Raw genomic sequence first — 64,661 nt, forward strand, 5'->3', positions numbered from 1 at the left:
AGACGTCCGCCATTTTAGTTCTTCCGTCTCTATAGAGTCTTATGGGGGAAAGTGATATAATGCCAGTTTTTTCATAAATACGCGATTCCTGTCGCATTTTCGGTAATTATAAATTATAATATATTCAATCTTGATGTACTGGGAACACTTTACTATCAATTTGTAAATTTTAAATCGTGAAAAATAACAAATAATCGCGCTTCAGTCAAGTTTTGATTATTTTCACAGGACGTTTTTCTAGATGTGAAACCCTCATATTTATGTCTGAAACAGGGTAAATTATTTCCAAAACTACTATTACTGCTCCCAGGGCTACTATATAGCGTTTTGTTCTCGTCAAAGGAATAATTTCAGATTTTGAAAAGTCCAATATCAGCTGAGAGAGAATTGTTATCTTCAGATCGGAAGAGATTTCGCATGTAATATCCGAGTAAACTTCCATGAAAACAGCGCAATGGATATTATACGAGGTATTTGAGGACAAGTCTGGTCAATTTTTAGTGCCGACATATCGGAACTATTATCCTACCCCAAAATTAGACAAGAAAAACTACAGAAGTCACAAGCTGTCATGCAGTTTATGTACTTTTCACGAGAGTTGCAGATCATAAAAGATATCATCAAAGGAGGTATATAAAACAAAAAAATCACATTTTTCCAAAGTATATAATGTACACACACCACAAATGTTACATTTTAAGATTTCCAGAATGATTTAACAATTCCATTGGAACTAAGATTATTTACATAACGCAAAATAAAAAATAAATCTTAAGTGCACAAGATGTTACATTTCTATTAAAATGGATTCAAATTAGTAGGAGAGAATGATGAATAGGTGATAACAGCTGCCACACATCTTGCATTCTTCTCAATGTTGCTATGTTCTTTTGCCACCAATGACATTGACTACTCGAATATCTGAACCTGTAATTAAAAAAATAAATAAAATTTCGAGCTTTATTACACCAAAAGCATTTATTCATAAGTAATTTTAATGAACAGCATCTTAGTGATACATCAAATTCTTACAATCAATAGTCCTGATAAAGTTCTATAATGTGTAGATGTTTATTAAAAATGCAATCACTTAAGTTTCTATATCATCTTTCATGGTTTGAGCAATAGGAAATTACTAAACGTGCAATTTCAATTGGCAGACAACTTTCTGGAAATTAATTCTATTACCAAGATGGCAATCTTCCTGTCAGCATACTAAATTATAAAAAGGAATAATATGACATTAACATTCCACAACACTGTTACTCAGTGGCATAACTATGGGGGGAGGAAGGGAAAGATCCCTCCCCAAAGCCTCAGATAAATAAAAAAATTATTTATAATTATTTTATATATTGAACTGCATCGACTAAAAGTTAAATCTTTAGCACCAAAATGATTTCAAATGTATTTCTAGGAATGTTATTCTTCAAATTTTCTTGGACTGATTCGTTGTCTGAGGGGGAGGGGGGGGGGGGTTTGCTACCCCAGGCCATCCTATCCTTCCCAAAGCATATTCCTAGTTACGCCATTGCCATTACTCCTTCACACAAATATTTCAACATTTATCAGATCATCTAAAATTATTATCAAATTGAATACATACAGTCATATTAAACTACTCCATTGCCTAATCTCGACCATCGTATGCTCTCCCCCTTTAAAAAATATTTACATTTCAAAACATTCCAAACAGCGGAATAGGTTGATAGATTTCACATTTAACAGGCAATCATAAACGTATCCCATATTTTAACCCCAGAATACTGTTCAGCAAAGAATTCATGTCAATAGTGAAGGTACCCCCCAATTAATGACCCTCATTATAACGATGAACACCATTTACCTATCTCCATCAACACCACCATGGAATGTGTCATATAGTCTCCTCTAGTATTACATCCATTATAATAACATTCAGACCAGGATTAAGCAGTCAATAGTTATGGAAAAAAATTAACTGTATAAGAGGAATCTCAGAATAGTAGTGAATTAATGCACAGCAAGACCAAACTTGCCTGTCAAAAGAACCACTAGTAATTATGAAGAACAGATTTCAACCCCAGAAAACTGTTCAGTGAAGTGTTCAAGTCAATGCTCATGGTACCATCCAATCAATGAGATGAACAACATTTACATTCTCCATTAACACCGTCATGGAATATATATTCCTTTAAGTAAACATATGATGTAGTAATTTGCCAAGAAGGATTAAGTAATCCACACTTCTGGAAAGAAACTAACTTAAAAAGAGGAATCTCAGAATTGCAGTGCATTTATGCACAAAAAAACTAAACTTACCCATCAAAAGAAGCATTCTCAATTATGGGGATAAATTAAGCTAATAGATGCTACTGGAGCCTATCAAAATTATCGTAGATTCAACTTCTCAATATACCAACTCCAGATATATATCAACTCAAGATAGATAAAAATTAGAATGTATACTATCATAATACAGCAAGTGCTCGTATATGAGGCTGAGTTAAGGACCCTAACAAAGCAGCCTTAGAAGAAGTAAATAACTGTTGGAAATTAAATATTGAGATGGATATATGGTCCATTATTTGACGAAGGGGTTTGGAGAATACTAATAAACATAGAGCAGGAAACTTCATAAAACAAGATATTGTCACTGTGATCAGAAGTAGGAGAATTGCATGGCTTGGTCATGTAAGAAGAAGTGAGGAGTATGGAGAGGTCAACCAGAGGGAAGGCACCCATAAGGAAGACCAAGACTAAGATGCAATGACCCAGTGGTTGAGGACATGGGATGAGTTGGGGAAAAGGTTGACATTATGGAGGACAGAGGAGTCTGAAAAGACAACTTGTTGGTAAGGCCAAATATCAACTTGGATTTGAGTATGGAATCATATTACTTGCAATATTTACCTTGATTAAACATGTTTTATGCTTGAATTCCCCCTCTCTAAGAACGACTGTTGCACTTATTTGTAATTTGATTTCAGCATTAATCTCATGAACATAATAACATTTCATACATACTAATTTCCTCTTCAAAAATAAGGGGGTACTTCGTAACTGGAACTTTAAAACTTGACTGAAGGATTAAAAGCAGTGGCTTCATAGTATGTGGTTTACAATATCATTGATTAAAAAATTCAACCATGTTGCAATGACCTATTGCAAATTTTTTTTAACCATATGCTGAAGTAGAAAACTGAAAGTAAGAATTACAACTCTACAGCATGCTTAAAACACTCTGTTGTACTTAAATCATACATTATAGTATGCCTTTATAATGTGTGCTACTGAAAACCAAATGATTCTTTGGTGTTCTATACAACAAATACATGAACTAAACAAGAAACCCAAAAATTACATTTAAACATGAATTATCTTCTGTATGTTAATCGATGAAGCCATAATATCTTTGGAAAAGAATGATGCCAAGCTTAAAATGATAAAAATTCAGCCAACCAGTGATGTATAATAAAAGAAAAGCTTATACTACAATTAAGTTAAGTTCGAACTCAAATAGAACCAATGCGTCTAATATTTATATGCCACTTTCATTATGAGATTTTTGGCTTTTACTTGAAGAAATAATAAAAAACTCCTAGTTTTCCATAGCCATATTTTTTAAATAACTCGCAATAATTAGGCATGAATAGTACCGTCCTCTTTGATAATCACTGAAGCCATTTCAGAAAAACCTAAATAATTATATATTTCCATATTTTACAATTAGTTACTAAGCCCGAATACGTACCACAAGTAAATATTCGTCCAAAGATGTTGAAACTTCAAGTACACAGGAGCAGACAGCAGCATAAGCACTGGGCCACGACAAAAGTTCGGTGTTAATGTATTTTTCCGTTTTAACCAGCCCTAGGAATGTAATCCTCTTCACTGGACTTAAACTGGAATTAAAAATTCGGAATGAGCCAAGGAAAAGATTAGTCGCAAAAGCGACTCGTCGAGATTTTAATTGCATCCTAAAATTAAGCATTCACACTACTTCGAAATATAATAGTCATTCTTCTCATAAACTACACACAAATAAAGCAATGAAAAGTGGAGTTTCGTTCACTAATATGTATCCAGATGCGCAGATTCTAGTCGAAAACGTAATTTCCTTTATTGATGTAAATGACCGTAAGATTACTTCATACCGGCATTGACAAAAACAAATATTTTTATTGAATACAAAACTAGCAGCACTAATAGTTATTGTTACACTTTCTGGTACGTAGTAAAGAACTACATCAATCATCTCTGCAACCCAGACTAAATATTACATTTTAGTCACAAAATTTCACATATTCCATTGATGAATAGAAAACACAGAAGCACAAAAACACTCGTCAAGAACCTCGCCGGATTATCTAAACCGGAATACGTATTTTTAAAAATTACTACTTATGCACAGTTCAAACCTAATAATTGAAATACGTGGATCAACACTATTAAAAATTTAAGGTAATAGTATTAAAGGAACCATTAAGTGTAGAAAAACTTACCTCACGTAGGCGGGAAGACGTTGTTTGGTGTCACTTGTCCCTTCGGCATATTTGAAGCCATTTCGCTCTTCTCTCAGTATTTTGAGGGAAACTAAAATTTTTAAACACGTTCTTGGTGCTAATGGAGCAATTAGGAGCCGAACTACAACCTATTGTGCCGTATTTTTACTACAAATAACGGAAAATCTTGCCGAGCAACTGCCAGCCACATTCACTGTCTATATGTAAACAACAAGTGCAGAGAACAAAGATGGTAGGATGCGACGACTCAACTTTGTAGTGTATTATCAACAATCCAGAGGACTCTGTACACTACCTGCTAGTCAGTCACCAAAAACATGCGCGTGCGCATTCGCATGGTTTTGAGTCTGCTCCCATCGCCCCTTTGAACAGCACATACCCCCCCGCTTACCTCGTCCCGCCAGAGCTCCCTCAAGCGATCGCACAGACCGAAAATGCGCCCGGGATGATGCACGGGATCGCACACTTGTAGAGCGGTGAATTCGAAAAGGAGATAGCTGTAGCGTTCGGAGGCTCATGTTTCTTGCATATGCAGACAGTACTTTTATCCTTCGCGTTGCAAAGGAATAGTTTTCTTTTATAATTTATTCATCTTTGGGTGTGCACTTGCTAACATGCGTATACGCACGCGCCGCCACTGGCCACAGCTAACCTTGCTACTCTGTAGGAAAGATGAAAAAGATTAGCATGCAAGTGGAACTAGGGGTACAAAGAAAACAGCTGAAGAGTCTAATATGTATGCATAGGCGGATCCAGGGGGGGGCACGGGGGCACGTGCCCCCCCCAGATCCTCAAAAATATGCATGATTTTTAATATGGTGCCATTATCATTGCGTTCGTTTTGTATTACGAGGTATCCTTGTGCCCCACCCAGAACAAAATCCTGGATACGGCCTTGCTTGTGCCCCTCCCAGAAAAAAATCCTGGATCCGCCCCTGTATGTATGACTCAAGAATGAGGAAATCTTAATCTTGAAGAAGGTTCAAAACTGCCTTGAAGCATTGGAGATGTTGATAGTTGATATGACGGAAGATAAAGAAAGAAGTAAGGGCTTGAAGTATTGTGAACTAGGTATCTATGTCTCCGGAAGAAGGTGTGGACTTTCTTTACTCAATCCTTGAGAGTGGGGTCAAAGATTTTGTGCCCATTGTGAAACCTAAGTCAAAAAATTCCCCTCTTGGTTCAAAGCAGATACCATTCGCTCACTTGGAAACAAGAATCGTGCTTGGTATCTTTATAAATCTTTCCCGAACGAGGAAACTCGAACTACATTCACTAACCTTCTTCGCTGTTCCAAAACGCTAATTCGCTGTGATCACAAGGAGTATGTTCAGGGCATGTGTTCATCCATTTCCTCCAACCCAAGAAAATTCTGGTCCTTTGTGAATAGTCGCCGAAAGTCTCCAAGCATCCCCCTTCACGTGACCTATAACAATCTCGAGGCTGTGGGTCCAGATAGACCAAACTTATTCAATCGATTCTTTACTGATTGCTTAGCTCCTTCATCTACTCTCTCTAATAAAATTGATAACATCCCCACGCCAATTCGTGGCCATTGTCTATCTAACGTTATCACAGATCCCAAAGAAGTATTTGAGTATCTCTCCAAAATCCCTCTCCATCGTGCCCCTCGTCCCGATGGTTTGAGCCCCAAACTAATTAGACATTGCGCATCCTCCCTCTCTCTTCCATTGAGCCTCCTACTGAACCGTTGCTTTTCCCTCGGCACCTTCCCCTCCCAATGAAAAATTGCCAACATCATTCCCATACATAAAAATGGCCCTAAAGATGAAGTCTCAAACTACCGCCCAATATTGATACTTCCGATGCTATCTTCAGTTTGTGAAAGGATTATTCTCAACAGGCTCTACTACTTCACTTCTCCTTTTTTATCAAATAATCAGCATGGTTTCCTTCCGGGACGCTCCTGCCTGACCAAATTGGATGCAAGTGGAACTAAAGAAAACAGCTGAAGAGTCTAATATGTATGACTCAAGAATGAGGAAATCTTAATCTTGAAGAAGGTTCAAAACTGCCTTGAAGCATTGGAGATGTTGATAGTTGATATGACGGAAGATGAAGAAAGAAGTAAGGGCTTGAAGTATTGTGAACTAGGTAATTAGCATGATGGACATGAATGAATATTCACTAATTTAAATAAATTAGACCAGGGGCGCAGCTAGGAATTAAGGCTGGGGGGGGTTTAGGTGTAACTAATACTGGAGTGTGTGGGAGTATGGAAAAGGTACCCACAAGGATAAGCGGTATGTGTGAGATTGATAAATTTTGGAATTTCAAGAAAAATGGTTAAAATTGGTGAGTTTTACGGCTCTCTGAGAGATATTTTATTGATCCTTACGCTATTCTATTAGTAATATCAATCCAATTAAGTAAAATGGATTAAACATAAAATTTCTCTGAGCTCTGGAGGGGGTTTTATCCCCCCAAACCCCCCCTCGCTGCGTCACTGAATTAGACAGCACGCTGAGAAATTAGGGTATGCTGAACACTAGAGCTGGGAGTTTCAGTACATTTTTAGGAATTCGTTCACGTGGTTAGATTTTTGACAATGATAAGATTTTTCACATTGTCCATAATGAAAAAAATCATATAAATTCATGATTATTTTGACTGAGCCTAATCCACAAATCCATGATGCACACACAGCAGATCCAAGTGATTTTCAATGTTTTACATAGGGGTCGTTCCATTTCAAATCAACCGGGCCCTGACACCCACCGTCTCCAATTTTCATTAAACTTTCCATGGTCATACATTCTGGTATGATTAGAGATTGTGTACAATTTTAGCCTCCAACTGTTGATTGTTTATGAAATATGAGCAATTGAATTTTGGGTGTGACCCCTACAGTGCCGCAACGTGCACCAAATTGTTATTTTTATTTTTATCCATAACCCCATTCTTTTGTTATGAAAAGTCATGATTTCCTTCTAGAGCTAAGTAGTCCATAATGATCCCAAGATTATCATTGTATATGAACTGCATGAAGTAATTCAGCTGCAAAAAAATAAAGTTTACAAAAAATCTCGCTTGTACCATTTTTCATTGTCAGCATCCACAAGGAAAGGCCATGCAAATACAGACTCATGGTTCAGTTTTAAGTAATCATTAATGTATGAGCAAAGATCCTGAGAAAAAAATCATGAGTCCAGCATTCCTTAAGAAAAAAAATACTTATTCTTTGTCATGGGAAAAAAAGGCATCTTTTCCAAGGCACATAGAAATTACATGATGTAGAGGAGAGATAAGCATTTACTTGTATGATTGAACTATATCGGAGCATGCGTTATCTCACTACAGTGTATGCTATTGGCTAGTAGAGTAGGAAACACACGAGCAATCATGTGAATGCCCCCACGTACTGTTAATTTGGTACTATCAGGACTATTCGAGCTGAGGGAGTTTTATTTAAAAAAAACTAGAGATGGGTCGACTCGCAGATTTCTCGGACTCGAATATTGAATTTGAATATTAAATCATTGCTCGAATATTCGAATACCTTGAATACTAAACGATGAATGCGGGAAAGTTTGACTTGGTTGCCTATGCAGCAGGAAACACAAGATTTTGGCTGGTAATTGTGATTTCCTTTAAAGGATTCAAACAGGATTTTAGCAGATTAATGCAATATTTTAATTTTATGGAAGCAATTGGGCATATAGTTGACTCAACTAACATATCTTTCAAATACTCTAAGGGGACACACCACCTCGCGAAAAAATGATTGCATGACGTCTCGGCATTTACACTGCTACGATGGATTTCTGTCTGATGTATACAAATGCCTTTCTGTCTTATCTACCAAACGCCATTTCAGCGGCACGCCCTCTGATCTGATACTCGGCTTCATCCAACTTCTTATTTTCAACAGGTAGCTTGGTTAACCCCCACTGCTGCCACCAATGACGTGCCTGCGACAGTGGATGGCGCGAAATTCAAAGTATTCGAGGTATTCGAGAGTGTACCTTTAGCATAATTATTCGAGATCTCGAATATCGAATACTTTCCTGTATTCGAGGTATTCGAGTATTCGCGGATACTATTCACACATCTCTAAAAAAAAACCTCCAGGAACCATGGTACACTATTACATTCTACATTCCGTTTAACCTCAGTCCAAAGACCAGGTATGCACATCTCATATCCAGATGTATTGACATCACAGGAATGTATATTATCAAATGTCAAAAGGAACTGTAATTGATCATTTGAATTGAGAAATTTCTCATGTACTTCACACTAATCCTTATTTTCAATGTTTCATTTAGTTATTCTACATCACTGGAAACTTGGTAAAAACAGTACAATTCAAATCACCATCCTTACCAATTGATTTGGAAGTGAACTTCCTCTTAACTGGCTGACCACATTCTAAGATGTCTTAATTTTTTCACCAACTTTAAATATTTTTTTTAATGTTGGCCTCCCTCAAGAAGTACTATGACCTTCCAGAGCTTATGGTTGCAGGAGGATTAAGCATACACAATAAGTGTCCTAGTGACACACAGCAAACATCTCTCTCTGGCTAAGAGAATAAAGGAGAGGGACCTTTAAGTGTCGTGAACTTAACTGAAATATCACCTCCTTCATGGTTGAGAGCTTCCACTAGTCCAAAGTACCACTCCTTACTGTAGATACAAGCTGCGTGTGAACCAACAGCCAAATTATCTGGGAAATCCACTTTTTCAGAGCAAAAATAAAATACAATGCTGTACTCATCATCCAGGCCAGTGAACTTTGCAGCGACTCTTCTATCCAATAAAACTAATATCACACCTGAGGTCATCATTTCATGTAGGAAGCCCATTCATTTTCTATCATCTTTGATACGTGTTCTCCTGGTTAGACAGGCACATGCTTTTATTTTAACAGCTGGGTCTGCAATGTGGCTCTCTGAAACATCCACCCCAGCAACCTTAAGGCAAAGGCACAGACAGGATTAAGGTGGTAAATAGCACAATACGAACAACCTAGAAGACAACACACAGTTGTAAAAACTCAACCCTCGCAGCAAACTAATTGAAAGTTTCAATTCAATCCATCATTTTCCTCGAAAGAATAGAGAACCAGGATTGAAAATGGCAAAGGCCAGGGTAGCTTGCTACTTTTCCACTACCATTTTAAAGGACAGGGTGTTGCCAATGAAATATGAAGCAGTTATAACCTAAATGTCACAAGTAAAGGTACAAGTCACATCACCTTCTAGCTGGAGTGAAAGACAGGTAAATAATGCCAAAATTATAAAATTGCATAGCAATTAAACATATGGATATATCAGCTAGCAAAATCCCAACAGAGATAGCAATCCTACACTTCAATGAATGAGCAAAATCAAATTATCATGGTAACTAATGGGCTCTTGTCATCATACCCATATTTACCAATAGTCCATATTAGGTACCACAAAGTACTACATACCTCCACTTGTACAGGCTGAAAGCCCATCAACTAAAATGCATTATACTAGGATAATTGGGTTTTGACTAAGTTGTATCACCAATAAATTATAGCTCATGGGATGAGAGACAAATCTCAGAACCCAACAACCAAAGCAGGTTATAACTTGCTATCCATTATTTATTTATTTATGTAATGCCAAAAACAGCACTAAGGCATTTACATTGGGTTTATTAACAAAATAAATTATGTAAATATAATTAAAAAGCATGTATAATAATAATCTCATAAATAACAATGACTTTCAACATATACAATACATACAAAAGGTGGGTGTTAAAAAGATAGTCTTTTCAGTTGGTTATTAAAATTGGAGCAGGAGGCAAAGAGGTCAAGAGAAGAAGAAGTATTTGAGATTGAATTGAAAATGGAGGGTAAGGGGTAACAGAGGGAGCTATGAGATATTGCCAGACAGAAATTGGGCTGGTGCAGAGCTTCATTATTGTGGGTTTTGCGAGCTGGAATGCGGAGTGAAAAGCATGTTAGGAGATCAATGTATCTGAAGGACCCATTCACAATGAAGTAAAGAAATTTGATGTCTGATGTCAATCGGTGGAGGGTGGGGTGTAATAATCCAAGCGAATGAAGTATTTTGACACGTGAAGAGAATCTGAGGTGAGGTGTGCGATGGGGAACTATTGCTAAGAAGAAATTGAGCGGACAGCAATAAATACATCGCAGTGGATTTTCCAGGATACACAATTGCCATTTATTGCACCATTTCTCTACCGATTGAAGAGCAGTTTGTAAAACCAGGGAATCAGCCGCGGTGTTAACCCTTTTAAATATTTTACAATCGTCGGCATTGCTGTAGATTCATTGGCTCCGTTAATTTGTTTAACCTGATGGTGGCTAATCTCAACTGACTGACAGTAGGCCGCTACCTTGGCGAGGGTTCTGTCCTCCATTCGCAGCAAAGACTCTTGAACGCCCTTGTCCGGGATGCCTTGAATCACGCGGTAGATCATCATATTTTCTTCCTGAGGGGCTGGACTATCATAACAACAATTCTTTATAAGTCGCCCACAATCTGTCAGAAAGCGGTCAAATGTCTCTCCTTCCTGTTGGAACCGTTGATGAAACACGAACAGTTCGTAAATTGAGTCTTGCTTTGGATTTACAAACTTTTCGTAAGCTTCCTTAACTTTGACGTAAGCTAGCTTATTTACATTAGATAAATCAAAAGTTTCAAATAGAGCTTGCAACCCTGCGATCCCAACATAGTTTTAAGGAGAGCTATTTTCACTTTGTCCGCCGATTCATCTTGTCCCGTGGTGATAAGATAATTTTCAAAATCCCCCACAAATATAAGCCAATCTTTCTAGGCGGAAGGGCTCTCTAAATCGACAATATCGGGCAGTTTAACAAGGGGAATACCTGCCATCTCTGCAGTTTCGGTAGTATCTAAACCACTTGGAGTACTCCACTGTTGGGAATACAATCATGTGTTGATTTCAATCTGGTAAAATGTGTCCATGATATTTCCTGTAGTAATAGAGATGCTTTTGTGTTACATTATAAGGAAAATTTCAGTGGGATAGGCTGTTTACCACAAAAATGTAAACTTGTCATTAGAAGTAATGCAAGCCCTGTTTGTAAACCCCCAAGGAGAGTTCCTAGTTCCATTAAGCCTCAGTTGAAATCAGAGCTGGATAGGCTGGAAAAGAAGGGTATTATAAAAGAGGTAGATACCCTTGATGCCAATTCTTGGGTTAGTAACTTGGTTATTGTCGAAAAACCTTCAGGTAAACTAAGATTGTGTCTGAACCCCACTGAATTAAACTAAGTGATTCTCAGAATTTTCATGAAATTCCCTCAATTGAACAGTTGTCTGAAAAATTAAGTAATAAGCACATATATTCAGTGTTTGATCTAAAAGAAGGGTTTCATCAGCTACGGCTTGACAATGATTCGTCGTTCAAGTGTTGTTTCTCTACCCTATTTGGGTGCTACAAATATTTACGCATGCCATATGGGTTGTCCAATGCCCCAGAGATGTTTCAAAAAGTAACTGAGCAAAATTTTGGAGATATTACAGGTGTAGTTTTGTTTTTTGATGATATTCTATGTACCGGAAGCTCCCAAGCTGAGCATGATGAGTGAGTAAAACAACTGATGGAGAGGGCAAAAGAAGTTGGGGCCAAGTTCAATGGAGACAAACTCCAGTACAAAGTATCTCAGGTGAAGTATGTTGGGCAAATATTTTCTAAAGAAGGTAAGAAACCAGACCCGGATCGTATTCATGCCTTGGTAAACTTGCCCGCACCAGGTGATCGCAAAGAACTACAGAGAGTCTTAGGAATGTTTAATTATGTTCGGACATACATACCAAATACGTCCAACAGTTGAGCTCCTCTCCATGATTTACTTAAAACTGATGTTGCATGGCAATGGCTTCCGAGCCATGAAATGGCATTCACTCGGCTTAAAAATCTAGTATCCAATGCCCCTGTACTGGCTAACTTTGATCCCAGTGCTAAATTAGTTATACAATGTGATGCTTCACTAAGTGGGCTAGGGTGTACGTTGTTTCAGGAAGGTCCTAAAGGTCTTAAACCAGTGCACATAGCCTCAAGATCACTCACCAGCAGTGAGTGCAATTATTCACAAATAGATAAAGAGCCTTTAGCAGTCTATTTTGCAGCTTCCAAATTTCGTTACTATGTTTATGGCAAACCAGTCCTGGTTCAGAGTGATCATAAGCCCCTAATCAATGTTATGACTAAACCAGTGCATCAAATTGGTGCTGTTCGTTTGCAGCGACTAAGGTTGAAATTATTGAAGTATCAGTTAAATGTTACTTATTTATCGGGTAAACTTATGCATTTTGCCGACCATTTGTCACGCTCTTATGTTACAGACCATGTCACTGATGACCCACAAATGCTAGAGGTAGTCCATTCCATTAGCAAGCATCTGCCTATGTCAAAAGAGCGTCTGTCTCAGTTTCAATTGGAAACTAGCAAAGATATGGTCTTGAGTCAAATAAGTCAATTTTGCAAGTCAGCCTGGCCAGTTTATAAAAAGTTATTTGATGAGTGTAAAACGATATTATAAGCTAAAAAATGATCTTTGTTTTGAAGAGGGTTTAATTTTTTAGGGGAAAAAGTAGTAGTTCCAGGTGCTTTGAGATCGTATGTCCTTAAGTTGCTACATGAGGGTCACTGTGGAGAAACTAAAACTAAGGCTAGAGGTAGAGGGTTATTTTATTGGCCAGGCATGTCATCTAGCATTATAGATTACATAAAATCATGTAGAATATGTGAGAAGTTTCGCCCAGCCAATTTTAAGCAACCATTGCAACCCCGATCTTTGGCAAATCTTCCATATGAAAAAGTGGGTGCAGATATATTTGACTATTCTGGTAAATGTTATCTTGTCCTCATAGACAAGTGTTCTAAGTGGGTTGATATTTGCAAACTTAAGTCCAAAACAGCACCAGCTGTCATAGATGCTATGCAGACTGTGTTCAGTACTCATGGGTTTCCTCGACTTCTCCTGGCAGGCAACATGCCATTTGCGTCCTGGGAGTGTAGGCAGTACTATAAAAGTAATGAAATAGAGCTGAGAACAAGTAGTCCTCACTATCCACGCTCTAATGGACTTGCGAAAATATGGGTGAAGCTTAGTAAAATGATTCCAAAAAAGAGTCAGGAAGAAAAATCCGATTTCAGAAACCTTTTGCGTGAATAACGAAACACTCCTCTGCCTGGACTAGACTGGTCCCCATCTCAGTTGCTGGTTAATCGTTTACTACGCACAAAGATGCCGGTTACGTATAACACGCTTAAGCCCAAAGTCATCAGACCACAGGATGTGGTAAAAGCGTTACAATCAAAGCCGAACCAAATGAAATCCAACTGTGATAAAACCTCCAGATGGAAGGAAGTTACTTTTCATATGGGTGAAAAGGTACTCATTAAAACAAGCAAGTGTGACAATTGGGAGCATGGTGTCATTGTAAATAGACATAAAAGTCCTCGTTCGTATTTGGTGAGAAATTCAGTGGGAAATGTAGTGAGGCGTAATATCATACATTTAAAAAAAAGAGTAGTAGCATGTCCCTCATCTTATGCAACATTACTACCAGATGTGAATGCAGCAATCCATAATGCTGTAGAGTCAGAGAATCAAAATGTTGTACTAAGATCTGATATATATCCTGTTCATCCACCTATGTCTACCGCTGGGAGTGGTCATGTGAATCAACCAGGTGTACCCAACCCTATTGTACATCCTGCTGGCCTACCTATAACTACTACAAGGAGTGGCCATATGGTTAAACCTCCAAGGCGTCTTGGTTTGTAAACTTTCAATTTTTATGTTCTTTTTACTCCTAAAAGGGGAGGTGTTGTAGATCTTTAATCTGTGTGAATCTTCAGGGTTGGCCACCATGTAACTTGGTGTGGAAACTTAGAAGGTTGACCTCTAGGTTTAGATATATATCTGTGCATCACTGTGGATTGAAGTTAGTTTTGTATTGCAATAAGTTTTTACACCACAATAAAAAGATTAAAACAGGCATAGAGGAGAACACCACAGCTAGAGGGAAGAATGTCATCAATAATGTCGTCAACGTAGAGAGTAAACAGAAGTGGGATTAATACACTGCCTTGAGGCATGCCAGAAGAAACAGGTAAGTAATGCAACAAAATACCTTCTATTAGAACTCTTTGGCTGCGGGAAGTCAGGAAATTAGAGACTAAACATAAGAGAGTGCCATAAGAGAGTGCCAAACGTGACTGGAGTTTATGGATGAGGAGGGTATGATTAACGGAATCATAAGCTTTAGAAAAGTCAATGTAACAGACATCCAGCTGATACCTTTTTTCAAAGGCAGAAATTATATGGTGGTGCAGTATAGAGAGATTAGTAAGGCAGGTCCTACCAGGAAGAAAGCCAGGCCAATCTATTTCTGAAACCATTATCGCACATACTTTCAGTGCAAGCAGTTAAGTAGTGTAGTAACACACTAGCATGCATGACTATATAGCAACTACCCTCGAGAAGTAAGATAACAAATATTTTTTTATAGGCCACAGAAAAACATCAACTGGTATACCTTCCCTCCTAGCCTCTCATAAATGTATGCATTACTTGATCAAACCTTCCTTTCGCCATAAAACCAAAGTTTTCCACTTTCGTTCATTCACTTCATTATTGCATTGGCTTCTCCAACTAAGACTTCTTTGGGACTTTAAAATACTCTGAAGATGAATTATTGTAATCCTGCACCTTAACATATTACATCATGTGCACACATAAATTGGTATCAATTATCACTTCTCTAGCCATGCTGTATATAATTATAAACACACATGGGCAAATGATGGACACCACTGGTTCACTGGCATAACCATAGGCGGATCCAGGGGGGGGCACGGGGGCACGTGCCCCCCCCAGACCCTTAAAAATATGATAGATTTTTAATACGGTCCCATTATAATTTCGTTCGTTTTGTATAACAAGGTATCCTTGTGCCCCCCCCTGAACAAAATCCTGGATACAGCCTTGCTTGTGCCCCTCCCAGAAAGAAATCCTGGATCCGCCCCTGGGCATAACTACAAGCTTGCACTAAACTGAGCATATTTCACATTAATCGGGAAGGAAAAACTGCCATGTTTATGTGGATGATACAGCATTTCCGTGAATATGAAATTTGTGAATGTGAACTTCTGTGAAGTAATTTCCTTGGCATGAATGCCAAGACCACGATACAGACATAATAAGTCAAGTGATCATTCCATGTTGCATACCACAATCAAGGAAGCATAAGCATACATTACCTTCGGATGAGCCTTATAATGAACACAATTTTGACCAAAAAATCTCATGATGATATCAACCAATTAATTTGTTTTCTATACTTCTTTTGAGAAGTTCATTTCACACATGGATTGAGGTGTGGTCGAACTGATGACTATTCAACGATTTAACTTGGCAGGAGAACAGCCCCAGACTAAATTGGTTCATCTAATTCTATCTTACACTTCTAAAATGAAAAAAGGCTATGGTTCAGTTCATTACCAAAGCAAGACATTACTTTGAACCCAAGGGCATACCCAGGATCATAACTAGCGGGGCAAGCCATGGTCTTGGGAGGGGCAAGCCAAGTTGTGACATTTAGGATGGAAAGGTTGAATTAAACCAACGTTTAAAGAGAATTTAAGAATAAGCTTTATTATTTTATGAGATTATTACTTTGAAAAAATAGTTTTATCTTAGTTACATATCTTATACTAATACGTTTCATTTTTCGTGGGTTTAAAGAAAATTTGTTGAATACTTTCGTTTCAATTCAGTACCTACTGATTTTGCTTACAGACTTTTGCGATTTTTGCTTCTATGGGGCTGTGGCCCCCCCTGCCCCTCGCTGGGTATGCCCATGTTTAAACCTCTAACCCAAATCAATGCTTGCCAGCAAATAGCGGAAAATGACATTTTCATTCAGTAATGCCACTACCTGATAAATGGATGATATAAATAAGTTTCCGGCGATCTGCAAGTTAAGCTGAATAGATGAAGGAATAGAAGGGATAGAACGTACCCATGCACATAAACAAGTAAAAGTAACCATTGTCTTAACTGATTATGCGAGTAGAGTGCATCTCTGAGCATCAAGCATTTGCATTGCTTCGGACTGTAGGTTCTTAATTCATTTTCCAAAACTTGAAACTACACCAGCAATACATATGTATGCAAATAATACCTCAGCAAGCAATTGGTTATTAAATTAATTTACACATGAATATGAGTCATTTTTTTGTTTAATAATTACTTTGACGGCCTGGGTAGCGGCGGGTAAAAGGACAGGCAAACCGAAGGCCATGGGTTCGAGCCCCAAATGGCAAAATCGTCACTAGCAAGAAAAGGTTAACCCCCCATTATATCGGCCCCCCTAGAAATGCATTCCCCTTTCACGGAAGCCTCGCCGAAATAGATTCTTCATTTATGCAACCCTTCCTCCTCTCTCCTGCCCCTCGAAAGATTTCAGCCTGCAGCAAGATTTCCTTTGTCTGGGGACAAGAAAGTCCGTGTTGTTTACATTGGTGCCAGTTGAAATGCCCAATGTAAAGAGCGTAGAATACTGTTTTCGGGGTTTTGGAGAATAAACAATGTAGGTAAAGAACCATTTTATAAGCACTAGCATGAATATATAACACGTCTTGGGTGACGTCCTCCGTGAGAAATGGTTTAGAAGCAAAAGGGTTGCAGAATTTATTGACAGAGTGGTAATAATTACTCAGTAAGAACTCATACATCCATGCTTCCACTTGTTTTTCGTGGAGGAAATGAGGCGATTTTTACGGTGCCTGATTGGAAGGCCTTATTCAGCGGAGAAAAGGGATTAAAACCCCTCCGAAATTTTCATACAATCCTCCCCAAATGAACCTCTCACAATATATACCCATTCTATGGTATACCAACCCCTCTTTCGCTTCTGACCCCACCGTAAAAATATATGTCTACAGCCTCGCATACAGGCACGTAGACATGGGCAGGGGTGGATCCAGGATTTCTTTCTGGGAGGGGCACAAGCAAGGCCGTATCCAGGATTTTGTTCAGGGGGGGGCACAAGGATACCTTGTTATACAAAACGAACGAAATGATAATGGGACCGTATTAAAATCTAGCATATTTTTAAGGGTCTGGGGGGGGCACGTGCCCCCGTGCCCCCCCCCCCCCCTGGATCCGCCTATGGACATGGGGGCTTCAACCTCTCCCGGAATTTGTTGTGAAGACACCTCGCGATGCATCCATTGAGGGGGCCACTAACTTAGCGCAACCTCTTCTTTGACGATTGTCGATAACTATATGTTTCCTCAAATAGTCGACCAAATCACATACAAGAAATAGATCGATAATGCTACCCCAAGAGTTGAACATTTTTGTGAAAAATCAGGCTGATTTCGGGAACTTACTTACAAACTTACAAGTACGGCGCGGTAATAAAAATGAAAAATCGCCTATTTATAACCTCATGGTAACAGCTCTTCACAGAATCGCGGACTACAATTCAGCATTGAAATTCACTCGGGAAGAAAAAATATTGCCCAGGCAGGGTAATAGCATTTTCGTTCGTGTATAAATAAGAAACTAAGAAATTCTTCTACCAGGATCCGCCTTTCGTACTGCGAGCAAACTATCGCGATGTAATATACACCCGCGGGTGTAAAATCAAAATTGATTCTCACTAATCATCGATCATCAATCGAAACCTCATCAAATTCTGCGCCGTCTTTACCAATTTGCTGTTATCCTTATAAACAGTGGCGTGTGTGGCAGGAGAGGGCGATTTGTCCCGAAAGCACAAATTGAAGCTTCACCGCCTGCTGTGGGCAGCACTGTGGGGCCCCAGGGGCGCCAAACTCAAGGGCCGCCCTGGGCAGCACATTTTCTGAAGTACGCTGATATTTGTCACACCTCATGGTTTGCCTAAATACCGCGAGAACTAGAATTCCCATACATTTTCGACCAATATTGATCACCTCGTAGTAATCGGCAGGAGGGAATCGGCCGAAGATTTGCTGCAGGGAAAAAAAGATTCTACATCAGGATTCAGATTTCTCACGTCGACCTGTTGGTTTTATTCGCAAGCCTCTAGAAAGGTTGCAAAGTATACTTGGCAAACTTGATGGGAGTCAGAATCAAGAAAAAGCTTTGGCACTACAGCAATCATAAAATCTGCTACAAAATATGTAAAACGAATACCCATGCTTGAAGGGAAGAGTTCTTACTTCATCAAGTGCCGCAGAACTTCTCGTGTCAGTATCAATTATTCATCAACATTTCATAAATACACAGCCGCGCCATATAACTATGCATAGAAATTGCTTTAGTTTAGTCGATCTTTATTTACTGTCCATAGCCATTCATTAGATTGCTCCTATGGGGGTAGTACGAAATGCTTATGCATTGTTGCGCGAAATGTAAACAGCGGCCTTACACAACGAGAGCGTCAGTTGATTGTCTGTGCCGTTCGCAGTAGGTAGCATACACATCCTGCAAGTGATACTGAGGATTTTTAGGTTTGAACTTGATAAATAATTTGAAACCAACTGCAATGATGGATATTGTGATACTTAACAGCATTTCGAGAACCTGCACCTTTGGCTTTATAGCGCCGGCAACGGACAGGAATAATATTTACTCGCTTAAGATATCGTAGGTTTTGTTCTACCTATTATCATAATGTGTTGTTGACGAATGCAATTTCTCTATTTGTTTTAAGGTTACCTACCAATAAGAAGACTATACGTACGAACCAAATATACAACTACTAAAATGGTGAGTAGATTTTTTTGCCAAAATACTTATAAAAAGTCAATGCCGATTAGAAAATTATTTAGGACCTGATTGGAATCTTATATGAATTATAGGTAAATTACGCTAAATTAAACTTTGGTCGAAGATAACAATTTGTGATGAAAGTATTTGAACTATATATACGATCAGGTTGAATTTTTCTTCGTAATTGATACGCTGTGTCCACACAAAATTAATTTCCCGTGGTCTGTATGCACGACGTCTTATTTTTTGTCTGAAAATGCTATTTAAAACTCACGCCTTGGATTTCAAACTGTATTTTAGCTCAAAAGCAAACATAATACGAGTATTTAGAAAGCAAATTAAGAACGTTACTCAAGTGTTCACTTTGGGCGCTATAGAGACGTAAAGGCACGCATTTATAAGAAATACAATTAAAGGAGCTCAAAAACTCCGTTGTTGGTTGATGATGAAAGAGTTGAAAAGCATTAGAATTAATGTAACATTAAATTGGGCCAAAATATTTATCGTAGCCAGCGCAATGCCAGCTCGTACTCCTGTGAGTTGGGCCGCCCAAACGGGGCCCAGGCTCTCGGAAAAAAAAGAAGGCGGAAGTGGCGGATTGAGGGGGAAGAGGGAGGAGCGGTTGTTCACCACCATGGACCATGTTCGCCACTTTGATCCCCAAAAAATAGGAACATATTTACGATGAACTTGGACTTGGTCTTCCGACGCAAGTTCTCATGCCACCATTTCAATATTGCTAAATCTTTCGGTGTACGCGATTCATGTTTGATATTTTTTGTTAAACGAGATCCCATAAAACCCCAGTTTCATTTGAAGGATTGCGTACCCCCCTGTCGACCTGAGATGCTGGAAGGAGTAAGAGCCCTACAGAAAAAAGTACTCCAGGCATCAAAATGTCTCAGACCGCTTTGTGCAAGTAAGTTACTTTTAAAATCCGGACACGCTGAAGCAGTAGGGTGTGAACATGTTACTTCAAAAACTACAAGAATATTACTCATCCAGCAGTCAATGATGTCAATATTCATAATGCCTCCACTAAAGCTGATAGCCACATTAAAAAATAAAAGTAGACTTATTCTAACAAAAAAGACTAGCAAGAAATTTGGTTGATGTTTGGATGAATTCCATTACAATATTTTATCCATATCTTATGTTTTTTTAATTGAAGGGAGGAGCTGGGGATACAGTCACCGATTCAGATTCAGAGGACGATACTCCCGGAGAAATTCGTTTGCCGTGCGAGCTAGTCGCATATCTATTTGCAGATAGAATAGGACTTTCTGCAGATCCACAGCAAAATATCGAAAACACTGTTGAGTTACATTGCAGATGTGGAAGACAGGTGACAGCAGCCAGTTTGGTAAGTTTGTTGATTTAGAATCTGCAGCCCAAACATGATATCTTTGCCAGATGAAAGGCCTCAACTTTGCAACTGTCGAGGCATGGTAGCAAATTTCATAGATCTGAGGAGGAGGCCACTGTGGGGAGCCATTTCACGTAAAACAACATTAGTCCCGTGTCAATAATCCGAAAAAGTTCTTTGTTCTAATTTCCCCTAAGGTTACATGGTGTTCTTTTATGAACTGGTTCTCTGTACTCAGCCGAAAATAATGGTAGGTTGTAGGTTGTCATTAATCCATTTATTCCAAGAGATAGATTTTCAGGTTGGTGGTTAAATTGATGCACAAGATATTAAATTTAGGATTCAATCATTTATTTCTTTTTTTGCTTAATCTCTACATGAACCATTAAGAATCAAGACACTTCGGTGGGCAAGCCGAAGAGGAAGCATCCCCGCAAGTTTCCTGTAGAAAAGGAGTTGAGGAAGGCAGCAATTTTCCGGAATGCATATCCGCATGTTAAATCATTCTACATCATGTCAGGTGATTCTACAGAATCCAAATAAACGTTGGTGAGTGTCTGCTAGTTTATTGTCGAGCTTTGAAGAAACAAGGTGTTCTAGCCAATGTACATATTCTTTCAATTGGTTGCTAGGACACCACTGCTATTTAATACAACTTAGCTTACTAATACTCACTCATGTATTTTCAATCTTATTTCAAATTTAGTAATTCAATTATGCTCAAATCATGCCCAAGGATTCTTGTGGATTCTGTTAAATGAAAAAAAGCTATAATGGCATTGCCTACTTTAACTATGCATTTATGCTTTTTTGTTCGAAGACCTATGCACTCATTCTAGCTACGGTACGTAATACTCTAGAAATAGATCCATCTAGAAGGGATGGGAAAGGGATGCTTTTGCTCAAGGCACTCTCACCTACGCCAGGCAAGGAAGGGGTGAGGAAAGGACAAAATTACCTCAGACTCCTGAATTAAAAGAGACAGCCCTGTCTTGAAATGACTCAAAATAAATAATCTTCACCTCACAAAATGATAATGCTATGCATATTTATGCATGCGCATGGGCGTACCCAGAATCAAAACGGGGGGTGGAGGGGGCAAAATTAGCTGTGGTTGTTCAAGTTGTTACTTTTTTGCACAGAAAAGTTTAATGAAACCAAAATTTTAAGGAAATTATGACAGCAATTTATTAATTGTTATAATTATTTGCTTGAAAAAGAAAATGATTTTTATTTTAGTTCCATGTCTTATACTAATACCATTTTTCTTCATAAGGAAAATTTGTTCATAACTTTTGTTTTGAACTAAATTTATTTTCGCTTCTAGGGCAGCTGCCTCCCCTTCTGGGTATGCCCATGTGCATGCGTGCTGTCGAAGGACAGCTATTGTTTTTCATTTCCCTTTGACGTGTAATTTCCGATATCCCAATCATTTCAGTGAGGAATTATTTCATAGGATTTATGCTTTCCTATAAGGTGGTATGGATAAATCTCAGGAATAAGTTGTCCAGGAAAGATATCCTTGAGGATTTTCATGGTAGAGACATTAGTTTCCAAATAAGAGTGATGTAAAATTTTGGTGTGTATTGCCAAAGGTCCCAGGTTATTTGGTAATTTAATGTGTGGGAGTTCATGAGTGTCATGAACATATGATTCTGAAGGTATTCATGTCTCAATGCCAGAATCTGATGCTTGAAGAAAAGAAATTGCATGCTAATATACGCATATCACTGCACACTAAGAGGTCTCGTGAAAACACCATCTGAATGCTCATTATCACAAACTTTGACAAGTGTGGCAACCTTTTCACATCATTCATAATGAAAAATAACATAATTTAAATTAAAGAGTTCCAACATGGAAGTAGAGCCATCGTCTGGGTAGCATTTTATGAGGTGGGTGGATGTGTATACTCAGTTGAAGGTGGAAAGGGGTAGAGTGGGGGTGGTTTGGAGCTGAGGGTGGCATCTGCAGGGAGGTTCCCGCTGTTGCATTATCAATTCCTACCACTTCCTCCTCTTAACTTGAAGACGGAGAAAGAGGAAATGGTGTTCCCTCTCATTCATTCTCTGTGTCTCAAATATGCTCAGTAAACTCTGGGATGAAACGTTTGGTGTGTCATTTAGAAACCCACTCATAGTGGCTAAGGTGTTTTTCAATGGTACAGAAAACTATGCTGATAAAGATTTAAGTCAAATGTATAAATCTACATGTTACACATGTTGTGTGGCTAATATCAGTAACACAGGATGAAAATTCAAAAACTAAGTGAAAGGCCATTAAATATTTTACTTAAATGATAGGTAGTGGAATTTCAAATTTGGTAAAGCATGTATAAAATTGCAACCACTTACATGATTTTGACTTCTAAATTTTTTCATGTTAATGACAAGGGTGCAAAATTAAATTTTTAAGCCCTGTTTATACGGTACATTAGCTCAAACAAGTTAATATCCTAATGTAGGAACATGAGAATGAACACCAAAATACACGATGTGACCACTCAACTTGTGTGAATGAATAAAAATAGAATGTGTCCTAATTTGATTCATGCATTCCTACATGTTCCATTACTGTCCACTCCATGCAATCAGACTTTAACACATGTGTCTTAATTAGAGGTGGGGTTAACTGTTCATTTTGATGAACCGTTCACTTTTAACCTGTTCAGTAAAAAGAGCAGTTCAAAATATCTGTTCATGGTGAACAGTCTGGGTCATTCAGGTAGAAAATACTGTTTATCGGATGTTTAGAGTAAGTGAAAGCTTAGTGTGGTATCATTTGGTTTGTGCAACTTGTCATAGTTATTTCAAGCAAATTCTGTCCCAGGCCTTTACTTGGTTGCCCGTTTGCAGGACAACATCTGCTTTCCACATGTAGAATAAGCCAGAACTAATATTTATCAACCCAGTGTCTGATGTTATTTGCGTGTTTAGCACAAGAAAAGTTTTTTACATGATTCTCTTATGAGCAATTTAGACTTTCATACACAGCTAACAGTTCTTTATACATATTTTTAGTATAAACATCATTTGTGAATCTCTCTCTTAGACTCCTCAGTAAGATATTGATTTTTTCTCTTCGTTACAGCCTGTGTCAGGTATCTATCCAATCTAATGATGCAATTAACTGTCAATAATAGCATGCATTATATTGTAAATTTTAATCAGTTTCATTGCTAAATTAGTACTTTTGGTAGAATGCAAAAAATAGTACAATATGTTACACCTATGGATTTCTGTAACATATTTAAATGCCCTCCGAGGAATGAATACCCTCCAAAAAAGAATACCCTTTGAAAAAAGAATGCCCTCCAAGAAAAGAATACGCTGAGAAAAATAACGGCTAAAAGGAATCTAATATTTTGAACAATAGTTCGAACCGTTCAGCAGCCATGTTGTTCATGTTTGTTGACGGAGGGGAATGATAGAGAAGGAAGGGGAGGGGCTCGGTCGTCTATGATGCACTTCAGTGGCCTTGGACGGTCTGCATCATAACTGCCATCTGTGGTGACCACTACGCACTTGCTGGAGTAAGCTGCAGTTCAAAAAACCTCTCGGTGAGCATACCTGTCAGACCGAAAACACTGCGCTTTTGCTGTGTAGATATGAACAGTGAACAGAGAGTTTTAGAGAACTGTTCATTTTCAAACCGCTTCATTTCAGTAAATACATAGTTCGTTTTGGCAGTTCGGTTCTTTTTGACCCATCTCTAGTCTTAATGTATCATGTAAACAGTTCTTTAGAGCAATTTGCAATTATGAATAGCCTGCATGTCATATGCATATTTCATTTAATGTGTATTACTGTTTGTTAATTGAGATAAAATCCTTCCTAGATAAAAATGATGAATCAAACTAACCATATGTGATATGCATCCCTCATTCTTCAATGTCAGACCAATGTTCTCACGAGACTCCCTCCCTTCTATTCCAAGCAGAAGCAGTTATGTAACTTCAATGTGTTTCCCTTTATTTCATGGGAAAACAATAATTAATCCCTAAAGCATTATTGATCTGGTTGATGAGCTTTCAGGGCACCACTATTCTGAGTATCTGGCTGGAATTATTTCTTGCTGAAGAAACAATTACATACAATCATTTAAGTTTCCTCTGAATACTATAGTATTAGTACTACAGTATTTCTGAGCTTGTTTCAATGACAGCCTTGGAATGGATAGTGATATTTATTTTATAGTTTTCATGTTAACTGCGATGTGGTAGAGAAGAAATGCGTAGGTGTGACAAGATTAGCTGATATGAGAATAGAGTGGAGAGCTGCATCAAACTATTTTTAAGATTGTTAACCAGTGATGATAAATATATCTGTGATATGTGCGAAGTGATAGTAATGTGTGTGAAAGTTATAATTTTAGTTTCGTATAAATAATTAATAGCTCAAAATATTGAGGAGAGAAATGGGGGCTTCAAATCAATTTAGAAACACAATCTAACTTTCCTATATTATTCAACTACCATAATTCATTCAACTGACATATTCCAGTGAAAGTGAATCAAAATATGAGTTATTTGCATTCATCATTCTGTTGCATTGATGCCGAATCACTATAACCTAGTTGTCCCATCCAAAGCAGGACAAAAACTTGGCCCGTTTTGAGAAAACGTCTCTTTTTGATTCGACTGAGAGTCCATGGTTGTCTTTGGTAGCTTACCATTATCTTCTTGTTTAGGCCACAGAAGCAAATAGCCCATCTTTACCCATACCTCCTCACTTAGTCCCTTTGCCCTCAATAAGCTTGGCTCATTTCCCACTGCTAAGGCAGCACAGGCAGGCAGTCATCTAGCGGGACAGCTGCCCCTTCTCTCCCCCCATCCTTTTCTGTGTGCATAGGAATCTGCATTTTTGATAGTATCCCTATAATTGCTGGTATCTATTTTGTTCATTTTAAGCAGAATAAAAAAATTCAAAGTCTGACCACTGCATATTGTGAGTGGAATTGAAGGCATTTCAGGGTGTACAATCTATGCAGCACGTAACATTCTCCCCAATAATTGATTTTGTGGAGCTATGCCTTGTCAAGCAACTAGGAAACAGTAAATATTGGCAAAACAAATTCATTTACATTCTGAAAAAACTATTATGTATTTTAAATACCTCTACATTATTTGTTAACCAATAAGGGTTTCAGCATTTCTTTTTCGCCCTGTACGGAGTTGTTTCTCGGCTTGGGACTGTCCAGGTAGTCGCTTCCTCCACTTAATGACCTTTCCTAGCAGGGTGCCTGACCCTTTCCTCGGCAACTGGGCAAATATAATCCTCGACCCTTTTCCTGAAGGCAGCCCATCGCGGCATACTTTTGCGGTCAGTTTATTGTTACTAGTGCGATTTTAATTTTTTTTAATTGTTACTATATGAAAGTAATCACCTGGATAGAGCAGTTCTCTCTCTATTCATGTTATGGGCTGCATCGCACAGCAGGGTTCCATAGAAACCATCCCTTTTATAGGTAGCGGAATGGGTACAGAGAGTTAACGGCCATATGTATTTGAATACATGTCAAGAAAATTTTGAAAAGAAAATGAGTTATTCCGAGAAGAGTGAGGTAATTTTCTTCCACAAATTTCAGGAGGAGGCTACTTGCACCAATCTACTCTTAGATGTGCCAGTTGGAGGGTAATAAGTTTTTCCAAGAAAAAATTAATGCGCTAATGTGTTCCGAAGTAAGCCTGTGAGGTGCTCAGGGCAGACCACCTAAATGTAACCTGACCAGAGAACCAAGATATGAGAGTAATTACCTGGGTAGAGCAGTGCTCTTTGCTGCAATGGTATAGAATGCTTCTCACAGCATGTGTCTACGTAAAACATTCCTTAATTGCACATTAAATTTAAGAATTTTTAGGATATGCATTAATTAGTATTTATAGCGAAATTAATTTATAATACGTTTGTATTCAAAGGTTGATAAGAGGTTATTAAAAATAGTCGCTGTAATTTTAGCTCATGACAAAGAACTGAGAGGATCATATTTTATTACATTACGAGGGCTTTTTTTCATAGGAGTTAAATCGGATACTTCATAGAATTTCTCCGCAAATGTACACTTAGAATGTGGCAAACAGAGTAACGTATATATTTAGATGTAAATCATTACAATAACCCTCCTATGAATTTGCTTGTAAGTTTTAAAAATAACAATTAAACATCTAACCTTAGCATCTCCAAAATTTGTTCTAGGTGATGATGAATGCGGTTAATATGAACGCTAAAGTTTTAAACGGAACGCTAGAGTTCCGTTTAAAATTTGGAGCCTATCAGCAAAACATCCAGAATGGCATTGATTTTCAATAGATGCAACATGTACGTTTTTATTTAATCTAACTTATAAACAAATAAGTGACCATGAGCACCTTCCTTGAGTAGGACACAGAGCCGGAATGGGCCGAGATAATCCCCACACGGACAATTGGAAAGGGTTGGACCTCTCGAGCCGAGGGACCCTAATGGCGGTTGAGACCCACTTGGCATGCTTGACCACAAAACCGTGAAAACACGGCCTTCAGCCTTTTGCTTCGAAAAGTTAAAGCCCTGAAAACCCAGCCTTCATCCTTTAGCAACAGAAAATTCGTAGGGAAAAGGTTAATTAACTACCCATATGGAGGGGCTTTGGGCTGAAAATACAGTTAATATGCACATGTGTTTTAATGTATGTTGTTTTTCCTTTCTGTTCTTCTTTTTATGATCATGGCACTTCTATATTTACCAGATCAATGGGGAAGCTGTCGAACAAGAGCACAGACATCTGTGGGATGGACAGAAGCAACACCTTTTCCCCCTGGGATTCATTCTACGCTCGTTCGGAAACGGGAAGAAATGTGGAGAGAAGAAATCAACCTCTTAGGAAACTTCTAGTATGCTCTTGGACTATCAGAACCAGTATTTTTAATCGAGAAGTTTATAAACTATTACAATTGTATCTGCAGCATGTACTAGTACATTACATGTACTGCGTACCTTAAATCTTTTTACTTTCTGTTTTTGGGCAGCCATCAACAATGAGAATGGCAGGCTTACAATATGAGTTTTCCGGTTAAGTAATTTATGTGTTCCAATGTTGCAGGTGTTTCCATTTCATTGAGTTAAATGATTTTAAGAGATTTAACAGGCCAAAATTTGTCATTTAATGCCTGAATTTGATGTTATAGGTACTCCTTTATCAAAGAGTATTCTATTTTTTATTCCTAGTGTTTAGTGAAATCTAGTCGTTGCATGTAAAATACGAAGTATTGCTTGTGTTGCAAGAATGTTATTTAACTTGAGATTCAATGTTATATATTTTAAGTCATTTGTGATGCATGTGTTATGTTATATTTAACTGCTTTACTTGAGGATTTTGATGTTAGGTTATCACTATTTTTTTCAGTAGACTTCAATCAATAATTTGGGACTTAGATTGTGTCTCTTCAATATTTTGTATTCGGAGAGACTGACTGAATAAATATTTGCATTAAAGTGTGATAACGTGAAAACCTCAAAGGGATGATAAAAAGTTTTTCATATGTACTGCATCAAAATTTGTTGTTTGTTACAAGTTGTATTTTCTTAAATATACCCAGGACTGTAGGTCTTATCCATTGACCAAGTTCCTGTTTAGTCCTGGGCGCTTTTAATTGCATTAATTATAAATAAATATTACTGCAAAAAACTCTCCTTTGCATAGCTTATTTAATTATGGTGTCATGAAAATTCGCAGCGTTCAAAAATTTTCACTCTGATGAGAGTGAATCAAACATTTCTTGTTGGCATTAGCCATTTTTACCCATCACAAACTTAATGAGTGCTTGAGAAAACCAACTACAGTAAAACCTCTTTTGTAGTGAACCTCTTTACATCATAAACCTCCATACTTCATACCTACGGTCCCGTCAGATTTAGATGTAATTTTATACACAAATCTCTTTGCAGTGAACCTCTCATAAAACCTCCACTTATCATGCCAAGGAGACACCCCCAAGACTGCCTAACTACCTTCGCAAATTAGACCGAGACAACTAGAGACCATTAATGCAGCCGCGATTACGTACATGGAATAACATTTTCAGCAATAAATGTTTCATGCTTATTTTTTTCTTTTACACCTTTAAAATGCTGTAATTTTCACGTTAACCATAAGTTATGGCCATTTTGTTCTATATGAGAGCATACCTAACAGTAAATAAGAGAAAAGATATCAAACTATCGTTATCATTTTAAGTGACTGATGAACTAAGAGATATCACATCGTTTTCTCTCGAATCATGGTAAAAATCACGTGATAGCACTTGCTTTGTGTTATCATTAAATAATAAATATATGTTCACTAATCCATGCATGTTTATTTAAACGCATAAATACAGCAGACTCCCGATTATCCGGCTGCGGTTTATCCGGGTTGCGGATTATCCGTGCATGATTTTAACTCTCTTAACAATTTTTTCCGCAATCTTATAAAAAAACTTAAATCGGATCCAAAATCATCGGAATTACTGCATTAATGCTAGGATACACCAGGCTTATCATTTCCGTCAGAATCCCGTTCGTAAAACGGAAGCGATCGCGCGCTAGCCGCATTCAAGGGAGCACCGATTTCGTGTTTTCCAAGCCTATCAGTGCGCGAACGCACTCCGTGATCACGGATACACGTCCCGCAGCAGATGCAACCCGGGCAACTTGTACGAGACGCGACTGCGTGGCGTGGTGCCTGACAATGTAGTTTCCGACCTCGAGCAGTCGTTTTGAAGCATTCGCGCAAATCACTTTTCTGTATCCGCGATCACACACCCACGAAAGTGTGGTTTTTGAAACCGGGCCTTACATGAAGCATTAATAATACGAGTACATTCATGTTATTGCCGCTAAAAAGATCGCGAACTGGCGAAGAAAGCTCTCATTGAGTCCGGGAAGCACGCTAATAAAGCAGAATAACGGCATAAATAATAATATATTGTTTGTTTTACGTAAATTATGATCATTACAAGACATTGGAGTTGATGTTTGGGTTATCCGTGTTTTCAGATTATTCGTGCCGTCCCTCCCCATCATTAGCCCGGATAATCGGGAGTCTACTGTATAATGGTTTAAAAGACAGTACGTAATGCCTTTCATTTCCAAAGGATATGAAAAAAATGGCGTGTATTGCTAAAACCTCTCTATAGTGAACCTCCATGCATCAAATCCTACAATTCTGTAGGCACTTCAGCTTGGCCTAAGGATGTTTAAAGCATGACAGAAGCTCTACCACCACCAGGTACAGGACACAACAAAACCCAAAAAATAACTCTGCATATTGAGTATCTTTCTACAGTATGACAATTGTTGAGGTGAAGTTATATTTAACATAAGTTTACTCATGGTGATACGTCAATCAAAGTCACTTGTATCATGAATATATTTCAACATTTACTACGGTAATCAAAAGTGCCTCATCTGACTGTGGTACGCCAGCTGGTGCTTGAATTCAGCCTAAATATTAACCATCAAAAAAACATTTCCTTCATGCTCTGTTCCTGTTGTCTCTGATGACCCCTTTTTTGATCACTTCCTCATGCTAAAACTGTCATATTTTAACACGCACAATATTATCGATTTGAGGTAACCGCCATCAGCAGATTTTTAAAAGTTTGAGTCTCTTAAGACAAAACAGCACAACTGCCCAATGCCCTACCAAGTTATCTCTCTTTCCCTTACTTAGCATAAACAATCATATACAAAGAGCATTATTGAATTAGCAATAAAAAAACAAAGCCGTAAGTATTTCTTTACCAAAACATGAGTGCCAAAGTAATACATGCATCACGGCCAGCTGAGCATTTCACATTTCTTGCGAGCATTATGTTAAGAGAATTATATTTTTCCCGACTCATAATTAGATCACCCATCGACACAAAATTTCATTCCATAGCATGACAATAATGTTGGCACAGCAGAATTTTCAACCCACTTCAATGCAATAGTGTAGTCCTTAACAGTAGAACTGCCACGGCGGTCATTTTGACTGCTGTCGACACTTTCAACAGTTGCCAATTAAGTGTAAACACGACTAAAAGCAAGTCATTTTAAGACTTTTCCTAACTTTATGAAAGGAAAATACTGGAAATTTTTGGCGGAAAAACTACTATTTTCTCTCTGCAAACTACTGAAAGCCAAAAAGAATACTCCGAGAAATGAATCAACACTTACTCTGATTACTTAGGAATGTAGGAAGGGCAATGAGGGTGCAGCAGGAAAAATTGGATACAATATATGCTTGATATATTCCTATGATATACAAGTCTTGAGAGAAATCAGTGGGTTAATGAGGGAAATTACATCATAAGTGAATGTCATTATAAATTTAATTTCATATTTGATAAAATAATATTCAACCAGGCATTTACAAAGGTAAAAATTTAGAATACAAACAATTCTAGGACTACTTTCCAAGAGGAAAATAATCTGCAATCAAATTCAAGGCATAGAGTAATGATTTCAAAGAGTAACTATAGCATCATTGCCAAAAATGTTCTGAAGTATCATTATTTCCGGATTACTCTTTCAGTTCAAAGGCACACACAACAGTAAAAACTGAAGTTAATTCTATAAACTTCATTCAACTCCATGATTGAAAGATAGCTTCAATTAAACCCTCTAAAGGTAGAGAAAATGAGAAGAACTAGGCCAAAACGAGGCATGACATTTCCTAGCTTGAAACACACTGAGAAAAATATTGAAACCAATTACATGATTCCAATATTGAATTATAAACTCATTTAAAAGCATTACTTTCATGACCTAAGTACCAAAATTAATAATTTTATTCACTGGAGCGTAACATCAAACATCTGCAAGGAAAAAATGCAAATGAAAACAATGCAATAAGTTGTACAAAATCAAAAACAACACATTTTCTAACACAATATGAAGCATGGATAAATTATCCTGACATAGTGATCAATAATACTGAAATTTAAATATTTTCACAATGTTTTCTCCCAGTGATACCTTGAAATTCTACCAGTGATGACTTTCGAGGACAATTCATGCAAAACATCAGACTCCACCCTCCATCAAGGTTTTAAGTGGGGTCGTCATTATTGCCACAAGAGCTCTTGCACTTCATATCCTTCAGTTGTTGCTATTTTGCTGCTATACTACCAAGAAAGAAAACTTCCTCAGGTAAACAGCAAAAATAGCATACTTTAACTTCAGCAAGACTTCTTCTCCACACTTATTCCAGAGGATTTGGTTATGAACATAGTTGTAAAGACCTGAAAAAAATCCATCATGTGATAAGCTTACCAGAGATATTCTAAGGAAATGACATTGCATAGCAAAGAAAATGGTATTGTATTTATGTTGCTCTTATCTTTCCATGTATCTATTGGATTAGAAGTACAAATTAGTATGATGGGTTGGTGCCACTGTTTTGCTGGTTTTAATTCCCATTTGGTTCTCACTCACAAATCAAGCGTTTCATTTTCATTGAACAACTTTCAAAAACCATCAATAAGTTTCTTGGGTTATTATATAAGAGCCTAAAATACCACATCAAGTTATGCCACAAGAGATTAGATCCAGAACATTACTATTTAAATTTGTAAATTGTGCTCAAGAGAACTTTTCAAATTGGCTCTTGAACAAATTACTTCAGCACAGTTTCTTTTTGCTAATGAATCTGGTCCTGATCTTGAAACGAAGGTCTATATATGGTTGAAACAAGAATTGACCTGACTCATTCCCAATTCCAAGTATTCACCAGTAACTACTTCAAGTGCAGATGAGCCTTGACAATTATTTGACTCACCATTCCTTTATCTACCTATGACTTCCCTGGACTGTCTCCCAAATCAATCACCTGTCCCTTTCCTACAGCCTTCATTTCCCCTTCCCCACCTCAACAGGTACCATATTTCTCAACAGGATCAACAGTTTCCACAAAATTATTGTGAGTTCAATCCACTGACTTAAACGTCAAAATTTCTGAGCAAGGCATAAACCATATAAATAAACCAAAATATGAACGTAACATAACAAGTACTTGCACATGGATAGCAATAACTGAAAGTTATTAACTTATAATTGCTTCTACTTCACAAAACAAATGAACCATCAGCGAATAAAGCAAATAAAAAACAAATTACCTCCGCACATGTTGGATGAATGCCTACTAAATTGTCAAAGTCAGACTTGGTAGCTCCAAGCTTCAGGGCAAGAGCGAATCCTTGAGTGATTTCACCTGCATTTGGTCCCAGGACATGAAAGCCAATAACTTTCTCCTGAAAAATAAAATCATTAAAGGTACTATTGAAGCACAGTTTCATGGCAACCAAAATTTTCCCTTCTTTCCAGGAGCAAAAGTGATTTCTCAACTATGATACTGGTTAAATAATTAAAGATGACAGGATTCGAAAGTTTCAGGGATTCCCAACAGAGTAGGCCTTCCCTAAGTTTGAGATGGAAAAGGGGGTAAAATTTTTCGTAAACATTACTGCAGGAAATTCATTTTTTATTCCAAAACTCAGCATTGAAATTAAATTTCATTTGTTGCTCACTACACCTTAGATTGGTGATAACTGGTTAAAGCATAAAAATCCATCTTCAAATGACTTTGCATGACCAAATGCTTCTTAAATCTTCTCTTCTCTTACATGCAAGGCATATAGATGATACTGATTTTTTGGGTAAAAAAGTGATACTTTTCTAGAAAAGTAGGCGACATTAAACAAGGACACACTGATTAGAATTAATAATGCATACATATTTGAAAAAATAACAAATCCAAGTGAGAAAAGGAAGGGGGATGATCCACCAGGGCTGATGGGTGTGTGGAAGCCCCCCTACCCAAGATGTTTGCTCAGACAATCATCTTGGCCCCTACAGTGTGCTCATTTGACAACACTATTCAGGGAGGCCAAGAACAGGCTAGGTAGGTGCCTGCCCCTGTGCTCAGTGAGAGTTTTGAGGGAAGAATTCTCACTTGCTTACTTTCCTGGGGAAAATTAAGTGCATTCCAGGGGAGTGAGTGCTCCAGCCATGGAATTTTACCTTGAGTGTGACTGCTATGTAGATGCTCAATTTGAGCACAGTCATTTTTTTGGAGAAATCGCTTTGACTGCAACATACCGGAGCACTTTTCACTCATCGGGGAAAGTTCAAAGGAAGTTATGCCTGGCTCCGCATGACACAAGACTAGAACTACATTAATTCATAACAGCCAAAAATTACTAGGGGAGCTGATGGATGGATAAAATAACCTCAGCATAAATTTGTAAAATGGAATCTGTTGTTTTCACACACTTAAGGACATTTACATCAAAGATAAACATTATTCTTCACAGTCCTGAAAATGTGTGCGAGGAATTTTCAATTCAAAATCCTCCCCATACAGGAAATAGCCTTTCCTGCTCAATGCGTCATTGATAAGCTTTGATTAAAGTATTAAACATACACCCATGTCTCGTATAGCGCAATTTCGATATAGCGCAAATTCGTTCCTCGGGGAAACATTGCAACGCAGTGTAGCCTAATCAAAAATTTTAAACGCCCTCGTGATAAAACGTGAACTTGCGCTAAGTATACACGTAATTTCTATCAATTTACGCATATTAATATTATTTCTTGCCTCAAATCTTCTTTTTTGTTTATATAATAATCGAAATTCATTGCTGTGCAATTGCCAAAAGTATTACTCGTCATTGGGTCCAGATAGCCGGCCTACTGAAGAATTATCTAGTCTCCTTAACAGAATGATAGTAAATAATTTAGATCGTTAATTAAGCGTGGGGCTAGTGGAAATGAGTTTTTTTTTTCAGCAATATGGTTTGAGACGTATTTTTGCCGTCGTAGGTTACCGGGCGATTGACTTCCAGGTAGAGGGTCTACGCTAAAGCCTTCAAGGTCATCGGTATTCACGGGGGAGAAATGGAGCGGTGGCCGAGTTGCGCATGAATAGCATCAACACATAAAAGGGTCCGCTATAGAGTCTCAAACACAATGGCTTCGTTCCCTCCCCGCAGTCATAGGCCTTCTGCGTCTCAGGAATACAGTTCAGCAGAAGAAGGTGATTTAGATAGAGCCATACAGAATAAAAACCAAGAGAATATGGCAAAAAATAGGAATGCGTGTAGAAAAATCAAGAATTTAACAAAAAAAACCATAAACCTAGAAGAGGACTTGAGAGAGGTCAATTGCTTTGAAAATGGAGAGCGTCATAGCGATATTGCGTGGAAGTTTAAACTCACGATGCCTTATTCTGAATAAAGACGAAGCTAAAATATCAGTGACCTCAGCCGCACCAACTTCAACCAAGCGGTCTACACATACGGAAAGTTCATGGTGAATCAGTACAAAAAGACGAGAGTGGTAATCGCTCCGAGACATTTAGTGAAAGCGGTTGGTTCCAGAATTTAAACGGCAAGCAGGTATTTTCAGTGCGGCGATATCAGGTGAATCTGCAATTGTTGATAGCGCAGCCACCACAACATTTTCTGATGAACTCCAAGCTGTTATTGAAAGTGGCTCCTTTCCCCCTCAACTAGATCTAGTGTTGACGAAACGATATTCTTTTGGAAAAGAATGCATTCTCGTTCATTCATTTTCAGGGAAGGAAAACCGGGGTCAGGTTTCAAGGCATTTAAAGACTGTTTCACGTAGCTGCTAATGACTCGGAGGACTTCAAATTAAAATGATTTATCATTCGTAAACTCCGCTAGCTATGAAATGGCATTTAAAGTAGCATTTTCCTGTCATTTCGATGAGCTACAAAAGGGCCTGGGTGACACAACAGTTGTTTTTAGACTAGTTTGAAAAATCGTCAACTTCCGGACACGCATTACGATCCCCTGAGATAGCAGATGTTAGCCCACCCGCACGACAGGATGGAATTTCGAAAGCACTTAAGAATTTTTTTTAACGTGAATAAAAGTATTTGAATGCGTGAATACTATCTTTAGAGATGTTTTAAACTATAAATATTTATAGAAATAATGTTTACTAAGGCTTTTTATGGGAATATAGATGTTTTAGAGGAAATTCAATACCAAAGACCTATGCTACCAGGAACGCATCCCTATCTTCCCTATGTTAAAATGCTCTCGTATAACGCAAATTCGTATAGCGCAAAGACCCCAAGGAACGCATCCCTTGCGCTATACGAGACATGGGTGTATAATAAAACCAAAGAGTAAACATGGTTTGAACTTGATAGTGATTCTCAAATTACTCTTAATAAGGACTTATAGTTTCTGCAAACAGAAGTTTACAAAAATAAATTTAAGGTTATTACACGTCGAATTAAAAGGCCACAAAAAAATAGCAACATACCCCAGCACTTTTAAGGCATATTAGTTTCCCATAGCTCTTATTCTCATCTCTCTCAGGAAGTGTGTACTCCAACGGCTGGTAATGAGTATGATACACCTCAATATCATCAGCACCATATGTTGCTATGGCATCTTCCTCTGAGTATCCAACAGACCCATATTCAAGAGGAGTAAAAACTGTGGTTGGAACCATTTTGTAGTCCATCGGCTCATTTGATTTACCATAAAGCCTCTGCAAGAACAAATGTTCAACAATACAAAATTCTACTACATAGTAATCATGACAACTGAATAGCTCAATCAACTAGAACTGCATCATACCACAACAAAGAATTAGAGAGGTACAAATAGAGTCGAAAAGATCAAAATTACTCACTCGTGCAAGAAAGCGACCCGCTTGGATGGCCACAGGAGTAAGCTCTGGGGTACCATCCAATACATCTCCAATGGCAAAAATATTTGGTACATTTGTCCTCTCAAGTTTATCACCAATGATTTTACCATTCCTAAAAAACAGAATGACTGTATTAATATAGCATTCTTCACGCAGCAAGACTAGGTAATTACTAGAGATCAGAGAAATTTGCAAGACACGATATCGCAAAATCTATTAAAGCCTAAGCCTTCATTGCTTCATGCTGCTGACGTTCATTCGATCTACCTCATTATGATTCCAAGGGCAATTGGCTTGTTTTGTCTGTTGCATATTGAATTGGCATAATATTGCGAACTGCAGTGATGTCTCCGCCGAAATTTGCCATTAAATTAATCACGACCTCTCTCTTCACTTCACATTTATCAATTCTGAAACTATTGGAAATGTCTAGAATGACGCGCTTTCTCTCCTGAAGAATTACATATTCTGAATCAATAAAAAACTGAAAGAAATTCAACGCAGCCACAAAAGAGCGTAAAGCTCACAAACTCAGCACGGATCAATTACAAGCAGTAATTCTGGTGACTCACTGTGACACAGTAAACAGCATTATTGGATAAGTTGTAGCAGGAAAAACTTAAGTGTGGGTCTAACTTAATTTTGCATGCTTAAACACGGCCACTGGCTGGGAACGGAAGGCTGCTTTCAGACTAGACAACTTTCCGCCGGCCACCATTCAAGGCACGTGCCGGTGACCATGGCGGCCATCGACAGGGCCGTGCCATCAGCAGCATGATTCGTCTCCTTAGAAGACAACAAAGACCTATTGTTGTTTGAAAGCATGAAGCACTAGCAGTTGGGGGATGAGAAGGAAGGAACAGAAACGATTGGAGGAGAGGGGGGTGCTAATTATTAGTAGACGGATCTCGGGATATTCGGTGCTCTACTGAGCTTCAATGCAAAAAAAATCATTTGAACACACCCCCGGTTCAAGTTTATTTGTATCAGATTGTGTTTAGTTGTGTGTGCTTCTTTATCGGCCTTTCTTAACCGATTTGCAATAGCAGTAATCAATACTATGCGATTTAGTTGAACCTGTCTTCCCTCAGCACCTAGGTGAGGGCTATCAAAAGGGAGCCCACAACATGGAAAATTTTGGTCAAAATGTAAGTTATACATTACGTATGGTTATACCATAGCTACCCACTACTCTGTTTGAAAACACTGTCACGATTGGTCGTGATTCGTGCTTGGACTGTTTTTGATCATGGCTACAGCTTTATACATCAAATGAAGGAAAGGAATTTTAAAATGCCGAAAACCTAGTGTTACGGCTCATACCAGGGCGAGTGATTTCGGCTCAGGAGGATTTTATGTGAAAGACAAAGTAAAGGCTTGAATCTGAAGGACGGATGACACTTTGTTAAAGCAAATCAATTACGATACACAAACGTTCGAACAGGGCCGGAATCACCCAAGTTACGCTATAGGCACCTCTCCATTGAGCGCCCCTCCTCACTTGGGCCTACCCTCCCTGACTTCTATGATAAGGAGTAGCCACTCGCCCTGACAGAAGGCACCCCTTGGACAGCGACGCCCCTAGGCACGTGCCTATTTTGCCTTGAAGTAAATCCGGCCCTGCATGCGAAATAAAGGAGATCTGCAAAATGACAGCTATCATTTGAACAGACAGTTACCCAGTCAAAGAAAGTGAAGGAGGTGAAAGAGGAGTTTGTTGTCCCTACTATTGAAGCATTTTTAAATGCTGGAATTAGGGTAAAGAAACTTTAAAATCCAACAATTTGGGAAAGGGTCTCGAAGTACAGTTGAATGGTAGAGGGGATTTGCCATCTGCAAATCGTATTTGCCAAGAATACATTATGATTACAAGGAAAAAGAAGCAGGAAGAGCTTAAATATAGTGATACGAGCGTGCTCCCCCGCTCCCAGCGGGCTTCCCCCACTCTTTTCAATGCAGGTGCACAGAGGGATAGGCGCGTTTCTAATTTTAAAATGTAGAAAAAAAAAGCAGGGTCTTATGTACAAATTGAGGTCCGAGGACCTCTTTAAACACAACATTGGAAGTAATTACACTATTCTCTGTTAAACGCACATAATGACTCATACTTAGGTATTAACAGGAGACTTGAAAGTGGAATCAGCCCCATTTTGATAAAAGATATTAAAAGAATGCGAGATATTGTTGCAAATGAACAAATGTATCAGTTTGTGTGCCGTTAATGCCAGGAATATTTAACGGTTTTTGTTTTTTTTTGCTTTATTTTAAATTATTTATAAACCAATATTTGGAAACAGTAGCAATATTTAGGAAGTAAGATATGTCGTTGCATGCTCTCTGATAAATTCTGTGCATTTTGGTACCTCATTTGCAGAGTTTGGTTGCGTATCAGTTGAGAAAAAGGTATCTATAAAGTAGAAATAATATAGAAGATTGGTCTAAATTACCGTATTTCTCCAAATAGTCCCCCCCCCCTAATTGTGAGGCTTAAGTTTCGGAGAAAGTTAAAAAAATGCGTTTGAATATAGTCCCCCCTTTACTTTTACCAAGGGCATTTTTGGAAAAAAAGGGGGGACTATATTCAGACATATACGGTAATACAATGAAACTGAAAACACATTTTAGTACTATTTGGTCAATTTTTGCTCTACTCTTCCTCACAAAGACAATCAATTCAAGTATTCACTGTGCACCTTTTCTTGCTCACTCTATAATATTAACGCTTAAACCATTGATATATGTACCTTGAATCATTTTTTTCATTTGGTTTTATCAGATATTTTGTACTGCTGCAATTGTATTTAATGTCATGTAAAATGCTTATAAAAGTATAAGCAATTGTGAAATGTCCACAAAAAATAACAAAACACCAAGAAATGTGAAAAAATTTTATCATTACAATAACACTATCAAGATTTTTTATAACACCAAAATCACATAGTTGTGAAACAAATTCTAGCAAAAAATAAAACCACTTTCATGGATCTCTAGTAATTACACATCAAAAAATGTGATGTTAAGAGTTTTTTTTTTTAATTTCCATGCAAAAAATGCAACAAAAAGCTCTCTCCCTTATTTCCAAGAATCTTAAAATTATTACTCATTCCATGAATGCTACCATTTAATAGCAACAAGGCAAAAGTAAGACTAAACACCCTACATACATACATAAAGGATTACCTACTTTTCATTCAAATTCACTCCTATTTCTTGAAGGCCAATATTTTTTGTACATGGACTCCTTCCAGTAGCAAACATTACTGTGTTGAAGGTTTGTTCTTCCTCTCTTCCATCCTCAAACTTGTATGTCACCTACAGAGAATAAATAGCATGAATATATTCTTCTAACTATCATCAATGCAGATAATTGACGCAATCAAACTCTTACTGCAAGCTCCCCGGGGCTTCCAGTACACTTCTCTGTAATTTTGGTTGGGACAGCTGGCCTTATGAACTTCACTCCATGAGTTTCCATGTGGCTACCTATCATATCAGCCATCTGGCGATCAAAGCCTCTCAAAAGGATTGAGCGAACCTGTAAAAATTATCAACAGTAATTCCTCAAAACACATGAAGAAGTAGGTGATATGTCATTATCACATTCTTTCTCTTAAAGTTTATACCTTGGACTTAAAGAAATGACATTAAATTTAAAAGTAGAGTAAAAATACATGCCACTGAATATGTAAAACCAAGGAAATGGAAAAGTCCATCATTAACCCTTTCACTGCTGTGGACGTACCTAGTACGTCCGCACGGCAGACTGCTGTGGACGTACTTTTTCTTCCTACCTGCCATGCGGTCAGCACTTTCGCCGAAGCACTTCGAAGGGTCGCTAATCCGCGACCATATCCTCGACCAGCTCACCCACGCAGGACCGTCTCCTCGACCCTACGAGCAGGCAGCCTACCTCCCGAAAAGTGACCGCTCTGACTGCAATTTGAAAATCAATCACTCAATACGATCATCAAAAACTTAATGTTTTCATCGCACTCCTGCCAATCATGCAATCAAGTACGTCTTTGAACCGTGTTTCTGCGATGAAAAAAAAACTGTTTTGTTAACTTTGCTAAAATGGCCATTTTTCCGGTTGTCTGCAGCCACGTTTCTAGAAAGTTAACAAAATCGTTATTTTTCATCGTAGAAACACGGTTCAAAGACGTACTTGATTGCATGATTGGCAGGAGTGCAATGAAAACAATAAGTTTTTGATGATCGTATTGAGTGATTGATTTCCAAATTGCAGTCAGAGTGGTCCCTTTTCGGGAGGTAGGCCGTCCCTTCGACCCCCGCTGGTAGGGTCGAAGAGACGGTCCTGCGTGGGTGAGATCGTCAAGGATAGGGCCGCGGATTAGCGACCCTTCGGAGGGTATACCACACCCATCCTGGAAGTACCTGCTCCATGGGCCCACGAAACGCATTTTAACATTTTCGCCGCATGTGAAGAGTAGGTTTTCGGAGATTGAACAGCAGTGAAAGGGTTAAAAACATGGGCAAATATGAGGTGGAAATTTTTGAGTAAAGCAAAATCTATTTCTACCCCTTTCACGATAAATGGGAGAAAGGATATGCCAATTTACCCTAGTATTGACAACCCAATTATCTAAAAAATAGATAGGAAATCAGTACCTTCTCATGAAATATATCTTCAATTAAAATATATTCCCTCAATATATTCTAATAGAAAATACACCATTACCACCCCAGATTTCTGAATTTATCCATACATTACATGGTAAAATATGGTTTGCACACAGTATGGGGAAATGGACAAATATGTCCTGAGTGACCTGGAGTATGGGACATCTTCCAGAAATTTAAGCAAAAGGAATTCCAAAGGATACTGATGGAATATGAGGGGGTGCATTACTGACTGAGTGGAGTCATTGCTTCCAAAGATAGCAAGGGAAGCAAGCTGATCTTGATGCTGCATTTGCAGAACTCAGAGAAAAATTCCATTGCACTACATGGTGTTAAATACCTGGAGCACATGGTACAGTGGAACCTCAATCTATCGTTTTTCAGAAGGGTGGACGAAAAAAACAATGAATGCGGGAAAACAATCAATGCAGGAATGTTTGGCTAGGTTGCTTATGTCACACGCAGGTTTTCGGGGAGTAATTGTGATATTCATGAAGGAATTCAAACAAGATTTTAGCTGATTACAGGAATATTTGTACTTCATTGAAACACTTAGGTCATATTGTTGATTCAACTAATATCTCTTTTAAATATCCTAAAGGAACACACCACCAAGCTAAAAAATGTTTGCACTCCATTCGGCATTTGCACTGCTATTATGGATTTCTGTCTGATGTAAAAATACTAATCCATCAAATGCCATTCCAAGTACACGTTTTTACAAGAGCAATGTGCATGTTATGCCTAAAACAACCACTTTCGCCCGCCACAGTGATTGGTTTTGAGATGGATCACAAAGGCCAAAAATAGTCCAATACATATTTGAAATGTTACTTTCTAATAAATATATGTACTTATGATATAATTAAGGCAATGTATAGAGCATGCACAATGTTCCGTTAATCGTCAGCGGCATGCCCACCTTATCCTCGCTTCATCCCACTTCTTGTTTTCACCAGGTAGCTTGCTCTACCCTTACCCATGCCGTCATGTGCTATAGGACAACCCAAGACTTTCTGGAATATTCACGTGCTTCTAGCCCAGATTCTTTTCTTCATCTTCAATTATTTTCCGTCCATCTTTTTAAGATCTCCCTTGTTTCTTCGGAAGGGCCATGGTCCAAAGACGAATAAAAATAAAACTAATAAAAATGAATCCTGTCTTTAATAAACCCGACCGTCTGAAACTGGGAACTTGGAAGCAAGTAGGCTGAAAAAGTTCAGTGGGCGAGAATGGGAGAGGCAAGAAACAAGTTTCTATTTTTCTCGTGTAACTTTATATTTTCTTCCAAAGCTTAAGTATTCGAAATACTATCCCTGCATGAGCTAAGACGTTTTGTTCGATTTTGGAGAAGAGGAAAGGGTCATTCCATGTCAGTTCATCCAGGCATGACATTTAGGTTACTTAGAAGTAACCTCTTTTGCTTGTGGACATTTCTGGACACACTCACCTTATCTTTCATTCCTGGCATAAGGCGTGAATACTCGTAATTTTGGTAAAATGACTGAACTAAGTCCACTGCAGTTTGTTCTATGTTTTTGCCCCTCCTTGGATCTGGTATAGCTATGATGCCTTTCATTCCTAGAATTCCCTAGCATGCCAAATTGTATATTCACTAACATTAATTTCGGTGGCTACTTTTTTCCTACTCCATGAAGTCGGAGCTAGTGTTAATAGCCGAATTATCTCTCCCTGACTGCCTTCCGTCACCAGTTTTTCTTTTAGTAACCCAACTAGCACATTCATATCACTCGCTTAATCAAGAACTTCTGAATCATGCTCTGGAAGGAAATCTTTATCCAGTACTTTGAAAACCTTTTTGTTCAAAGTAGAATAGTATTAATGACGTAAAACACAATCGTGAAGTTTTTTGTCAATACAAAATGGAGAAAGTTAACTTGTATTGACATGCATCCTGTATTTTGATGTGTTTTATACAGCAACAATCAAGTTTTCCCCAGCAATGATGGGTAAGTGCTATGAATTCCTTAAAATATTCTATTTCAAAAATATATTTTTCTTATCGGGAGAAAAACAACCTGCACATAAAAAATATATTAATTTTTTTAACGTATTATTTACTAGATTCATGTTGTAAATATTTGCTTAGATATAGAAAACAGTTAACACAAGCATTTCATCACACTTGAAGGAGGACTGAACACTGACTGCCAGAGTCGTGAAAAGGGATTTTTTTTTTGCATAAATTTTTTTTAACGACAAAGCAAGCAAAAAGCCATGAATTTTATTTTTACAGGTGGTGGGTCATACCTTAAGGAATATCAGAAAAATTAATTTAGCTTGATTCAGATATTGCCTCAGGTCAAAATTTGATGTTTTATAGAACCATGTTTTTGACGCAAAATTTTCTAAAATCTTATGAAACACATGAGTTTAGAGAATTTCCAATATTCCTTAGGATATTTTTCAATTAGTTTTTGGCATCCTCATGACTTCTATAGTAAACCTGCAAAATTTCATAAGAATCGGATGAAAACTATGGCTGAGACAAATTATTTCCCTCTGGAGGTACAAGTGCCTCTGGAGACCGCATTCATTGAAAAACTGCAGTTTCACCCAAACTTCAAATGGTTTTGGAATAAAAAACTATTAGAGATAGCCAAGAAATATTTTACACTGTTTCATTCCATCATGGAAGGATGAAAATTGGCAAGTTTCATCAAAATCCGAGTCGGTGGGTGTCATGCCTGGATGAATTGACATGGAATGACCCGAAAGCGTCAGAGGGGGGAGGCAAGTGCTGAATGGAAGGGGATAGTGAATTTTGGGATATACGCTAATGTTACTGAGCTTCTCCCTATGCTAGTTACATCTCCTGGGGAAAATTCAAACTATGTGCCTGCCGTTATTAGCCATAAATGACTCACTGTATATACATTTCATCTCATTTTCGTCAAATGATGGATGCAGGAAAATTATACTTTGGGACCGCAATCTTCAAACCATCAATGCGGGACAACAATACTTCAGGGAACAATGGATGCAGGAAAAAATTACATTGTCCGTATGAAACTTTATTTGGGACCAGGAATGGTGAACGATGAATGCGGGTACGATAGGTCAGGGTTCCACTGTATTGGCTTAAGCCCATTTCACATGGACGTGGACATTCTCCACTACACATATGGGGAGCGATCACCACTTTTCACATTGGCTCAGACAAAAACCATCCACATCCAACCAATTGTGTTCAGCCTGCCACGGCAGAAGAGCATCATACAGACATGCACAATTTAAGTAATTGCTGTGCACCAGGAAATGAAAAATTGGAATAAAAATACCCATCAAACAAGGTTCCTTATTTATAACGTGATCTCACCTACCTCTTTACCTAACGATCACGGTATTGGTATTTAAAATGCAAGACATCACATACGTTGGCCCTTCTCTCCACTTCAATAAATGGTGAAAAGCACTCACAGTTATCTCCAAGTTCACACTTATTCTACTGATGAATTTGCTTGGCCTGCATCAGCCACCCCCATTCAAGTGCACGCACAAACCTGTCACTACGGCTTGGACACACAAATGATCAGCTGCTTGTAGGAGCCAAGCAGATGACTCCTCTATGTATGGATGGTCCGCACTCATGTGTAAGCTTTCACTTATGCCAATGGAACCTAGCCCACACTCGTTGCATGGACTACTTGTGTTCATAGGTAATTGGCCAAAGGGAACCAGGATCGATCAGAAAAGAGCTGCGCCCACCCTCCCATCCTGGCTGACCAGAAAAAAGGGAGACTTATGAGCTCCCCCACCATATTTCAATGGGTTAGAGTTAAGTGAAAAGACGAAGTTTTTGTGCTATGACATATGTAATGCAAGTATTTTTAATGGTAAACTTATATTTCACTATACAAATTGTTTCAATTGTGTCTGTAACTGTCCAGTCATTGATAGAGTGAATGAAATGAAATACTTGAGAGTAATTCTGGATAGTAATCTACGCTGGGATAAACACTTACTTACTGTAAACAAATGCCTTAGAAGTACCTTGTCCAAATTTTATTACCTACGAAACTAATGTCCTCTTCAAGTTAAAAAAAAACCATTTATCATGCTCTTGTTCATTCCAAACTTTCTTATGGTATAATCTGCTGGGGCAGTGCATACATGAGCACATTTGAGTGTGCACTCGTCTTGCAAAAAAAATAATTACGGTAATACTGTCTAAAAATTACTACGAGCACTCATTTCTTTTGTTTGTGGCCCTAAATTTGTTGCCACTAAGGCATTTGTATTTATTCAAAGTGCTTAAATTGTTTTTGGCCAGAAGTGGAAATATGCCGAGTGTAAGTGACAAATATAAATATAACTTAAGGAATGTGTCATTTATTATGTCATATTATTATTATACGTCATGACAATAGATTCTGTAGTCTGGCTCGAAAGTTAGAAAACCTGCACTCAGCGAGACCAGACGTGAAAGAGAACCCCAGACTTTGAAGGAGTTTCCCTGAATTAAAACACTGTCTTGTACTATGGAGTATATGGTAGTAATGGCAGATATTGATTTAAATCACCTTATTTTTACAGTAAAACCCTTGCATAAAAAAACCTCTTTGAGGTAAAATTTCACAAAAATCTCAATAAAATGAAGTAATAGCCTCAGTCCCTACCATACATAATGCATGAAGAAATACCTCATGTGATGAACATCTAAAATCATAAAACCTCCTTAATTAATATTAATAAGTCTCCATTTGGGCTCCATTTAAGAAAGCAATTTCTCTGCCGTGAAAATTTTCACTAGTCATTGGAAAACTAGTCAGTTATTCTTGAGGTATTAGCCTTACTTCAACAATGAAGGACCTAATTTCATGGAAAACCCTCAAGTCACTTTGTGAATATAGAAGTTTAGGAATAGAAAACAAATTGTAAAGGACATGCAATAAAACAAGATATGTATTCAGCTTACCATTACAGTGACATCGAAACCAAAACCAGCGAGAAAACCCGCACACTCCAGCGCAACATACGATGCCCCAACAACTAGAGTTTTCCCAGGACTATGGCGAAGGTAAAATATATCATCAGATGTTATACCATACTCTTTGGCTCCAGGAATGTCCGGGTAATTGGGTCTGCCTCCAACAGCAATCAGGATATTATCTGCAGTTATTTCCTCTACTTTATTGTCCCTATACCAACAAGCTAAAAATAAAAAAATAAAGGATATGCATCACCAATACCATAAATCAGGTCAAATAATATAATTAATATAATTTGTGTATGTTTGACAATGAAACTGAAAAAGCACAGGACTTGATGTGAATGGATAAACATAGAGAAATGGTCTAATGGCAACTTTTACAATCCAAAGATCACTCGGATGACTTGAAGACATATGTATTACAACGCACACAGGGGATTGTCATGATAGACAAAAATGAGTGACATGGCAGCAATCCATGGTATGGAGCCCATTGATATTTTAAACAGTAAAACCTCTGCCTTGCAAACTCCCACTAAGAGAAGAACTCTGATGAACGAACAAATGCAATTAGTCCCACTAAATTCCTATATGAGTACATTGGTAAATACCCCCAATGAATGAACTGCTGCTTTACAAAAACTCTGATTAACAAAATAAAAATTTGGCCCTGTCTCACGAAATTTACCTCTTAGAAATAAGTGACTCAAAAAGTTGGTTAATATTCGTGCATTTGCAAATCAAATGGCTGCTTGTGGCGGCATCATCACCAGCGGAGAGTTGATCGACGGCAACCTGCCACATGAATAATGAGCTGGATACTGGTATAAAAATTTTTATGTCCTCAATAACTGAAGCATTTGCCCTTTCAAAATGATAGACATAAGAAAATCATCCAAAGAATGAACTCCCCTCTACTAACTGGCAAAATATCCCATGAATTTTGTTAAGTATAGGTTTTACAGTATCATGGACCATACCATGGCATATATAGGAATATCAGAGCAGCCTAAGCTAATCTCCGTAGGAAAAAAGGTGAATTTTTAAGAGCATGCACACACAGTCAGAGGGAAACTAAGGATGACACAAATGCTCACTAGTAAAACTAGTAGACTAGTAAAGTGTAATCCCTGTTTATTTGGAAATCAAAGGTCAAATTTAACCTCAAATGACAAGCTCAGAATGGTGGCCGCTACGGGTATATTACATTTGACATCATAGGTACACATTTCACATTGTGAGAGAGAAGCTGCCTACATCAACGAACTTATTGGGGGATTGAAACACTACTTTCGGAAGCTCAGGGAAAATTTGTAGTAAACTAATTTACAATATCTTGGAGTGAAAACTTAGTCCATGGAAACAAGTATTTTTCATTATAAAAATATTTAAGCTACCAATACAACATTCAGCTCACACTAAGTCTAGCAAATAAATGAATAATATAATCAACATAATCGTGACACAAGAGCAACAGCTCACTTGAGACTGGTTCATTTTCACTCCATTGCATTCACCATCATCACATTTTAGAAAGTGATTTCATTCATGAACCATTTCTCATCCATTGCTTCATCAACTATCTGTTGCATCCCCAACAGAAATACTATACAAGTTTCTCTTCACTAGCATTAAAGACAAACCTTCAACAAATACTACTACATTCAAGAAACAAAAAGGATTTCAGGGAGTGGTATGACTAGCTTTAGATACTGCTTTTATGAAAAGAAGTTCAAATGAAGCAAGAAAATGGACATCATTGCCTCGGAAATCCTACAGGAAATCATGTCTCCTGTTATATTGATATAATACAAGCTTTGAAGTGTACTACAGTAGATTCTCATTATTGCGAAGTTCACGGGACCGAAAAACTGGGGATTCGTAATAACGATGTTCGAATGAATGTTTCTTTTAGAAATTGTTGAAAAAAATGTGAACAATAAACATGATTAAATTAAGTGCAAGTATATACAATTTTATTATTTAAACAAGAAAATTCGTTTCAGTTTCTCATTAGATGAAAGCAGCATGATGCAATGGAGGGTTAATATCTTCTGAATACATTAACTCCTCGATATACGAAATAGATGTGTTAAAAGACCTTGTTTGTAAGTTGATAAACCTTCAGTCCGGCCGCAGAGAGTTGTCCAATGACAGTTAGAATGGTCTAGGTCGGGGTAGGGGGCAAGGTTGCCAAGGAAGATATGGAAATGCCTTCACTTCACTTGTAAACAAAAGAGTCCCTTGAAGAAAGGAGCTGGAAGGGATAAGGTGTGTGAAGGGCCCAGAGGAGGAATCACTTGTTTTGGTGGATCAGGCTTATTTCCGTGCTCCATATGCATTTGACAGCATTGTACGACTCGGCGAGGGTGTGAGGTACATTTGGGGGACATCTATTGGCTGCAAACTGTGCTGGCGCAGGGTTTGCCGCCCCTCCTACGGTGCTGTCATCGGGCAACTCTCGCCGGCCGAACTGTATGCAAGGAATTGAGGAGTACAGTTATCCTGCAGAATGCAACACTGCATGACAATGTGCGCTAACTCACGACTGTGAAGAATTGATCTAGCTGGGTGTGCGACGCTTCCGGAGCCGAACTATTAAAACTTCGCATATTGCATATCCACCTAAATGCCGATGCTTATTCGTGGAACTCCGTAATCAAGTTCATTAAGTAACTGCCAGGACCGGGACTGAGGTGCGTAATAATGGTTCTTTTACTATAGATTGGATAGGGCTTTTCGTTGGGATCAACGAATTGCTTCGTAATAACATTGCTCGTATTAACAATAGAACACTGTATACATGAGCTTACTTTCATACTTTGAAACAAAAAGCTTTTGCAATAAACACACAAAACCAATAGCTTAACTTACATCGTAGAGTCTAAGAAGGAACCCCAAATTTCGTAAAACCGATTAGGAATTTTTAAAGCCCCACCTTTTCCAGGCCAAAGACCCAAAGAATTGCATACCATAAAAAAATTTCCCAGATGCCATTGACAATATTACCAGACTCTTCTCTGACCCATTCTGACCAGTACCAACACCTTTTATGGAACCAGAATTCCAATGGTTAAGATTATGGATTAGCAATGAGTCAAATTAGTAACTGTGGATTAACCCTTAGGCCTCGGGTACGATACGAGCGGCGGGTGGTGAGCGGCAAGCGGCGCCGCTCTGATATCGGGCCTCATTTAGTTGCGTGTAAATCCATTGAGGGTGGGTACGATATGTTTGAGCGGAGAGAGACTGTGAGCGGCGCCGCCCAGTGCCGCTCATGGTTCCAAGTCCAGACCGATTTCTTTTCCACTGCCGCTCAGTAGATTCATCCTTCAGTGTAGTTGAAAATGTAAGCGGAGAAACATCAAAGTAGTGAGAATACGGCCAAACAAAGGAAGACTGAAGTTAGAAAAGGTGAGAAACATGAGCGGTGCCACTCGTATTGTAGCCACCTCTGCCGCTCACGTGCCGCTCAGGTTCCCGCTCGCCGCTCATATCGTACCAGAGGCCTTGGCCTCGGTTACGATACTAGCGGCGGGCGGCGAGCGGCAAGCGGCGAGCGGCAACCTGAACGGCACGTGAGCGGCAGTAGTGGCTACAATACGAGCGGCAATTTTCTAACCGCTCTACAGTGGGCGGAAATCGAAAAAAGCCGGGCAAAATTACAGTATGACTTATTATATAGTTATAAACTTGAAACTTCGCAGGCATACTCAAAAATGATTGAAATTTATGGATCTATACTTTATTTGACAAAGATTCCTCCCTTTACTGAGATAGAGATGCTCAAACGTGAGAAAATTTCCATAAAATCGCCCGTCTTCAATTTTCTCTGAAAATCTTCTAAAGTAAGTAGATTGTGAAATTATCGGTGGATTCTTGCGGAATAAAAAACCACATAATCTGTTGGCATGGTATCTTTTCTTTAATTTTCAGTAATCTAAAAAATCCTGTGATAGTTGTTGTTTCATGTTATACCCTCCGATGTAAAAGGCCTTGTGAGCTGTTTTCGGGGCGATGGAAATAAATAAATAAATGGAAATAAGAATATTATGGATTAATTCTTGCCGTGCAGTTACAAAAAAGGCGGATACTGTTTTTCGACAAAGTTTTATATTTAGGTAGAGTTTAAAATGGGTTTACGGCAAAGTCACGCGGAGTAATTTATATGAGAGTATTCTTTGAAGATTTCTTGAGGTGATTTGCAGTTATCTGTGAAATAAGTTTGCGACGCCGGAAATTACATTGATTTTTCGATCGCGCGGCAAGGTTCGTCTCTGCACGTCGGGAGTTGGATTAGCCGCGACGCGGTAAGGTTATTGAAACTGTATGGGTTTTAATGCTCAGCATTCACCGTTTTTATGTTTTGCTTCAATATACCGATTCTCAAATGGTCTATGGTGAATACAGTGGAGGTTTTTCAGCCGAGGTAAGTGCACGTATCATTGAAGTTCATTTCGTTTTCTTTGGATACGATCGAAGACCATGCTTCTATTGAAAGTGTTCAAACCTCGAAAAAGTGAGTTGTTTTCCTGGGACTTTGACAAAAATACCTACCAGAAAGACACCAGCTGAGACTCATACCTTCTTTACTCTCCGATCCCTGACCCCCAGGATTCTACTGCGAAAACGGTCGTTTTATGACACCGCGGAGTGGACCCTTTGAACGTCTTAACTGGGTATTTCCACGAGAACTTCTAGCTTCTTTAAAATGCGTATCATACCCTCAGTTCTACTTTGACTTATAGATTACTCATATCTGTTACACATTTACCACACGTTCTTCCCCGTGTACTCAATAGGATATTGGATAACCAGAGGTTCTACAAGTTTATTATTTATTTTTGAATTTTACATAGGTTCCTTCCGCCATTTATTTATTCGTTCATTTCTAACTTCCCCGTAAACAGCACTCATCATAAAGGGCAAAGGTACAAATAGAAAAGTCCAGGGGATGTAGGGGGATTGACTATGTCATGGTAAGACAGAGGTATAGGAATGGTGTGAAAAACTCCCGCAGCTTCCCTGCCGCGGATTCAGACCACAACCTAGCGCTCATGAAATGCAACATAAGATTCAAAAGACTAATTAAAGTTTGGAAGGCGAGGATTTGGAATGTAGAAGCACTGAAGGGGACTATGAGGAAGGAATATCAGGAACTAGTGGGCAATAGTACCCGGAAGATTAGAAGTACACAGACTGTAGAGGAAGGGTGGAATAATATTAAAACGGGAATAGCCAAAGCGGCGGAGAAGTCAATTGGCTACATAGACAGCAAAAGGATAAAGAAGCCTTGGGTTACGGACGCAGTGGTAAAAGAGATGGAGGAGAGAAGGAAGTGGAAGAATGTGGACACAGAGTAGGGCAAAAGAATGTATATGGAACTAAATAATCGATTACGACGTGAAACTAAGAGGGCAAGGGAGGCTTGGTGGAAAAGACAGTGTGAGAAAATGGAAAAGTTTCAGAAGGATGGAGAAGTAAAAGAGGATAAGAGTACAGCAAAAGAGGATAAGCCGTATCCAAAATTAAAGCTAAAGATGGAAGGATGCTAACCGACCGCGAAGAGGTACAGAGTAGATGGAGGGAATACGTGGAGGATCTGTATGAAGTAAGGAACTGGCCGGAGAAATTGATTTTTGATGAGGAAAGTGCAGTGGAGGAGGATAATCTTTGGCCGGGTATCTTCGATGCGGAAATCAAGAGAGCCCTTCGTGATATGATGGCCAGGAAAGCAGTGGGCATGGACAATATATCGTGAGTGAGCATCTGAAGAATCTAGGGAAGGAGAGTAAGAATTTTTTTCGAACTAGTACGGAGGATCTATGAGGAGGGATGTTGGCCGGAGGATTTCGTGAAGACGGTTATAATTCTGCTACTGAAAAAGACGAAACCGGTGGGATGCAGAGATTATAGGACTATTAGCCCAATATCGTATGCAGCGAAATTGGTACTGAGGAGGCGAGGGCAAACGAGTATTTGGGCGAAGATCAGTTTGGTTTCAGAAAAGGGAAGTCAACTCGTGATGCAATAGCAATAATGAGGTTCCTCGTCGAGAGGACCATTTGATAGGGTGAACTGGATAAAGTTAATGAACATTCTCAAGAGAATAGGTGTAGATTGGAGGGATAGGTGACTGATTCGTAAACTTTATATGGCTCAGACTGCACAAGTGAGGGTAGCGGACGGAAAAACTGGGTGGGAAAGCATTGGCCGAGGTGTGAGACAAGGTTGCACTGGGCGGCGCCGCTCACTGTCGCTCGCCGCTCAAACATATCGTACCCACCCTCAATAGATTTACACGCAACTAAATGAGGTCCGATATCAGAGCGGCGCCGCTCACGCCGCTTGCCGCTCGCCGCCCGCCGCTCGCCGCTCGTATCGTACCCGAGGCCTAGTGCCAGCAGGCCGATCCATCGGCCAAGTTTTTTTATACTCACGCCTTTCATTTTTTGTGTTTCATGTAGCTTTGGTAACTATTTTTATTATCTATCATGCTTTAACATACCCATAAGTTTTGGGAAAAATAAAAAAAATAGTTTCTTAAAATGCATATTAGGTTTCATGTAAATTTTTAACCACAAACCTACAAATAGGGTGATTTCCTATTATTTTTTATTGCCTAAATTGAAATATTATTACTCCTGGAGTAAGCACTTCACACTTTTAGATTTTTAAATGAGATATCTATTTTTCGTGATCAAATGAAAAGTGAAAATTTTCAAGAGCATGAAAACACGACAGCTAAGTATGAATGCAGGGAAAAGCCCGTGTGACATCATTCTGGTTCCCGCTTCCGCTGTGTGAGGTGACCTTGGGGCCAGTATATGTGTGCCGCTGCGATGCAGGCTGCTAGCAGGTAAAAGAGTATCCAGCTAGCAGGTAGCACTTGGCTTAAATAAGGATTATTAATAACTTATCAAACGAAGGAAACTTTCCGACCATAGGCAGTTTTAATAGGTGATTATTAAGACATGTTTCCCTGAGCTCTGTGCCTCATGCATCCATTGGCAATCTCAGCCGATGTAAAACTCCTATCTGCTCGTATAGAAACTAGGTCCCTGAGACATAACGGGAAGTCGCATCGCATGAGCACCAATCTGGCCTTTTTCAAATGCAGTTAAAATTGACCATTGCCATTCGTCTAAACTGGGATTTCTAAAACCAAATAATTTGTATATTATGAATACACTAATGGTGGGTAACAAATCACAATCAATACCTTTCATTTTCTTTGATGAAGGAAACTACCCTATTCACCAAAAAAAGCCCTGACATTCTTCAGGCTGCCACTGAAAGGGTTACGGCCGTTTTACATGAGGCAGGTCATTGTGCAATCTGACATGCGTACAAAGGTGCCATCAGAATTGAGCAGTGTAAACCAGTGAATTGCTAAAACACTTATGAGAAAACATGGATGAGAGATGGCAAAATAGCACCTGCTATAATTCCAAGCTCACATTCTTGCAATTTCAACCAATTTTTTTCAGTGCTAACCAGCACAATGACATGCTATGAATAAAATGGGCCTTCATACACAACATTTCAGCAATGCATTCCCATTGCACATTTCAAGGCTGTGTTAAACTGAGGAAAGAGGACTTCTAACAATAAAGTTTCAGGAATTTTAAGACTTTCAAAAACGTCTGGAATTCCCAGACTTGAGGACATAATTACATCACATTTAGCTTACCTTTAATTTATGTTTATCCAGGAATGTAGCATAGGCATTATAATATTTAATTTTTTTCAACACGAGATCACTACGATAACCAAAATTGAGTGACATGATGTGCTTCTTCACTTCACCAGCCATTTTTTCCCAGTTGTGCTTAACTACAAAATGAAAATTAGAAACAACATCAATAGAATTATAGGGTTGTAATCACATCACAATCAATGCTAAAATAAGTATTTAAATAACTTAACTAAGGCAAAGAATTAAACCAAATATTACAAAAAAACAGTAGAAGCACAATATAATGAATCTGTTAAAAACTAAATTTCACAACTATGAGCTTTTAATATAAGTAAGTCCCCATGAAATTTACATGCATCGATATAGGGAAACTTCTTTGCAGCAAAATTTCTCAAGAACAATTGACATAAAATTTAAGTTCATTTTCATATAATCAACTTTTCTGCAAGTCATATCCATCTTCAATTTTTTTCTAAATTTGAGCTAACTTTGCAATTACACAACTTAGAAAGTGACGTAGATTTGAAACATTGGAAATCATTAGAATAAATTGCCAAATTACTCTTTATGCAAGTGAAGTCTAAGTAAGGCTTGGAAATCCCTTGAACATCATGGAATTGAGGCAGCTGGAGGGGAAACAGAGTTCATATGAAGCCCTTAGAAGACTGCTATTTGACAAATTGCCTATGTGAATTCATGACTCAACAGACATTGACACGGCAGCTAGGTGACACCTTCATCCTTTCCCTCATTCATGTCTCTGACCTAATTTTGAGGCCCCTGAATGCGAAGAATGGTGTAAGATGGAAAGGGGTGATTGGTGGACGAGGCTTTGAGGACAGAACCTTTACCATGCATGTGTCAGTTTTGTGTACTTGACGCGAGGCAAAATCCTAGAGAGGGAGCCTTAAAGGTCAAAATCGTTCAGCACCTCTGATATAAATTTTGGTAACACCTTTGGACAATGCATTTGATAGCATAGAATTTAAGTCTATAATATTGAAAATAACATTTATAGGGGGGACAGGGGACATGATAGCACTAGACTTCCACTGGAATATGACATTTACATATTGAGTCACTATATGATTGCACAAATTGAGTGTCACCGCAACATTGAACAACTGCCCTGCTAGATGGCACGTCATCTTTCGGAATCTTGAGCCATCCTCGAGTTTTTTATGTTTATATGAAGTTGAAAAGGATGACATTGGAGCAAGCATCTTAAGATCGGAATTTGACGCTGCAGTAAGACACCTGCGAAAGAATAAGGCCCCAGGAATAGATGACATTCCGGCAGAGCTAATAAAAAATGCAGGAGAAAAGGTCTTAACTCAACTGTATAAAACTATCTGCGATATGTACTCAACAGGAGATTTACCTAGTGACTTCGAGGAGAACATCATCATTCCCATACCCAAAAAGAAGAGAGCTGAGAAGTGCGAAGAATTTACGACCATAAGCCTGACGACACATGCGTCGAAGATTCTGACAAGAATCATTTACAGGAGAATTGAACGAAGAGCAGAAGAATTCCTGGATGAGGACCAATTCGGATTTAGGAAAAGCAGGGGCACAAGGGAAGCAATTTTGGCTCTTAGGATGATCATAGAGAAGAGAATGGAGAAAAACAAACCAACCTTCATAGCATTTGTCGATTTAGAGAAGGCTTTTGATAACGTGGAATGGAATTCAATGCTTAGAATTTTGAAAGAAATCGGCGTACTCTACAATGATCGTAGAATTATTCATAGTTTGTATAAAAGCCAAGTAGCTGTGATCAAATGTGGACCAAACGGTGCAGAAGCGAGAATAAGAAAAGGGGTGAGACAAGGTTGTGCGCTTTCCCCTTAATTTTTAATGTTTACATAGAGAAAGCCATCAACGAAATCAAGCAGAAAGCTTCGGGTGTCAATATCCACGGAGAAAAAATTAGTATGCTGTGATTTGCTGACGACATAGCAGTCAGAGCCGAGACAGAGAAGGATTTGCAGAAGACGTTGACAAATGGAAAGGACAATGGCCAGATATCAGCTGAAAATCAACAAAAAGAAGACTAAGATATTGGTTTGCAGTAAAAGAGAGGAGGCTAAAACCTAGGAAAGCATAAGCTTCAAGAGGTGAACGAGTTCTCTTACCTGGGAAGCCGAATTACCAGCGATGGACGGAGCAAGAAAGAAATACACAGTAGAATAGCGCAGGCGAAGAGGGCTTTCTACAAAAAGAAGAATCTTCTTACAGCTGAAAATACCAGCATAGAAGTAAGGAAACAATTCATCAGATGCTACATATGGAGTATGTTTCTCTATGGAAGCGAGGCTTGGACGTTGACAGCAGCAGAGAAGTCAAGAGTGGAAGCATTCGAAATGTGGTGCTACCGAAGAATGATGAAGATAAAATGGATTGACCGTGTGAGTAACCATGAAGTGCTAAGGAGAGTAGGAGAAAAGAGAAGCCTCCTAAAAACATTAAGCAGAAGAAGGGACAACTTAGTTGGCCACATTTTGAGGCACGATGGTATGATGAAGACAATCGTTGAAGGACAAGTGGAAGGGAAAAAGGGCAAGGGACGGCCCCGAATCAGTTATTTCGGACAGGTTGAAAAGGATGTAAAAGAGAATAAATATGTAGCTATGAAGAGATTAGCGGATAGGAGAGAGAAATGGAGAGCTGCGTCAAACCAATCTTAGGATTGTTGACTAATGATGATGAAATGTGCATGGGCTGAAGAAATAAAGTTCTTACGCAAATAAAGAGGAGAACGAAATGCAGTTATTGGTTGAATAGATTTCAATATATTCAAGAAGAAATGAAAAGATGTGGTTCTCCGCTCCTTTTGTTGCATTAGCTCCCATCAGTGACCCGCAGTTCCTACAAAGACTTGTTAATTAGGAAAGTGTTAACCTGGACATAGCGAAAGCAGCACAAAAGAGGTTTTCAAACCACTTGTGGTACATGAGTGAGGAGTTGGTATGCCTGTCATTCTTTGACGGATCCATTGCTAGGTGTGAAAAAAACGTGATACGCCGTATGTGGTCTTGTGTAGGAAAATATGATCCACCGAAGAAGGCATTCTATAAACGTAAAGACATGACTAAGCTATCAATACCAAATTTGGTCACCACTAATTCGAGAAAGCTATTTAATGTACCTATTGTAAATATGTATTGCATTCTTTGATGTGAACATGCGAGAATGTGATGAACACACAAGAACGATTCGCAAATTATTCGGGGTCATTAAGTGGGAAACGATTGTGCAGCGAGAGGAGTGAAACTAATTCAAGATTTTTAGGCAGTCACGTTGAAGGAAGAGAGCTTTCTAAATTTATTACTGACAATAAGTGTGACTTTTCATCGCAATGCAACTCTTACGTGCGGAAAGGCACTTTAATTGCCAAATATGGGATGTCAATGAAAAATTTATTTTATTTTGGTTAATGTACCGAAATTCATGGACAGAATGAAAATAAATTGATCTCTTGGATTGGAAGTATTGTTATGGCAATTAAATTCTTTCTAAGGTAAGCACATTTCTTCAGAGGCTAGATCTTGACATCAGGAGCAAAGTCTTTGCCGAGGAAGGGGAGGGGGTTGAGGGGAAGTCTCCAGTAAGTGGTGCGGGACATACCTCAGCGGTGCCGCGGTGCGGGGAGGCGCCCTAGGGGGGGGGGATTGCATTACAACGGATGATATATCCTAAACGCTTAGAGATAGGTTAAAACAAACAGAAAATCGGCCCCACAGAACTTTACTTTTACATTTTACATAGAAATAGCGCTTTTTCGGCCCCAAAAAACTCAATTGAGGGTCCTTAGTACTTAGGGCCCTTGGGGCACGGGTTGCCGTTATTTTAAAGTAACCAAATTTTAACACGTGAATATAAACACCATTTGGATCATTTTGAGACCAGGAAAACATAATTTTTCGCAATTCTGAAAAATAAGGGCCGGCCTACTGATCACCCCCTGACAAACACCCTAGAGGCCGCGTCAGACTACATCTTCATCTGTGACTGCAGCGTCCACAATGGTAGCATCCGATCTGTTTAAACGGAACCCTTGATCCCATGATTTACAATCCCCATATCAACCCTACACTCTGCCCTACTCACTAACCAAGAAAAGGCCGACAATGCTCGATGATTCTACTCGTCACACAACTCGCTGACTCGGCCGTGTAATGAACTCCCGAACAATCCAGAGTGTTCCGACACGATGGGATTGCCTGCAGCAGATTTTCTGGGCAACCCTCGTATAATTTGGGGTTTTAACCGACATTTATGTGTACGATGATTTCATCTTAAAAATACATACAAGCTCAATGCTACTCTTCGTTATTACAAACACCATAAGGCAAAATGTTGGGGAAAAGGGATCTCAACGCACTCAATACAGTGAGATGGATATTTTTAAAATCCTATAAAAATGCATTCCTTTGTGTAGAGCATTCATCAATCGACAGTAAGGACATATTGAAAGGATTTTAGGCAACATATGCTTCGCTATTTCGGTAAAAGCAACATTGGAGACGTAGCTGACGTAGCCCTGAGTGATTCGCTTAATTGCCAGATCTGATTAGCGGTGTAACGTGATTTGAGTGAGGGAAACGACGCAACTTCAGGACAGTGATTTTTTTAGTTAAGAAGTATATGCAAAAATAAATTATCACTCACGAACACGGAGGAGACAAAAATGAAAGACAGGATGCTCTATCATGCATTCGCGACTTTTCCACCGAGTCATACTGTCGTCATGACCAACTATTCGCTGAGAAAATTGTGAGGAGAAACACACAGAAATGTCCTTTTCTATCTGTTTAGCATTGTGTTCGTTATTGAAATGATTATAAAAGCGTTCCTTGCCCAACACTTAACGGAGAACCCTATAAATGTTCGTACGTCTTTCAGATGTAGTTCAAATGAATCTATGATGATGATTCACTTTGTAAGGTGCTGTTAATCAAGATGAAAGGGGAAAAATATGTCTGGATGTTGCATTGGCGGCTTCCTTCTATCAAGGGCGTATACGGAGGCGCAGTGAAAATTGCGTTGTATAAAGCGGTGAATTCCTAGACCGCATGGGAGACACGCGTGGACGTGAGATGGCAAAATATCACATGTTCTAATTTCATTCGTGCAATCGCGATATTCCACGCCGTATGAGACACAAATGTAGTTCTAACCTGCGCAATTACATGCATTATGTAAAACGGCCTTCACACGGATATTCTTCATTATATTTGAGTTAGAGGACCTCTATTAAATGTTGATAGTATTTTATAAGGAGGTTAATCTTTGTCTATGAAGTACCGTGCAAGCCGTCAACAGAATGTGGCACGGAGTAATTCCACTGTAAGCGTGCAGTACTCATCCTATCCTCATTCAGACACGCGCTCGTTTGCCAACCACATTTCAATATCATTTATGTATACCTACAGGTGTAATCAAGTAAGAATGCATTTTATTTTGAGCGACAAAGGCGCATAATGAATATCTTTTACAGCACGTGAATAAATAAGGTTGAAAACAGGCGTGACGGAGCAAATGTTGAAAAAGAAAACGCATAGCATGCCTGATTTAATGGTTGGATGTATAACCATAAAATATTACCGCTGACGATAACCGGTTAGTGACGGAGCAAGCGCTTGAAGTCTCCGCTGGCTACTTCAAACCACTTTCGAAAATTCTGGGCACACAAGAAAACACAACTTCCTTCCACCACAGTCAGAGTAGAACTGAGAGTATGATGCACATTTTAAAAAGGCTAGGAGAAGTTTCCCTGGAAATATCCAATGGAGACTGTCAAAGGCTCCCCTCCGTGGAGTCATAAAACGACCGTTTTCGAAGTTGAATCCTGGGGGTTAGGGAGATTAAAGAGGGCATTAAAGGTCAGTCAGTGTCTCTCTGGGAAGATTTTGTGGATAATTATCAGGAAAAGAACTCACTTTTTCGTGGCTTATGCGTATTTAATAAAAGCATGCCCCCGATCGCATCCAAAGAAAACTAAATTTACTTCTTGGCGTGCACTTACCTCGGCGGAAAACCCTCCGTTTTCTTCACCATAGACGAATTGGGGATCGAGCGCATTAAGGTCAGATTAATACCGGTAAACTTTGAGCTTTAAAATCCATCCGCTTTCAATAACCTTACCGCGTCGCGTTTAATCCAGCTCCGGGCGCGCGGAGACGAACCCTACCGCTTGATCAAAAAATCAATTTAATTTCCGGTGTCGCAAAATTATTTCAAAGCTCATTGCGTATACAACTTGAGAAATCTTCAAATCTAAATTCTGATCTAAGTTCATCAGCGTAATTTTGGAAACCCCATCTGAAACTCTTAGTTAATATTTAATTTTGCTGAAAAACAGTATCTGCCATTTTGTAACTGCATTTTTAGAGTTTATCGAAGTTATTCTTTATGATTACTGAAATTTAAAGAAAACGCACGTTGCTAACAGGTTATATAGCTTTTTATTCCGTACAAATCCACCAATAATTTTGGAAGATGAAGAAGATACTTTGGACGTATCTACTTAATTTGGAAGATTTTCAGAGAGATCTAAAGAGGGGCATTTTTACGGAAATACGCTCACCTGTGAGCCTCTGTATCTCAGTGAAGGATGAAATCCAAGTCATAGTAGGAACATTTTCGTAACGTGTAATCATATATGACTTTACTTGCGAAGACTCAAGTTTTCATCTCAAATACAGCAATTGTGTAATTTTGACTGGCTTCTTCCGATATTCGACCAGTGCGCGGGCGCTGTCTCTTCCATGTTGGCATCAAAATGATGTGACGCTATTCTCTTGCAAATTCATATGTCGACTTGTGTGAATGCTAAAACGATGAATGATACATCACTCTAAAGAAAATTTAATTGGAAATTCTGCTTTTTAGTAGTATGAGAAAGTCAAAAATGTAGACACATCAGTGCAGTAAGTACCTCCGCGCATCATAAAATTATTCATTGTGTCAATGTCATTTCCAATTTGACACAATTTGTCAATTGTGTCAAATTGGAAATCAAGCTAGAGAATAGCTCTGAGTCTATAGAATTTAAATATAACAATACGTCGCGAAAAGCAATCAAGATTCATATAATGGCATCGGAGTACTATTAGATCGCATAAGACGTAGTAAATTTACGAAAATGTTTAAACAATCTGTAGCCGCTGTAGTTTTTAGTAGAAATTCGATGCAGCAAAGATAAGTATGAACTAGCTAACGACCATGATACTATCCAAGTATGGTGCGATTCCTGGAAGTTAGTGTTAATTCTAAAAAAAATGGTAGTAATTAATTTCTAGAAAATATAAGTCCTCAAAACGTAGCTTTTTCATTCAGACTACCCAATAAGAAATTGTAGAGTCCGTATAATATGTGGATGTTAGACTCAATAATGATCTACCGTGGAATAAACATATTCGGAAAGTAAGATGTGAAGCTAATCGTGAATCGGGGTTTGTCAAAAGAATACTAGCAAATCATGACGGCAAAGTGAGAGAATCCAGCTATTTCTCCCTCTTTGGAAATATATTTGGAATTCGCTGCCAGTTTTTCGGATCATGTTGCATGCTGGTGATTGATCACCACTGACATACACCGTAGGGGTGGGAAGCAGTGTATTATTTAGATGTAGATGTATTATTACCGTTTACCTCGAAAGCAAAAATTGAATTGGCAGAGCGTTTCACATTCAGTTGAAAGTGTGGTGTTATGGACATTCGTTTCCCATGTAGTCTATTCTCCACAAGGCCGGGAGCGCGGTGTTGTCAATAGTAATATAAAAATTAATATTGCGCTGTGAACTGTTCAACACTGTATTCCAATGTAGAATAAGACGCTGCATTCATTGGCGTCAATATTTTTTACATAAAATTATATCAAAGGCTGGGATGGGATGAGGATTAATCACAAGAAAACTAAGGTAATGCGTTTTTGTAAAGCATCACGAGCGAGGAATGTGAGACTCAAGATAAAGGTGGGTGGTGGAAAACTTGAGCAGGTTGAGTATTCAACTATTTAGGCAGTACGTTAGAGGAAAACGGATACAGTAGTAAGGACATCAGGAAGAGAATAGCATTAGCGAAGGAGGCGTTCATGAGCAGGAAGGATCTTCTTAGAGGATCGTTATGTAAGAGTTTAAAGAAAAGGTTAGTGAAGAGTTTGGTTTGGAGTCTAGCTCTATACGGTGCGGAAACATGGACACTGAGGAAAGAAGACGAGAGAAGATTGGAGGCATTCGAGATGTGGGTATGGAGAAGAATGGAGAGGGTGAAATGGACGGAGAGGAAAAGGAACGACGAAGTGCTGGATATGGTTGGCGAGGAGAGGCAGCTTTTAGATGAGATACGCAGAAGACAGAAGGTTTGGATGGAGTTAGTGCTTAGCGGTGAGGGGATGTTGAAAATGGTGTTGGAGGGTAGAATGTTGGGGAAACGAGGGAGGGGAAGGAAAAGAATAGGATTTTTAGATAGATTGAAAGAGAGTAGGCCTTACAGTGAATTAAAGAAGGCAGTGCTGGAAGGAAAGGGAGGCTCCCAGATCACCTCTTTAGTACTCCATGGAAACCTACCTTAATCGGTAGAATACTATAATAATAATATCAAAGGCTATAAAAAAAATTCCATAAATTTACGTTACATGCGTGTATTTTTTTACTTAATTTTCTTCTCGCAATTGTCGTCAAACTGTTAATTATATTGAATTGAATCCTCTACACGAAGCTCTTCACACTAATATAACTTTGACGGTTTTCACCAATTTTACATTAATTGAGGAAAAAAGTAGTCATACCGATGTAACACCCTTTAGGATAAGAAAATTTGGATTTGTGTGAGGTAAAAAGTAGTCGGCCACTAAAAGACGTTTCTTACGTCGTAGGTGATATAATGTGTGTTAAATGTGAAGACAACTACGATGTTATTATTTTTAGAGAAAAAATTATTTAATTATCTTAATTTTGAAGGGGGTTACAAGTTCTTAAAAAATATTTAGGCGCCACTGAGCGGAGCTTCTCGCCTTGCCTTGCCAACTCCTTGCGCTCGGAGGGAATCATCTCGGGCGGAAAAGGAGACTTTTGTCCATTCGTACCATAATGTATGCACTCCTTCGATAAAATCCTGAACAGAGAAAACTCATCCGTTATAACAGCGATGTTTTTATTTCAATACATTGGTACATGAAAGCAAGCAAATTTTGAGGGCTAGGAAATTTTTTGGAAACTTTGAAGCGAGTTTCGCCTAGGGTCTTTCGGTCTATCCACGGAAACAGAGACAGGAAACATCTCATAATTCGTGCAAAGGACTACCCCCTCTAGTGCATGCCTTTTATAATAGGGCGCTCTGGGTTTTCCCCAAGTCCCATTCATTACATTAAACATCTGCAAGAGGAGCGACCCCAGCCAAGGGCCAAGGGAATAATTAGCAGAGGAGCTCACTTTTTCGCTGCATTTTTTTGCAGTGTTGGATTATAAAAATAAGTTCACCGAGTTACCTCGAGATTTTAAAAGACATATACAACACAACCGATATAGAGTATGATACCAGAAGGAGAATTGCGACCACCTGCGACGCCGAAATTAAGATCGATTTTTCGAACGTGCGGCACAGTTCGGAGCTTGCTGTAGTCAACGGGGAATACCGTGCTCGACGGACGTTGAAAAGTGAATCTTTTAGCAAGTGAATTGTGGATAAGATATAATTTATCTAGTGCCACATTTATTCTACTTTATATAGCTTAATTTCTTCGCTTTCATTCGATATTTACCGCTGATATGATACAAATTGGAAGACTGTGTTTTTCGTCGAAATTTTGTGATCATGCATGATTATAAAAAGGGATGACCGAGTTACCTCGGGATATTTACGTTGAATTACATCAAACGTTTTAAAGTGTTCGTCCAAAAAAATCAGCTACGACCGTTAGCATCAAGCAAAATAAAAATCGATATTTTGCCCCGCGCGTAGTGTGCAGCAGCTCCGGATGGTATGGCATGCTAAATGTATGCAGTATATAGAAGTTCTGTATTCAGTTCATAACTGTCCCTTTGTAGAAATGCCGCTTATTGCTTTATTGCCTCAGTCTATGAAGGGGTTTTTGGACAGTTGAGGATCGCTTCCCTTCGATATCCGCGCAAACGTTTTCACGAAGTAGCTCGTACGGGGCTTTCCACAAAGGCTTCTTTCCAATTGGTTGAAAAATATTCTCTTTCACAATTTTACCGAGAAAATTAGTCAGTTTGCCTTCTTGAGTGCGAAAGGATCTCAGTGCATGTGATACGGAAGCGAATAACCAGGGCTTATTTTCCCTATATCGTGAACTTTCAGCGTTGAGACCGAACTACCACTAGTGAAGAATATCTCGGAACGATAAAAAGGTATGTTTTCCAAGTAATAAATCTCAGGTACGACTAATGATGGGAACACTGCCCGATGTTTTTATTTACTGCTCTTATTTTTTTATTCCTAACTATTAAATTCAATTAAATATTCCCTCTCTACTAAAACGGTCCAAATAGTCGATTTTTGTTTTTCTTCTGTCTCACCGAATTGTTAAAAAAACTCCCCGGATCGATTTTTCGGGAAAATGTCATTATATTCATGTTTTATAGCCTAAACAAGATTAGTAGGAAAAATATCATCGAGCTAATTATAAAACTATGGAAGATGTGATTTTTGGCCAGCTTTTTTCGATTTCAGCCCACTGTGCGTCGTGTGAATGAATGAAGTAGTATATATAATAAAGTAATCTAAACTCTATGTTCATGTGTCTCCCAGGTACTTACTCGATATATTGCCTGACGTTTCAAGGTCGTTGCTGGTCACTACCTCTTTGGGAATCAGATAAATTTCCGAGAAGGGACGGTATTCCTATTTGTTTATGGAGGAAGAGGGGCTGAAAGTGCTAAAGGTGATGTCATTTTTTCCCCCTTCAGAGCAGAACCCAATTTGTAGCTGATTTTGATGCCAATGACCCTATTTAATTTTTCACATTTTCCTCTCTCCAACGTCTCGCGGATCCGCCGTTGTTTGATGTT

General features: G+C 38.6%; 1 protein-coding gene and 1 long non-coding RNA gene across 3 annotated transcripts; one reads left to right on the forward strand and one right to left on the reverse strand.

Annotated features, from left to right (window-relative positions):
* Positions 1-18,929: 18,929 nt before the first annotated feature.
* On the forward strand, positions 18,930-28,305 carry LOC124171862. 2 transcript variants are annotated; one of them, XR_006867986.1, is made up of 5 exons: positions 18,930-19,012; positions 19,216-19,271; positions 20,446-20,637; positions 21,031-21,189; positions 27,364-28,305. It is a non-coding gene; the product is annotated as an uncharacterized LOC124171862 (long non-coding RNA). The 2 variants fall into 2 exon arrangements; XR_006867985.1 differs by lacking the exons at positions 18,930-19,012; positions 19,216-19,271 and adding an exon at positions 19,481-20,193.
* A 2,647-nt stretch (positions 28,306-30,952) lies between these two features.
* On the reverse strand, positions 30,953-60,258 carry LOC124171106 (thioredoxin reductase 1, cytoplasmic-like). The gene is made up of 8 exons (XM_046550248.1): positions 60,216-60,258; positions 45,910-46,145; positions 39,718-39,864; positions 39,514-39,641; positions 36,312-36,441; positions 35,937-36,167; positions 32,756-32,890; positions 30,953-31,882 (listed from the first exon to the last, which is right to left on the reverse strand). The coding sequence occupies exons 1-8, from the start codon at positions 60,256-60,258 to the stop codon at positions 31,820-31,822; spliced, it is 1,113 nt and encodes a 370-aa protein (XP_046406204.1). The 3' UTR covers positions 30,953-31,819.
* Between the last annotated feature and the right edge of the window lie 4,403 nt (positions 60,259-64,661).

This window comes from Ischnura elegans, chromosome X (assembly GCF_921293095.1).
Source record: "Ischnura elegans chromosome X, ioIscEleg1.1, whole genome shotgun sequence".
Classification (NCBI taxonomy): Eukaryota; Metazoa; Arthropoda; class Insecta; order Odonata; family Coenagrionidae; genus Ischnura; species Ischnura elegans.

What these genes read in the sequence shown, in the direction of transcription:
- LOC124171106 (XM_046550248.1), bottom strand. Translation starts at nt 60,258, where the DNA reads ATGACTTGGATTTCATCCTTCACTGAGATACAGAGGCTCACAG. An exon ending in TGAGATACAGAGGCTCACAG is followed by an intron (nt 46,146 to 60,215) that starts GTGAGCGTATTT and finishes TTTTATTTTTAG; the next exon opens with CTTGTTGGTATAGGGACAAT. An exon ending in GGAGTGAATTTGAATGAAAA is followed by an intron (nt 36,442 to 39,513) that starts GTAGGTAATCCT and finishes TCTGTTTTTTAG; the next exon opens with GAATGGTAAAATCATTGGTG.